The sequence below is a fragment of the Ambystoma mexicanum genome, chromosome 5p (assembly GCF_040938575.1).
Source record: "Ambystoma mexicanum isolate Mex_15411 chromosome 5p, UKY_AmexF1_1, whole genome shotgun sequence".
NCBI lineage: Eukaryota > Metazoa > Chordata > Amphibia > Caudata > Ambystomatidae > Ambystoma > Ambystoma mexicanum.
This window is the reverse complement of record NC_090930.1, coordinates 558,142,699-558,214,787: the sequence shown is the minus strand read 5'-3', so window position 1 is coordinate 558,214,787 and position 72,089 is coordinate 558,142,699.

Genomic DNA, 72,089 nt, shown 5'->3' with positions numbered 1-72,089 from the left:
GATCTGTGCCTTTAGCAAATGGGTTGAGGCTTTCCCACTGAAAGATGCCAAAGCAATGTCAATGGCAAAGAACATGTTTAAGGAATATTTTCCTAGGTTTGGATTGCCGAGAGTAATTTCGTCTGATAATGGTCCACATTTTATCGCTGCTGTCATCCTGCAAGTATCTGCGGGATTACAGATTGATAAAAGGTTCCACTCTGCCAGACGTGCTCAGAGTGCTGGCCTTGTGGAATGCCAGAACAGAATACTAAAGAACAAAATTGCCAAGGTGTGTGCGCACAGCAATCTGAAATGGCCAGACGCTTTGCCAATAGCCTTACTATCAATGTGGACAACCACACAATCCAAGACATGGCTCTCCCCCTATGAGATTGTCATGGGGGAGACCAGCCAATGTATGGAATGCACCAAGGCCTAAGCAGTTGAAAGAAATTGAGTACCCGATTTTGTCTGACTATTGTGATCAGTTGACTCAAAAAATTTGATTCACCAACAGGTACAAGCAGCAGCCCTCCCTGTAAAACATGTGGGTCCCGGTCATCGACTCTAAATTGGTCAGTTGGTCCTGGTGAAGAATTTTGAGAGGGGCATACCAGATCCTTTTGGCTATGCAAACCGCAGTATGAGTGACCGGAATGGACACTGGATGCACGCGACACATGTGAAGAGGATTCCTTTTCTTCTGCCCTATGACGAAGGGGAGGAGAAGGGAATTGATGATCCCTTCGAGGGTCATGGTCCCTGAGGACCAAATGGATACTGATCACAAACAGCTTGTATTATAATTGCATTGAAATTTGAGTTTTGATATCTGGAAAGTACACATCCGCTTGATGTTTTACTGCCAACTGCAAGTGTTTCCACTATGTCTCCACCTTATGTGCATTCGCACACTCTTCGTCCTCAAGACCTCCAACATAGAGGCGGTTCTCATAACAACACCCTCCTCATGATCATGAACGCCACCCATGCCATTCTGAATAAGACCAACTGGAGCCAGGCATCTTCATCCAAATATGATGAGTTGTTCTCAAACTTAAGCAAAATATCTTCATTGTGAAAGAATGGTGTCAGCAATGCTAACCTGCCTGACAGAATTTAAGAATGGAAATAAATTCTATCTTGTCAAAGGAATCTTTCGTGATGTTTACATGTGTTAACCTTGTCTGTTTCAAGTAGTGTTGTTTCACTTTTCAAGCAGACAGCTGATTGGCCACATTGATGGATACAATCCGGCACTAACCAGGCTAATCAGGGTTTCCTATAATTATGACAGTTATGGGCCAAAGAGTTTTAAATCTTCTTTGGCTAGATCGACCCAATTGTCAGTAAAAGCTATGTATATCAACACGTCTTACATAGGCATGAAATTTTAGTTGATGTCCCTTGCACTAGTTGACAGGACTTTCCAAGACAACGTTATTGACGTATGTTTGTATATATTTCTCTTTTAAGCACTAAACACGGCTTGACATTCGCTTCCAAACACAAAGCTTGCAGAGCCATTAAGAGTCTATGGTTTAGTCTGTTCCTTCAAAAATCAATGGGAAGAGATGCTTAAGGTCTGTGCACATTCACACCCGTAATAAGGACGAGAATTTGGAGATGTGTCCTGCCTTAGTCAGAGGCCCCCTGTGCATTTTATCTTACAGACTTGCACCTTGCATTTTCAAGAACTGATCAGCAAATGAATCGAGGCATTTGCTGGCATTAGCTGATGGTGGCAGTAGGACATGTTTAAGTAGGATTCTATTAGAAACAGGCTCTTTACTAACGTGAAAACGACTTTCCTGTTTACTGGAAGGCAGTGAATTAGTGCATATATCTTGAGGAAATAGAAAAAGCAGAGTTTCTCAAACTAAAAATGTCATCAAACATCTGTTGAGAGGAGCACACAGAGCAAAGGGGGTTTAGTTATTTCTTTTTTGGACAAACCCTGTAGCAGTGCTGAATGTCTAAAGCCACAAAATAACTGATCATGGGAAAACAGACTCATCAATGTGAAAACCTCCAGGACACTCTCAGACTCTGCTTATGGCCATCTCTGGCACATGTTTCTGTATTTTTCTCTGTCTATAGACTTTGATACCCTCCATGAGAATGTGATAGATTGCTGTCTCTATTAGTTGGTGAACATTGTGCAATGTTGCAGTACTAGTGTTTATTTCTGAGCTCTATAGAGCTCTATAGGTAGATACATTCATGTCATTCTGGGAATTGTGATTGTCTGAACATTATATTATTTTCCTCTTTAACTGTTGAGAATTGTGCATATGTTGCTTGCTTCAAGACTACCTTGTACATGATTATGATTAAATCAAAACTTTCCATCCACCACGTTTCAAAGTTGCATGTGTCACTCTTCTTGTGACTGTTATCCTCAGACATGGGTTTAAGCTTACTGTGCTGCATCCGAAGGCACAATTCACTGATGGCACTCAATGAGACTGAAACCTTGTGATCCAGTGCATAATGGAAGATGCAGAGTATTTCTGCACCACCGTTTCCTCTTTGAGGGCTGTACTGAAGCTCATTTGCACATGTGTTTTCCTATTCTGTGATGCACAGCATGCTGAAAAATGAATGATGGTTTGTAGGAATTCCCAAAGCAATTCCTGCGGTTACGATTGGTTCTAAATCTTCTATCCATCAAGCAACAGTGTTAAATATTTAATGATTAAGGCAGTTAGGGAATGGTAGTGTAGATCACAGAATGCATACACAGGCAGTTACAGCTAGCGCTGAGGGTTTTGGCTAAGATCATTGCCAGTTACCAGATGAGCAAAACAAAACTGCGTTCTGTGATGGGGGAGGCATTATTAGTGTAGTTTGACACTTGCTTAATTTTGGTGTACATATAGTTTGACAGGCTGATTTGGCCAGGCATTTCAAGTGGGTTTTGACAGAGACTAATGAAGGACCTTTCAAAAGTGTAGTGAAAAGTGTTGAATATGTCAGAAGGAGTATCCTTTTGTCAAAGGCATTGATTGGTATTGTAATAGGTCTGCACCAGTTTCTAAATGCAGTTGCTATGATAGAACCATGAAGTTGGCCAGAGTGACCTGGGTGTGTCAGTCGGAGATTGTAGATGAATCTGGGACATGGAGGGTCCAGGTCAGACAGAAGTATGATGCTTGACAGAGTCACAGATATGTGTGATTGCTGGAGGGCTCTGGTACAAAATTATACGATCCACTGAATTCTATACAAGTGTCTGGGGACGGGTTCCAATACTTCTGAGTACATCAATCATTCTCAATATTAAGATAAGTGGTATTTAGGTCTGTAGGTAAAAATATGGTGTACTGACTATTTCAAGTGGCCAGCGGAAGTCAGTAGGTTTCCTTCTTTTAGACTGGGAGGCAGTTTTACTGAGAGTGTAACATCCAAAAAGGATTCAGCCTGATCATGCCTTATGCCTATTCTTTGGAGGCCCAATTAACCAATTATAGTGAAAAATTGGATGGAAGAAAGTCAGAAATGACTTTGCAATTCAGATCTGGTAGATAACTGATACTGTGGACATCAGTTAAACGGGCTAATCCAGTGCCACCATATTAGTTAACAAGCACACTAGTGGCCTCTTAAAATCCTAATTCAGGTGCATGGCATATTACATAGCTACCACTACACCATTCAATGTGGCATTAAGCTTCCATTCCAAGGGCTGGAACGGGGGGTAACAGCCTGGCAGCCCAAGTCAACAGTTTGAGCGCAGCGAGGGCCATTAACGAGGGCTCTGGGCTGTTACCCCCTTTCCAGCACTTGGAACGGGGGCTTAAGGCCATCAGCTACCCAGGCTACCAAAGCAGTAAACTGGGGTGCTAATTTACATAAGGGGACAAAGGGTGGGGGAGATGGCTGCCGGGGGAGCCGGCCATCAGGTGGCATGGATGATGGGCTTGCACCAGTAGTTTAAGCCCGGCTGGCTTCCCCGCCAGGGTGCTAATGTAGCATAATAACATACTTGGGAAAGTAGAATACACATATTCCAAAAGAGATAGTTATCTCATATGGCCAAAAAGATTACATCACAATTGAAGGCAGGGCCAGGTAGGGTACAGTGGTATCAAATTAAATTTGAGAAAGGCCATCGCTTTCTAGGCTCATTTTCACATGTGTTTTCCTGTTCTGCGATGCACAGCATGCTGAAAAATGAATGATGGTTTGTAGGGATTCCCAAAGCAATTCCTGCGGTTGTAATTGGTTCTAAATGTTCTATCCATCAAGCAACAGTGTTGAATATTTCATGATTAAGGCAGTTAGGGAATGGTAGTGTAGATCGCAGAATGCGTACAAGACAGTTACAGCTAGCACTGAGGGTTTTGGGAAACAAAACTGTCTTCTGTGATGGGTGAGGCATTATTAGTGTAGTTTGAGACTTGCTTCATTTTGTTGTACATATAGCTTGACCAGCTGATTTGGCCAGGCATTTCAAGTGGATTTTGACAGGGACTAATGAAGGACCTTTCAAAAGTGTAGTGAAAAGTGTTGAATATGTCAGAAGGAGTATCCTTTTGTCAAAGGCATTGATCGGTATTGCAGTCTGCAACACTTTCTAAATGCAGTTGCTATGATTGAACCGTGAAGTTGGCCAGAGTGACCTGGGTGTGTCAGTGGGAGTTTGTAGGTGAATCTGGGACATGGAGGGTCCAGGTCAGACAGAAGTATGATGCTTGACAGAGTCCCAGATAGGTGTGATTGCTAGACGGCTGTGGTTCAAAATTATATTATCCACTGAATTCTATCCAAGTGTCTGGGGATGGGTTCCAATATTTTTAGTACACCAATTATTCTCAACATTAAGATAAGTGGTCTGTGCTTTAAGTCTGCAGGTAAAAATAGGTTATCAGAGAGGTCTTGACAAGAACACTTAGGGCATGGCGAGCAACACACAAAAGGGGGGGATAGTTATAACAGGGGATTTTAACGTAGACGGTCGACAAATACAGCAGGGGACGCTGGGCGGGAAGGTGAACCCGGACCCAAGAGGGAGACAAAGAGCTATGGCGTGGATGAGAACGATGGCTGAATTTGACCTGGTACCAATCCACCCGGTTAATGGGTTAAAGACACCACCTAGTCCAATGGTAAAATATTATCTAGAATCAACTTCATCTTTGTGGACAAACACGACTTGACATTAGAGATAACTGTTATAAAAGTCAGTGACCATGTAATGTTGATTACTGACCTATGTGAAATCGACTTGAGGCCAAAAGTCTAATTAAAGGACAAACTTGAGGTCAATTCTGGTGGATACCGCTTACGCTGGACCCCTAAAATGATGGCTAAATACAATGCGCTTTTAAAAAATCAGCTGGTAGTTATGGACGGATTAAGGTGCAAGATATTATGGCGGAAGTGCTCGGTAGAGTAACTACTGAAACTGCACCCTCTAAGAAAGTGGGGAACAAAAATGTACTGTCGGTTTGACCCGCTTATTGCCAAGAAAAAGAAAGAGCTAAACTCTGCAATTAATAAATTGAAAAAAGCATGAGAGGTCAGCGCCAGAACTTAAAGAACTGATCTCATCCATATACATCATGGCTTCATAACCATAGGGTGTCCTGTGAAGATCAGGGGTGGAAGTACCTGAATAAACTAATAAGAACAAATGATGCAAACGTTTTTTGGCATTGGCTGGGTAAGGAGCAAGGCTCTCATACAGGTCAGAAGGAAATCGTTTCAGTAATGGAAATGAAATGGATAGAATACATCAAAAGGACATTTTAGGGCCCTCAAAATTTAAGTCAGACCATTTGCTCGATGACAAACAGCATGGTGGGAGAACACCTTAAAACAGTAGATATGGTAGCCAAAATTAAATAATTAAAATCATCTAGTGCAACCCGCCCTGACGGCCTCACTAACTAGACCCTGAAAGGTGATCCGGAGTTTTGGGTAAGTACATTAAAGCAACTGTATTTGCAGGTCTGCCAAACCGGGATAATACCAGAGTCCTGGAAAAGTGCCATACTAATTCCTATTTTTAAAAAAGGCCTGAGAGAAAGCCCGAAAAACTAAACCCTCCTGGCTATGCTGGACTGTAGCGGGAAAGTATTCGTAAACACCTTACTGGAACTACTCACGGAATGGGTAGCCAAAAAAGGAATACTTACTTATTATCAAACAGGGTTCAGAAAGGGGTGGTCAACAACTCATCCTCTCTGGACCCTGTTGACATTGATTTCTGACCTTGAAACTAAACCAGGGATGGCTTTATTTGCATGTTTCGTGGACTACTTGTCTGCGTTTGAAGCGTGGACAGAGGGAGGCTATGGTCAATTTTAGAGGAATGGAAAATAGATCCCCCGCTGCTGCATTTTATAAAAGCCCTGTATGGGGATACAGTAGTTAAAATGAGGCTATCACAGGTTGGGATATTATCTGACTCCATCCCTACATGGAAATGTTTAAAACAAGGGTATGCATTGGCACCGTTGTTTTTTTAAATGTACCTCTCCCTGCTTACAAAAGGGTTGGGAGAGGTACTCAATACCCCTCCCCAATATGGAAACAAGGGCCTGGTATGCCTGTCCTATGCAGATGATGTGGTGATTCTGGATAGGACCAAAATAGGCCTACAACGATCTCTCCAGGCTTTGTCCTCTTTTTCTGCAGAATTGGCCTTGAAACCCAATATTAGTGAAACAACAATTATGGTATTCAGTAAAACAGGCGCTGTCAACAAAGATAAGCATTGGTGGTTAGGAGGAGAGAGAGTGGGAACCACCAACAGTTACTGTTATCTTGGAATTACTATAAGGGAAACATTTTCAGCAGCAGCCCTTTTAGAAGAGGTAACTCAGAAAGCCTGGAGGAAATGGTTAGTTTTAAGGAAGACGATTGATGCCCAAAGGGGGAGATGTCTCGAACCAAAAATATTAGCATATAAAGTCTCAATTGTGTCTACGATCATGTATGCTTTGGAGGTCTTCCCTTGAAAGTGGGAGGAAGTTGTTGGCAAACTTGAGGAAAAGATTCTTTGTTCCATGTTAAATTTACCACCAGGCATGTCGGTTCAGGCAATCAGGCTAAAATTGGGTCTACCATCACTAGGTACGATATGGTCAGTTGCGTCTTTTAACCTATGGGCCAAAATTTAATATGAAATGGCAGGCCCTGATAGTTTACTGTCGCTTACAGCCCAACGTGCTTGTAGATATGTAACATTTAAACGGTATAGCGAACTAGATACCAGAGTGACAAGCTACATGACCAAGATCGGAATTACTCAGACCCTAGAGACATGGCTAGATTTTAACTTGGCAAAGATACTAGCAAAAGCAAGGATCCACGACATAGATATAGCCTTGACACACCTTGGAGCTTTAAACAAGTTTCATGAATATGTTAGACAATCTTTTCACATAAGTAGCCCCAAAAACCTATCTAACAAAATAACGATAGCCGGCAATGATTAGGCTTCTTGCTATCGATCAGACTACAGACAATCAAGGTACTGGAAATCACTGTGGCATGGAGAGGTATTCCATGGCACAATAGGCTATGCAGACTCTGTGGGAAATCCATAGAGACAGCAAGACACGTGCATACACATTGTGAAAAGTTAGAAGCAACATATGATCGCGCATATGAGAAGTTTAAGGAGCCCGCCTCTGATGCATTCCGGAGCAGTTTGTTTGGAGCCGACTCTTCAGTATTAAACATATTGACAATATATGTTTGGGAAGAAATCTGTAAATACATGATGACTAATAATGATGGTAGCTTTTAAGATTGATTTTAACAATGAGTTTATCCATGGTGTTAATTGTATGAATCACTTGTATATGATGAATGTTATTATTCTATGACAAAACTAATGTAGATGTGTACAAATGTATTTTTGTGGATATGCCAGTCCGAAAAGGCTGCTAGTCATACATAACACACTTTAAATAAAAAAAATTAATAAAAAAAAAAATATGTTGTACTTTCTAATTCAAGTGGCCATTGGAAGTCAGTAGGTTCCCTTCTTTTAGACTGGGAGGTAGTTTTACTGCGAGTGACACACCTCAAAAGGATTCAGCCTGATCATGACTTATGCCTATACTTTGGAGGCCCAATTAACCAATTATATTGAAAAAGAGGATGAAAGAAAGTCATGAATGACTTTTCAAGTCAAATCTGGTAGATAACTGATGCTGTGGACATCAGTTAAACTGGCTAATCCAGTGTTGCATAATAGTGTACAAGCACATTATTGGTCTCTTAAAATCATAATTCAGGTGCATGACATATTATAAAGCTACTACTACACCATTCAATGTGGCATTAGGCCCCCATTCCAGGGGCTGGAACGAGGGTAATGGCCGACAGCCCAAGTTAACGGTCCAAGCGCAGTGAAGGCCATTAACGAGGGCTCTGGGCCGTTACCCACGTTCCAGCACTTGAAACGGCAGCTTAAGGCCATTAGCACCCCGGGCTACAAAAGCGGCAAACTGGGGTTCTAAAAAAGGATTTTCCTTCATTCAACGGGACGCACACGGCTTCCTGTTGTTCAAAGGAAAATCCTTTACCAAGATGGCTGCAATGGAAAGGGAAGGTGGGGCTCTGTACGGAACCTCTCTTCCCTTTCCATGCCAGCCTGCGGAAGGCATGGGAAAGTAGCAGATGCAGCGACGGCACCGCCACCACCCAAAAAAGGTATGTAGGGAGGTGGGAGGGTTAAAAAAAAAGGGGACAGAGGAGGGGTGGGCAAGATGACTGCGGGCAGAGCCGGCCATCAGGTGCCATGGAACGCAGGCTTGCACCAGTGGTTTAAGCCCGGCTGGCTCCCCAATCAGGGTGCTAATGTAGCATAATATCTGGGTAGGCTGAATCACCTGCGGTACACTTGGGGAACACTACAGGCAATTAGGACTACAAGTGTAAGCACAATTTCACCTTTGGTACAAACATGTACTACACAGTAAAGTGGTAGCGATGGCTGAGCAGCCAGACTTATCTCAAGAGTTTAAGTGAGCAGTAGAACAAGTTACACAAAGGACCAACTAATAGAGTGATTCAAGTAAACACTTACTCAAGGTTTCTTGGTAAAAGAATATACATTTATTTACTCAGTCATTTAGAAAACATCACTCTAGCATAAGCAGCTCAATATCACACACTAATACACCACAAAAATCCGACCGGTAAGTAGATGAACAAGTTTAACTCCAAAATGAAGTGAGAGCAAAATGGCACTTCAGATACTTAATAAAGGAGGGAAACAACAAGGTTATAAGAATAGACAGCCCAAATACATTCATAGACAGGGCAAAGGGTTTCAGTTAAATACAACCAGCAATTCTTCTCAACAGGCCTGGGCCAAAGTCAATGGTTCAGAGTCTTTTGTATAGGATAGCACAGTTCTGGTATATAATGGTTAAGTCTTTGCCACGGATTTTTAAAGGATTTGGCTAGGCGAAATGTTTGACGAATGTTTAGTGAAGGACAAGCCTTTGTAGTTGAGGAAAGTTTCACGCACTTTTTCGATGGCTGAAAAGATTTCCGGACCGTGTTTGCACCGTACCTTGTCAATGAAGAAAGCTGTAACTGAGGCAGTTGTTCCTGGCAGTTTGAGCAGATCTCGCTGTTCCTGAGCTTCAGTCATGAGGACAAGAAGGAGGACGTCAGGAGGTTACTGCACTGCCCAGGGAAGAGGCCAAAAGCTCTAGCAAGACGTTGGTTTAAGGTGTGAGTGCCCACCAAACTCAAGGGAAGAAGTTAACCTTGAAGGGCTTCTCTGTCGTCAGAGTTTCAGGCAATTTGGACCTGCATCAGGGCTTCATCGGTCATCCAGGAGTTGCAGCAGTCTTTTTCCTTCCTCTCCTCTTCGGTTCTTTCGTTCCAGTGGTCGACTCTGCTTTCCAAGTCCCAGAGACCTGCTTTTAAACAGTTTTCCCCCATTCATTCCAGCCTGGCTGTCACTCACACAGCAGGGTGGCTGTCCTTGCCAGACAGCCAGTCAGCCAATCACGCCAGAGTGCATTCAGGTCTCCTAGGAGAGTAAGCACAGGGCGTTTTCGGGCACCTACCTCACATCCTGTCCACCGCAGACACCCTGGCATCAGATGAGGGCTTCAGCACTGAAGCCCGCCAAAGGCCAACGAACAAAAGGACCAAACCTGGTTTGGCGCGCAGAGACAAACACAAGAAGGACCTTTCCTAAAAGAAATGGCGAAAAAATATGGCCAGAGTCTGTTTCCAGTTAGGTCTTGGGCGCCATATTGAAAAACATGGCTGACCCGATTTTTAGCTACCGTTGTTAGCGGTCGGGAAAAATCAAGGTAGTTGATCTAAACCACTGCCACCAGCCATTTGAAGTAGGAAAGGGTAAAATGTTACTGTTAAATGAGTGTTTTGACGCAGGGGAAGCTAAGCACCCCCTCCAGCACCCTATAGGAAGATAGTGTGTGCTGGGTCAGTAAATTTAAAAAGACTAGTAAAGCCAATTTAACTTTACAGACTCTGGGAGACAGTAGTCAGTCCCAGAGAAGGCATTTAAATCTTTGGGGAGTCTGAAAGACAACCCTGTGCCACTACACTGAAGGTGTTGTGTGATACATAGAAAAAGATGATACCACTGGAGTTGTTTTAAAACTCCATAACCAAAGCCGTGTGCCTGCTTTGAGCCCGCTGGTAGCCCGCTGAATATACCGCTGTCAGTGCGGTTGTGATTGCCTGGTTATATTTCTACAAAGTGCTGGGTATTGCGAGTTCTTACGGCAGGTCACTTTACCTACTTGTAAACAGGAGAGATTTATTTTTTATTTATTATCACAAGAGCCTCTCTCGCGAGTTATATTGATTAATTACCCTGAACTATCCGACTACTGCACTCTGTCCTTTCTGCCTGCCAATCTGTAAATAACAAACACACGTCTCGATATGGCTAAGTTGAAAAAACTTAAACAGCATGATGGCATTTTGCCGTCGCTTTATTCAAGACTCAAGACATTCATTTGAAATGCTATCCTGCTAGACTGGAACAGGAACTGCAGTTTGGAACGCGTTCTAAACCTCTGCTGTGACTCAGTAGCAACGGCTGGGGTTTTATCTCTGAAGTGTTGGTGTGAGCTAATTGAAGATTGCCCTGCCTATTGGAGCGGTGACTGCGGAGCTCTGCTCTTTGAGCCGCTGACCTGACATATTAATATCTGTTATTTGGCACCATCTTCTTTCCTTTGCATCTGGTGAGCGGTGACTGTGGTGTTTAGCTCTTTGAGCCGTGCAAGCACCAAATTGTCAGCCTTTTGGAAACTTTTAACAAATAATCCACTGTGAATTAGTGGCTGTGGTCTGATACGTCCCACTAATAACTTAGTGAGTGTGGCACCCATAAGCTACTATTGGTATATGTGAAAAGGGTGATTTGCTCTGTCATTCCCATTTTCTTGTTATTATAATAGTTTGTCTTGAGAAGTCCCGGAAAGTTCCGCTTTGCCGCGGACGTTTGTGAAGACATTTGGATTACTGGACTGCTTCTTTCTTGTCAACTTTTGCGCTTTTCTGAAAAGAAGGACTGCAATACCCACAAGCGGAGTGCCTGCTGAGTGCCTCTTCGCCTCTTTGCAGAGTGAGCGAGGGCGAGGGAGCTCTCGGGCGGTCCCGCTTGGTGTAACGGGGTGCTGATTAGCGGGGCGCCAGACTGCCATTTAACAGTGCTGAACGCTAGAGCACAGCTGTTTAACATGCAGCGCAGACTTCATTCCTTGAAGTCGGGCATGCCCGTGTCAGCCCATACCTTAGCCAATCCTCTAAATTCGGGCTCATCCATCATTAAAAGTATGAAGCTACCGACGGCTTTAATGAGCTCGACTCCAGCTAAACATCTCCCAACACCAAATGGAAAAAAAAAACATATTGAAACAAGCGGTAATGGCGGACATTCGGAAGTACTGCAAAGACTTGGATTTGGAGGGGGACATTATCTCGGCCCCACAAACAAGTCTCGCAGAGGAGAGTGTAGTTGCCATCATGCCGCCAATATTACAGGAAAAAGCATGTGAAATCCATTGCCCTCCTGGTGATGCAACAAAATCAGTGGTCTTTTTTATCACATCTTGCGCCATCGGATAACACACTTTTGGGCTCAATTTCTAATGCACCTTTTCTTGCAGGTACTGCAGTGGAGGCCGTGCCAGGTGTAAGTGAATTTAATGTGAATTTTCTTGAATGTTCAAACCCCAAGTTCACGCAATGAGGTGTCCCCTCATTCATTATCAAAGTCCCCGGTCCTATTTGTAGACTCTAGTCACACATCAGTCAGTTCCATAGCTTCGTACTCTGTCCCAACTCCACGAAAAATACGTGATTCCCCTGAACCTTCTAGAGTGATTCCCTCTGATTTTATCACTAAAGTGCTTGAAATCACGTTTACAACTATGAATCTAGCCTTGCAAACTATGACTAAACTTTTTGAAACGTTAGAAGGAAAAATGTGTATTCAACATGCGCAGATAGAACAAATACTACAGTGGCAACGTGAAACGACTGCTTTTCTACACAATTCTTTGCCACAACAGATACTAAATTCTAACCAAAACATTCCTGTGTCAATGGTATCAGCATATTCTCAGATGAGCAGTGTCCCAACACCTGATTCCACAATGCAACCAACACTGCCGATGATTCACTACCTCATTACAGAAGTCAGTTCAAAACCCATGGAGGTGGATAACGACTGTGTAATTTTGCCGGTGGTTGTTGGGGTGGATTCACAAATGTCTGATTCCCAATCATTAGGAAGTATACAACAATCCCTATTTGCTCCTACAAAAAATAAAAAAACTGCTTATACAATTTTTAATAAAGATAAAACAATCCCTCCAATGATAACGAAAGAATTAAAACTACCCAAAAATCAGAAATCCCAAACGAAAATCAGTGGAGCAAAAACTAAGCAGTTCATTAAAGCAATTTCTATCCCAAAAGTGACAAACAACTCCATTCTCACATCTAAAGTGATAACCAAAAAATATCAAAAATTTGATTTGACAAAAAAGGTGACTTTTGCTTCCAACAGTATAGAGAATGTAGAAGTAACACCATATGCTCCACTTGATGATTTGCTAAATGTGATCACAGTCCAACAAGCACGTCAAGCACCCCAATCAAACTTGCTCCCAAAGGTTAAAGTTCCCGCAGCATTACAGCGGTCTGAAATCCGAAAAACGGTGGACGCCTATATGTCGGCGTATTTACCATCAAAAAGAACACCTTCGGTTTCCACAGAAGCTCAAGTGCTGAAAATAGGAAGTAACCCTAATGTAGACAGTGCTACGTCACAAGCTACACCTAATCACATACAACCTAAAAGAAAGAGTTTGAAAGAGTCGTTAGCCTCACCTGTTAGAATGGAAACATACAAAGTGAATAAACAAGCCTCTAATTCTCCTAATAATGAAAGTGATTGTTAAGTCACGACCAAACGCACACTTGATTGAAGATTTATTGTAAGTATCATGGAGAGTAATACACAGCAGGCGCCCTCCTCAAGAGGCAGGCTCCAACTCCTTTACATACAAAAGAAAACTTAGACAAGCATTCTAATCAGAATAAGCACAGCAATACATTCCAGTTAGAATCTGGTTACATCATAATGTCATTGAGTTGCACTGTGTTAACACTAAGTAAGTCTGACCTTTTCTGAAGTTAATAAGAACCAAAACTCAACAGTGATCCGGGAGTGGGTGAGCCTCTTACAATTGACTCGACTCAAATCATACAATTACTTCAATCAACATTGACAACATTTTTTAATCCAATTCAAGCAAAGAGTGGAGGGGAAAGTGAAGAGATAAAGGTGTGTGATTCTAAAGATGATCTGTTTCCGTTGGTAAGCCAGATTCCAGCTGCTTATGCGCTGACCCTAACGTGTCGACCGTCACCATTACCACAATATGTATTGAATCGACGCGCGGCATTGGCAATCTTTTCAGATATACCGCAGCTTGAAGACATTAGGTCATCTGACATCATACATGTTGACTTTCCTAGAAACAAAGTAATCCTGAGCATAAAACTTTGGATTAATTCTAGAGTAGTGCAAAAAACCATATGGCAAGTGAAAGAATCTCTGTATAATCTGGGTTTTGAATTAGGTGTTGTTGATGTTCAAAATCTCCAAAAGAATCTAAGAAAAGAGCTCCCCGGTGGTAAAAATTCCAATTTCATGCGCAAAAATGATCCCAAATCACAGTCGATAGCTGTGGTATGCTCTTGTTCACAAACCCAAAGATAGCCAATACAAGCAGTTGCGGGTGATTGGAGCTCATGGTTAGTTGGAATACGAGAGGCTATAAGCATCTATCAGTGAGTTTCTGTGATCTTATGAAATATGACTACATAATGCTTCAAGAAACGTGGCTTATGAATCCCCCTTTAATAGATGGCTATGATGTTTTCCTTTATGCTGCTTTAAAATTATTCAATGGGCGTCCTTCATCAGGTCTTCTTATTGCCATCAAAACACAAGCAGGAATTATAGCGTGTCAATGGCCTACGATGAATGGCTTTATGCAAATGGTAATGGTCAGCACTTTATTGAATGTATATGCTTTTGTCAATGTGTACTGGAACCCAGCGGGCATCTCGGACGCACGGTTTATTGAGAATCTCTACGAGCTTATGCTCGCAATTTCATTAGATAGCTCAATTAAACATGTAATTATTGGAGGTGATCTCAATCTCAACTGCCTAGGCAAAACTGCACAGCAATCTAATTCAAGACGAAACATTTGGGACAAATGTACAACTTCCCACAACCTGGTGATGCTTAATGAATCATGTGAGTCCGACATGCCTGCTCATCCAACTTGGCGTCAGGGTGTCTCCGTCGCGTGGATTGATTACATCTATGTAAGTGCCTCCATGTTTCCTGCAGTGGATGCGTTTCAGATTGTGAACTCGCATTATAGTGATCATGAAATACTTACTGCTAAATGGCGAATTGGAACAGGTCCAAGAATTGTGGAGAAAACATCAGCCCTTACCAATTTGTCTGTTAATTCTAGAGGCAATAGACTATGATGTACAGAACAACACTTGCAAAACTATAATAAGTTTTTAGCTCACCATCTCTATTCCACAGAAAACTCTCTCATTACAGATGCAATATTTTACACAAAGATGCCCCTCTTTTTCGAAGGAAACTATAGATACAAGTAAACAGTTGCATCGGTATGATGGTGAGTTAAAGGCGAGGAAGTCACAATTTAGAGCTGAAAAAAGATTGATCTGCCATCTCCAAGCAAGCTTAAAAAGTGCAGCCCTAGCAAACATCAAAACCAGATATAAAAACTGGTTAAGAGCAAGACGGGCTTCCCTATATCTAAAAGATGGCTCACACATGTTGAACCTCATCAAAACTAAAAATTCTTCGAGAATATGGTCTATCATAAATGGCACGCATACAGGATCCCAGATGCTTGCCCAAGTGAACAGCGTTACTGAAAGTAACCGGATCATGTATTTCACTAACTTATATGCTAATCCAGCAAACAAGGTAAGCCTTGATGATACGCCCTGTCCTGCAAGTTTTATTTGAAGTTTGATCTCCTAGATATTCAACTGTGTATTAAATCTATTAGTCGTTTTAGAGCCTGTGGCCCCGATGGCCTTTCTAATTACTTGCTTAAACAAAATCCACTTCTGTGGGCCCAAATTCTGTATAATATATTCACCTTAGTAAATAAACATCAAACTATCCCACAATCTTGGAGGCATTCGGTAACTGTGCCGATATATAAAAAGGGAGATCGTCATGTGCCAAGCAGTTACCGGCCTATAGCTCTTTTGGATGCTCCGGGCAAGATTTTTGCCCGGCTTTTGTTAAACGAGCTCAAGAGCTGGAACTCAAATTCAAACCTACATGACCCCTTACATGCCGGTTTTGTTACAGGAGTGGGCACGATCCCGAACATTATGATTCTACATCTCATCAAAACAAAATATGTAAAACGTGGCCAAAATCTATTTATGGCCTTTGTAGATTTCTGAGTGGCTTTCGATTCGATCGATAGATCACTACTATACCAGAAACTAACCAAATATAATTGCCCCCCCTTCGCTATTAGCCCTAATTATGCTATTACACACCAACACCTTAATGCAGGTGAGGCTAACATTGGATGGGCTATTATCGGCGTATATTTGTACCCAAAGAGGACTAAAACAAGGATGCATCTTGGCATCAAGGCTTTTTAATCTATTCATATTGGATATCAGATGCGCCTTTCAAAATATCATCTGTGATGCTCCAAAATTGGGTTTACATTCCATCAACTACTTACTATATGCCGATGATTTAATTTTGATAGCTCAAACGCCGAGTGGGTTGCAAAATATGCTAGATCAGTTGAATAATTTTGCCTCTGTGAACAACATGATTATAAATATTTCAAAAACTAGTTTTGGTACAAGCTTGTAACCTTAAGACAGCAGTCAAATCTTTACATTGGCATTTGGGCTCTGAAGAACTTGAAAAAGCCATACCCCATAAATACCTAGGAGTTACAATTACTAATTCAATGAGGATGGATAATGGTATTGTAGAACCTCAGCAAAAGCTGCAACCTCTAATTAATCAGGCAAAACTTCTATCGTACAAATTTTCAAAATTCACCTATGACCACATAATAATGTTTTATAGACAAAAAGTAGTTCCCATATTAACGTATGGAGAGGAGACGACATTACCTCAACAACGAGTCTTTTGGGATGTGATCGAGGCGAAATTTTGGAGAAAGACTTTATGCCTTTGCAATTGTACACCTCGTGCAATGATACGATTTGAACTTGGCTTATCTTCATTATTTTCTCAAGTTCAATGGAAAAGATGTGCCTTGTTAAGAAAATGCTTAACCAATTTAACAGCAGAAAATGTAGTTGGTATGTTGGCCCGGTATTTAATGACATCTAAGGACTAATTTCCAAGCAAATGGTTAGAACATACTTTAGACATCCTCGCAGATGCCAACATTCCGCTGGAAACACTATTACATAATCCCGACAGAGCCAAAATAAAACTGTACCAGATGGACTGGATTAATACTATCAGCCAATGTTCACAGTTAAAAGATTTCGACATAATACTATTCGGCCATAAGAAACTGGGAATGATGGCTGACTATCTTTATAGATGGCCCTCACCACAAATGCGCAGTGAATACCTACGATTCAGATTTAACCTTTGGCATACACGTGATGTATTAGCAAAAAGAAAACCGATAACCAGTGAACAAAACTATTTTAGATGGTGCAAATTAATAGATCAGAAAGAAACATTACAGCACTGTCTAATTGAATGTCCGGATCAAACAGATTTGAGAAAGAAGTATTTTTCAAGAGTCACTATGTTTTACCCCCCATGAATCAAATACAAGCGTGGTACTGGCTTTTTACCAACAAGACACTCACAGTCCGTATCGCAATTGTACAGTATCTTAATGCACTATTTAAATCTGTCTAACAAATCATGTTCCTTTCATTTATTATAACTGTATTTTAATGTTATATATTTGATTGTTTTTTTTAATATTCTTAATGTTACGAATTTTGACTTGTTGATATATTTCATTTACTTTGCCATCAAGAATATGTATATGTAAAGAAAAGTATGATATATTTGGAACAAGTTGTTAAATATTCAAGTAATCATGATCTGACTTTTATATGTTTTGAAAGGTTTAATATTTTGAATCAACCAAAATAAAAAAAATAAAAAATAAAAGATAACCAAAGAAGACAAAAGTAAAACACACACAAAATACATGGAAGAGTGGGAAAAAAGGCTCACACTCTTCCCAGGTAAAAGTTCAAATCCTAGAAATCCAGCAAAGTTGCTGGGGGGTCACAAAAGGTAAGGGAAATTAGCTTCTCCCTAACACATCATACTTGGGAAAGTAGAATACACATATACTAAAAGAGACAGTTATCTCATATGGCCAAAAAGATTACATCACAATTGAAGGCAGGGCCAGATAGGGTACAGAGGTCTCAAATTAAATTTGAGAAATTCCATCGCCTTCAAGGACTCGAGATTCAGATCAGATCACAATTTGCTTATTTGAATATTAAAGAACAAATATAAAATACATGCAAATCAAGAAAAAGCACATAAAACAGACATTATACATTAAGGGGCCATTTCATGGAATAAAAAAGTGCAGAAAATAGGCTACTTGCCCCCAATCTGTGTGTGCAACTCTGTTGATTCATGGAATCGAATGTGCAGCACTTTTCCTGGACTTGTGTGGATTTTGCGCTGGCTTGGCACGTCTGTGTGAGCCTTCAAGGGCCTTGCGTGAGACTCTGAGCAGAAGGTGGGCATGGCCTGCGCAGAGGGCTGGGAATGGGGTGGAACACCAGAAATGGGGAATAACTTGTGAAGAAGTGGGAGTTCCGAGGCACAGCATGCAGGCAGTGCTTCGCACGCCCACTATTGTGAGCGATGAGACATATTCATGGAACCGATCGTACAATGTCGCGGCTGGGAAATGCCTGCGTAGAATTTCCAGCATGCAGGTGGAATTGCATGTCAGATTTCAGGGTGCGTGTACTCAATCGTGGTTCCAATGTAACGTAGGGGTGCGCTTAAGCTGTGTATCAGGGTGCAGGAACGTTTTACATGGGTTTGCTGGCACATTTCCCGAGTTATTGGTGAGTTACGAATTTACATATGCAGGTTGTTGGGGCGCCAGATCCAGTAACAGTGGACCCTGCGCAGGGTCACCCATTCACAGGCCTGCTTACGGGGGACCCCATGCACTGTTTGAAGGGTGCGTATATTTGCGCCCGGGGAGCACGCAAAGGTAGCTGATCTGGCAGTTTCCTGCTTTTCATGTGGGCGTGTCGGGAGCATTCCGATCGCAACTTGCGAATACGGTTGCTTTGTGCAAACAATACATGAATAAGTGGGAGGCACATATTCTTCGGAATTCTCAGCGCTCAGGCCTTGCATGATTTCTGCGCGAAATTCCGTGAATCAGCCCCTATATGTCTAAAAAGTCACTGAAAATACATCCTGAGGTTTCATCGATTTAAAGGAGTAAATTAACTTCCTTCACAATAAGCATTAGTAAGGATAAAAGTTCAAGTTAAAAACACATACAATCATATATTAACAACATACTCATGAGGTTGAGATATTCTCCTCAAGGGCACAGATGTGCAGCTTCCTAAATTTCACGCCTGTGGAATAAAATTATTAAATACCTACGTTATACATTCATCTTGCAGCCATAGGCAATGTAATCGTGACAGCTTTAATTGATGAACCCCCTTCGATTTTAAAACTAGGATCAAAGTTCTTTTACGGATTGTAGTGTAAGCACGAAAAAAGAATAAAAAGTAATGCAACGTTTCAATATCTGTTTGGCAGAAGGGGCAGGTTTGAGAATGAAATCCCAGCACCTGACATTTCCCAGTTATAGATTTCGGAGGATTTCAGATTCCAAAAAGCGATGTGTGGAAAGATTGAAATTAATCACAAAAGGTGGAGCTTCTCTCTGCAGCGACCATTGCACCATTGTGTAGTTTTACTGCGCCACTGCAGAATGGGTCATCAATATGCAAATCAAGCTGATTAAGTCAACAATAGGAGCAGCTGAACCGGAACTGCTGAGTCAGGTCCAGTCTGTATGAGAATACAAGCATATTCAGAGAGGTTTTGACCTTATTGGGCATCATTCGGTGCAACGGACATCTGGCTATACCTCTTCTTATTTAAAGTGACTCACAATAGCCATCAACAGCTGATGATTGAAAATATTTGAATTAATTATAATCACTTTGCGTGGAAATGTGGAAAAAGACTGTGGCTGTCCTCATTGTGCTCTAGATTACAGTGATAACATTGATGATAGAGCACGTTGTGTCATACGTGCTGTTGTCAGGGCTTGGGGACTCCAAGTTTGGGTGGCACAGCACCACCACTTGCTGAATTTCAAGGTTTTTCTCATATTAAACCATCACTTTAAGGTCACTTCAACTAATGTTTCTTTCATTGAATTGCAAAATGTCTGTTGCATTGAACTGCCTTAACTTCAGTATGGAGTAACTGATGTTATTACACTTAATTTAAAGGATGTTGTTATGCTACATCTCACATATAATGATTAACAAAGAGATAGAAATCCAAACACAAATGAACAATTGTAGGTATCAGACTAGGAACGCAACTACCTTTCGAAAATATGTACCAGTACTTTTATCTTGAAAAAATAGATAAAGTATAAACAGATTACATTACATGGCCACGGTAGTGGCCATGTAGTTATGGTTAAGTTGCTGTTTCCATAGGAAGAGCACTTTTTGGGTGGCTTATAACTTCGCTCTCCCTGGACGGATCCTCACCAAACTTTGCAAAAAAAGTATTTGGGTCACTCTGAATTTTATTGCAAGTTGGTGAGGATTCGTCCAGGGGGGGCAAAGCTATAGGGGGGGTCCCAAAACTTTTCTTTTTCCCATAGACTGAATGGGAAAAAAATTTTTGCTCGTGCCTACAGCCCAAACCGCTGGACGGATTTCCACCAAATTTGGACCAGGAGCAGCGGCTTGGTCCCGAAAGCGTGCTTTTGCAAATTTGGTGAAAATCCGTCCAGTAGTTTTTTTTAAAATGACCAAAAAGTAGGTAAAATAAAATTAGTGATATCTGTGTTCGGTTCGCGGACACACTTCCCTGTTCGCTCCGCGGACAGTGTCCTGATTGGCCAATCTTCTTGCGCGATGTTCGCGGACATGCAACGTGTTCGCTGATTGGACGGCGTGGAGCGTGAAGCACGTCAGATTTTTCGGTAGCGCCCGCCATCTTGGATTCGCAGACGTCTGCGGACAGCGCGGTGAAACTTTGTTCAAAATGTGTATTTTGTAGAGTGTGTTGGTGTGTAGTAGTGTTTGGGGAGGGTGGGAGTGTATGAGATAGGATGAAAGTTGTGTTTTTTATGTGTTAGACGTTCTTTTTGTGTTCGATTTGTTTGCGGACATCACAGGTGTTCTGAAATGTTCTAAATAAACTGACTGGGGGGTGTTCTAAGGACTCAACATGTGTCCGTTTTGTTCGCAAGCAAAGTGAAACTGTTCTAAGAACACTCGCGGTGTCCAGACAGTGTTCGTAGGGGGTGTCCTGAGGACGCTGTCCGTATTGTTCTCTGTCAAGTTGAATGTGTTCTAAGAACACCCGCGGTGTCCTGAAATGTTTGCAAATAAACAAAATGGTGGTGTTCTGAAGACGTTTTTGAGAACACTCCCGGTGTCCTGAAATGTTCGTAGGGGGTGTCCTGAGGACGCTGTCCGTATTGTTCTCTGTCAAGTTGAATGTGTTCTAAGAACACCCGCGGTGTCCTGAAATGTTCGCAAATAAACAAAATGAGGGTGTTCTGAAGACGCTTCTAAGAACACTCGCGGTGTCCGGGGAGTGTTCGTAGGGGGTGTCCTGAGGACGCAGTCCGTATTGTTCTCTGTCAAGTTGAATGTGTCCTAAGAACACTTGCTGTGTCCTGAAATGTTCGCAAATAAACAAAATGGGGGTGTTCTGAAGACGCTTCTAAGAACACTCGCGGTGTCCGGGGAGTGTTCGTAGGGGGTGTCCTGAGGACGCTGTCCGTATTGTTCTCTGTCAAGTTTAATGTGTCCTAAGAACACTCGCGGTGTCCTGAAATGTTCGCAAATAAACAAGATGGTGGTGTTCTGAAGACGCTTCTAAGAACACTCCCGGTGTCCTGAAATGTTCGTAGGGGGTGTCCTGAGGACGCTGTCCGTATTGTTCTCTGTCAAGTTGAATGTGTTCTAAGAACACCCACGGTGTCCTGAAATGTTCGCAAATAAACAAAATGGGGGTGTTCTGAAGACGCTTCTAAGAACACTCGCGGTGTCCGGGGAGTGTTCGTAGGGGGTGTCCTGAGGACGCTGTCCGTAATGTTCTCTGTCAAGTTGAATGTGTCCTAAGAACACTCGTGGTGTCCTGAAATGTTCGCAAATAAACAAGATGGTGGTGTTCTGAAGACGCTTCTAAGAACACTCTCGGTGTCCTGGAATGTTCGTAGGGGGTGTCCTGAGGACGCTGTCCGTATTGTTCTCTGTCAAGTTGAATGTGTTCTAAGAACACCCACGGTGTCCTGAAATGTTCGCAAATAAACAAAATGGGGGTGTTCTGAAGACGCTTCTAAGAACACTCGCGGTGTCCGGGAAGTGTTCGTAGGGGGTGTCCTGAGGACGCTGTCCGTAATGTTCTCTGTCAAGTTGAATGTGTTCTAAGAACACCCGCGGTGTCCTGAAATGTTCGCAAATAAACAAAATGGGGGTGTTCTGAAGACGCTTCTAAGAACACTCGCGGTGTCCGGGGAGTGTTCGTAGGGGTTGTCCTGAGGACGCTGTCCGTATTATTCTCCGTCAAGTTGAATGTGTCCTAAGAACACTCGCGGTGTCCTGAAATGTTCGCAAATAAACAAGATGGTGGTGTTCTGAAGAAGCTTCTAAGAACACTCCCGGTGTCCTGGAATGTTCGTAGGGGGTGTCCTGAGGACGCTGTCTGTATTGTTCTCTGTCAAGTTGAATGTGTCCTAAGAACACTCGCGGTGTCCTGAAATGTTCGCAAATACACAAGATGGTGGTGTTCTGAAGACGCTTCTAAGAACACTCGCGGTGTCCGGGGAGTGTTCGTAGGGGGTGTCCTAAGGACGCTGTCCGTATTGTTCTCTGTCAAGTTGAATGTGTTCTAAGAACACCCGCGTTGTCCTGAAATGTTCGCAAATAAACAAAATGGGGGTGTTCTGAAGACGTTTTTGAGAACACTCCCGGTGTCCTGGAATGTTCGTAGGGGGTGTCCTTAGGACGCTGTCCGTATTGTTCGTTGTTAAGTTGAAAGTGTTCTAAGAACTATCGCGTTGTTCTGAAATGTTCGTAGGGGGTGTCCTGAAAACGGTGTCCGTATTGTTCGCTGGCAAGTTCAAAGTGTTCTAAGAACACTCACATTGTTCGCGGACATTAAAAGTTTCCCATAGATCACAGTTGAAATGTTTGACTCTATGGATGTGATATGCTGCGGTGGTTGTTGCCAGGGCATAGAGTCTTGGGTGCATGGCCATTTGGCCATGCACCCAAGACTGTATGCCCTGGCAACAACCACCGCAGCATATCACATTCATATTTGCTTATAACTTTGGGTGAAAAACAAATGTATAAGGAACAAAGGTATTAGATACTATGGATGTGATATGCTGCTATGGTTGTCCTTATTATTGTATACTTACTGTTTGGTCTAGTAATGGGAGTCCATGTTTTTCTTCTTCATTTCTGTGATAAAAGAAAATAGCATGTTAGTATTAGTATTTTGTAATGACTTATTACATTGTATAAGCAATATATTTTTATTTTTTTTCTACCCTCATATTTAGTAGAGTACAAATCAGAGTACTGTGCAATTTGATCAGTTTCTGTATTTGTTGCTAAAATCATTGGGTCTGTGGGAGAAAAAAAAATCCATGTTGGATTTAAAAAAAACCTTTTTTCTGTTATGCTACAGTTTATTTGTTTGTTTGTTTTCAGTGTTCACTTGTTGTTTCTGGCTAATGCTTTATACTTTGCTTTGTTGTATTTTTTGTGGAGCAGTTACAGATTCTTCATTTGTTTTGATATTATAAAATTTTGGAGCAGTTAGATACCTTTTGGCGTATTCTAACTGTCTATTTTTTTAATATATTTTAGTGGTTTTGAGTTATCTATTTGGATTTTGTTAAATTTTTGGGACAGTTAGATACCAATTGGCGTATTCTAACTGTGTATTTTTTGGCCTAATTTAGTGGTATTCATTTATCTGATTAGTTGTTGTAGAATCTTGGAGCTGTTAGATAGCTTTTGGAGTATTCTAACAGTTTATATTATTTTAACACAAATTTATAATTTTGGGACAGTTAGATACCAATTGGCGTATTCTAACTGTGTATTTTTTGGTCTAATTTAGTGGTATTCATTTATCTGATTAGTTGTTGTAGAATCTTTGAGCAGTTAGATAGCTTTTGGAGTATTGTAACAGTTTATATTTTTTTAACACAAATTTACTTAAAGGTTTAAATACAGTTTATTTATCAAATTTTGGTTTTAAGAACATCAAATAAGCATTTGTAAGATTTGCTGGTAATCTCTGCTTTAGAGTAATGGTACTATCATTACATTCAAACCATCCACATTTCTTTTTTATATATGCCGTCTAGTGCCCTGAATTGGTTGTGGCTCCTGCGTGGTAGATTATACATATTGTTGTGAAGGTTTTCTTACCAAGTGATATTTGACTATGTGTGAATCCAGTCAGCTTGCAGTTGTTTTTGGTACCATCTGCATTGTAACGTAGAAGCATAAGTATTATGTATTTACTATGTGTTTGTATTACTAACGTGGAGCGATTATCTGAATTGCAGGTAGAGCATAATCTACCATGGTTTGCATTTTGTACAAGTTGCTGAAATGGAATGGATTCACAATTTGGTATTGATATATATATGAAGCGTTCATTGGGAATTTCTTCTTGTGTCACATTGTTGCACAGAGTGCATGAATGTTTCCACATGTATGAAATCTGGAAGATTTCCTTTATAGGTATGTTTTTGTTTTCCAGTACTTGTAGTCAGTACATTAAAAATTCTTGTGAGTTTATAGTGAATTTCACCATTCCAGCACAGTAGTCCAATTGTCGTCTTATTCCAAAAACACTATGAGGGTAATTCATAGAATTTCGCAGAAAAGTGTCGCAAGCGGCTGGCGCAGAGTGTCCGCGTGCGATTGTCTGCGCCAGCCGCGTGCGCTAAAATCGATTTCCGCGCACAGCGCATTCATGGATTTTCGCATCCAGAACCAGCCGTGGCGCAGCGTGGCACAGCGACCCTGCAGCAGCGCCAGTTACGCCCCCAAGAACGCCCTAGCGCAAGGAAAAGCCTTCAAAATCCCCAAATAATCACAAAGGGCTGCGCTAACCCTGGACCAGTTCACCGGGCTGGCAAACAGCAAACGCCAAGCGGGGAACGTGTATTTCAGTGGTTCGCGGGAAGTTCCACACGGGATTGTCCTGTGTACGTGTGCATTAGGGGTGCGCGGGAAGTTCCACACCAAAATCAGCAGGGTACGTGTATTACAGGGGTGCACGGGAAGTTCCACACGTGATTTCAGCAGGGTACGTGTATTTCAGGGGTGCGCGGGAAGTTCAACACGCGATTGGCCCAGTGCGAGCAGGGTACGTGTATTCCATGGGTGCGTGGGAAGTTCCACACGCGATTTCAGCAGGGTACGTGTATTTCAGGGGTGCGCGGGAAGTTCCACACGCGATTGGCCCAGTGCGAGCAGGGTACGTGTATTCCATGGGTGCGCGGGAAGTTCCACACGCGATTTCAGCAGGGTACGTGTATTTCAGGGGTGAGTGTGAAGTTCCACACGCGATTCCATCAGGGTACGTGTATTTCAGGGGTGCGCGGGAAGTCCCACACGCGATTGGCCCCGTGCGAGCAGGGTACGTGTATTTCAGGGGTGCGCGGGAAGTTCCACACGCGATTGGCCCCGTGCAAGCAGGCTACGTGTATTACAGGGGTGCGCGGGAAGTTCCACATGCGATTTCATCAGGGTACGTGTATTTCAGTGGTGCGCGGGAAGTTCCACACGCGATTGGCCCAGTGCGAGCAGGGTACGTGTATTTCAGGGGTGCGCGGGAAGTTCCATACGCGATTGGCCCCGTGCAAGCAGGGTACGTGTATTTCTTGGGTGCGCGGGAAGTTCCACACGCGATTTCATCAGGGTACGTGTATTTCAGGGGTGCGCGGGAAGTCCCACACGCGATTGGCCCAGTGCGAGCAGGGTACGTGTATTCCATGGGTGCGCGGGAAGTTCCACACGCGATTTCAGCAGGGTACGTGTATTCCAGGGGTGCGCGGGAAGTTCCACACGCGATTTCAGCAGGGTACGTGTATTTCAGGGGTGCGCGGGAAGTTCCACACGCGATTGGCCCAGTGCGAGCAGGGCACGTGTATTCCATGGGTGCGCGGGAAGTTCCACCCGCGATTTCAACAGGGTACGTGTATTTCAGGGGTGCGCGGGAAGTTCCACACGCGATTTCAGCAGGGTATGTGAATTTCAGGGGTTCTGGGGAGTACTACACGTGAATTGGCCGTGTAGGTCCTCCCAGGTGTACGCTCGACAACCTCCACGGCCCCTTCAGGCAGCCCACACCACGGGGGACTACCCTGCACCCCTGCTCATGTCCCGCAGGCAGCCCATCCACCATGGGCATGCCCCCCAGCCAACCCACATGTCACCTTCCACTACTGATCAACAATGCATGTCTCCCACTACCCCCACCCCCCAGCAGTGCAGGGGCAGCCTCCACCAGGCCCCCACCCATGTCTACCACCACCCCCACCCCCCAGCCACCATGGGCATCCCCCACCAGGCCCCCACTCATGTCTCCCACCACCCCCAACCCCCCAGCAGTGTGGGGCACCCTCCACCAGGCCCCCACTCATGTCCAACTCATGTCTCCCACCACCCCCACTCCCCAGCAGTGCAGGGGCAGCACCACCAGGCCCCCACTCATGTCCAACTCATGTCTCCCACCACCCCCACCCCCCAGCAGTGCAGGGGCACCCTCCACCAGGCCCCCACCCATGTCTCCCAGCACCCCCACCCCCCAGCCACCATGGCCAGCCCCCACCAGGCCCCCACTCATGTCTCCCACCCACCCCCACGCCACCATGGGCAGCCCCCACCAGGTCCCCCCTCATGTCTCCCATCACCCCCATCCCCCAGCCACCATGGGCACCCTCCACCAGGCCCCCACTCATGTCTCCCACCCACCCCCCAGCCACCATGGGCACCCTCCACCAGGCCCCCACTCATGTCTCCCACCACCCCCACCCCCCAGCAGTGTGGGGCACCCTCCACCAGGCCCCCACCCATGTCTCCCACCACCCCCAGCCACCATGGGCATCCCACACCAGGCCCCCACCCATGTCTCCCACCACCCCCACCCCCCCAGCAGTGTGGGGCACCCTCCACCAGGCCCCCACTCATGTCCAACTCATGTCTCCCACCACCCCCACCCCCCCAGCAGTGTGGGGCACCCTCCATCAGGCCCCCACTCATGTCCAACTCATGTCTCCCACCACCCCCACCCCCCAGCAGTGTGGGGCACCCTCCACCAGGCCCCCACTCATGTCTCCCACCACCCCCACCCCCCAGCAGTGTGGGGCACCCTCCACCAGGCCCCCACTCATGGCCCCTATCACCCCCACCCCCCAGCATCCAGGAGCACCCTCCACCAGGCCCCCACTCATGTCTCCCACCACCCCCACCCCCCAGCAGTGTGGGGCACCCTCCACCAGGCCCCCACTCATGGCCCCTATCACCCGAACCCCCCAGCAGTGCAGGGGCAGCACCACCAGGCCCCCACTCATGTCCCACTGCACCCCCACCCCCCAGCAGTGCAGGGGCAGCCTCCACCAGGCCCCCACTCATGTCTCCCACCCACCCCCACCCCCCAGCAGTGCAGGGGCAGCCTCCACCAGGCCCCCACTCATGTCTCCCACCCACCCCCACCCCCCAGCCACCATGGGCACCCTCCACCAGGCCCCCACTCATGTCTCCCACCACCCCCACCCCCCAGCAGTGCAGGGGCACCCTCCACCAGGCCCCCACCCATGTCTCCCAGCACCCCCACCCCCCAGCCACCATGGGCAGCCCCCACCAGGCCCCCACTCATGTCTCCCACCACCCCCACCCCCCAGCAGTGCAGGGGCAGCCTCCACCAGGCCCCCACTCATGTCTCCCAGCACCCCCACCCCCCAGCAGTGTGGGGCACCCTCCACCAGGCCCCCACTCATGTCCAACTCATGTCTCCCACCACCCCCACCCCCCAGCAGTGTGGGGCACCCTCCACCAGGCCCCCACTCATGTCTCCCACCACCCCCACCCCCCAGCAGTGTGGGGCACCCTCCACCAGGCCCCCACTCATGGCCCCTATCACCCCCACCCCCCAGGCATCCAGGGGCACCCTCCACCAGGCCCCCACTCATGTCTCCCACCACCCCCACCCCCAGCAGTGTGGGGCACCCTTCACCAGGCCCCCACCCATGTCTCCCACCACCCCCACCCCCCAGCAGTGCAGGGGCAGCCTCCACCAGGCCCCCACCCATGTCTCCCAGCACCCCTACCCCCCAGCAGTGCAGGGGCAGCCTCCACCAGGCCCCCACTCATGTCTCCCACCCACCCCCACCCCCCAGCAGTGCAGGGGCACCCTCCACCAGGCCCCCACTCATGTCCAACTCATGTCTCCCACCACCCCCACCCCCCCAGCAGTGTGGGGCACCCTCCACCAGGCCCCCACTCATGGCCCCTATCACCCGAACCCCCCAGCAGTGCAGGGGCAGCACCACCAGGCCCCCACTCATGTCCCCCTGCACCCCCACCCCCCAGCAGTGCAGGGGCAGCCTCCACCAGGCCCCCACTCATGTCTCCCACCCACCCCCACCCCCCAGCAGTGCAGGGGCAGCCTCCACCAGGCCCCCACTCATGTCTCCCACCCACCCCCACCCCCCAGCCACCATGGGCACCCTCCACCAGGCCCCCACTCATGTCTCCCACCACCCCCACCCCCCAGCAGTGCAGGGGCAGCCTCCACCAGGCCCCCACTCATGTCTCCCAGCACCCCCACCCCCCAGCCACCATGGGCAGCCCCCACCAGGCCCCCACTCATGTCTCCCACTACCCCCACCCCCCAGCAGTGCAGGGGCAGCCTCCACCAGGCCCCAACTCATGTCTCCCAGCACCCCCACCCCCCAGCAGTGTGGGGCACCCTCCACTAGGCACCCACTCATGTCCAACTCATGTCTCCCACCACCCCCACCCCCAGCAGTGTGGGGCACCCTCCACCAGGCCCCCACTCATGTCTCCCACCACCCCCACCCCCCAGCAGTGTGGGGCACTCTCCACCAGGCCCCCACTCATGGCCCCTATCACCCCCACCCCCCAGCAGTGCAGGGGCACCCTCCACCAGGCCCCCACTCATGTCCAACTCATGTCTCCCACCACCCCCACCCCCCCAGCAGTGTGGGGCACCCTCCACCAGGCCCCCACTCATGTCTCCACCACCCCCACCACCCCCCAGTGTGGGGCACCCTCCACCAGGCCCCCACCCATGTCTCCCATCACCCCCACCCCCCGGCCACCATGGGCACCCTCCACCAGGCCCCCACTCATGTCTCACACCACCCCACCCCCCAGCAGTGTGGGGCACCCTCCACCAGGCCCCCACTCATGGCCCCTATCACCCCCACCCCCCAGCATCCAGGGGCACCCTCCACCAGGCCCCCACTCATGTCTCCCACCACCCCCCACCCCCCGGCAGTGCAGGGGCAGCCTCCACCAGGCCCCCACTCATGTCTCCCACCCACCCCCACCCCCCAGCCACCATGGGCACCCTCCACCAGGCCCCCACTCATGTCTCCCAGCACCCCCACCCCCCAGCAGTGTGGGGCACCCTCCACCAGGCCCCCACTCATGTCCAACTCATGTCTCCCACCACCCCCACCCCCCAGCAGTGTGGGGCACCCTCCACCAGGCCCCCACTCATGTCTCCCACCACCCCCACCCCCCAGCAGTGTGGGGCACCCTCCACCAGGCCCCCACCCATGTCTCCCACCACCCCCACCCCCCGGCCACCATGGGCACCCTCCACCAGGCCCCCACTCATGTCTCCCACCACCCCCACCCCCCAGCAGTGTGGGGCACCCTCCACCAGGCCCCCACTCATGGCCCCTATCACCCGAACCCCCCAGCAGTGCAGGGGCAGCACCACCAGGCCCCCACTCATGTCCCACTGCACCCCCACCCCCCAGCAGTGCAGGGGCAGCCTCCACCAGGCCCCCACTCATGTCTCCCACCCACCCCCACCCCCCAGCAGTGCAGGGGCAGCCTCCACCAGGCCCCCACTCATGTCTCCCACCCACCCCCACCCCCCAGCCACCATGGGCACCCTCCACCAGGCCCCCACTCATGTCTCCCACCACCCCCACCCCCCAGCAGTGCAGGGGCACCCTCCACCAGGCCCCCACCCATGTCTCCCAGCACCCCCACCCCCCAGCCACCATGGGCAGCCCCCACCAGGCCCCCACTCATGTCTCCCACCACCCCCACCCCCCAGCAGTGCAGGGGCAGCCTCCACCAGGCCCCCACTCATGTCTCCCAGCACCCCCACCCCCCAGCAGTGTGGGGCACCCTCCACCAGGCCCCCACTCATGTCCAACTCATGTCTCCCACCACCCCCACCCCCCAGCAGTGTGGGGCACCCTCCACCAGGCCCCCACTCATGTCTCCCACCACCCCCACCCCCCAGCAGTGTGGGGCACCCTCCACCAGGCCCCCACTCATGGCCCCTATCACCCCCACCCCCCAGGCATCCAGGGGCACCCTCCACCAGGCCCCCACTCATGTCTCCCACCACCCCCACCCCCAGCAGTGTGGGGCACCCTTCACCAGGCCCCCACCCATGTCTCCCACCACCCCCACCCCCCAGCAGTGCAGGGGCAGCCTCCACCAGGCCCCCACCCATGTCTCCCAGCACCCCTACCCCCCAGCAGTGCAGGGGCAGCCTCCACCAGGCCCCCACTCATGTCTCCCACCCACCCCCACCCCCCAGCAGTGCAGGGGCACCCTCCACCAGGCCCCCACTCATGTCCAACTCATGTCTCCCACCACCCCCACCCCCCCAGCAGTGTGGGGCACCCTCCACCAGGCCCCCACTCATGGCCCCTATCACCCGAACCCCCCAGCAGTGCAGGGGCAGCACCACCAGGCCCCCACTCATGTCCCCCTGCACCCCCACCCCCCAGCAGTGCAGGGGCAGCCTCCACCAGGCCCCCACTCATGTCTCCCACCCACCCCCACCCCCCAGCAGTGCAGGGGCAGCCTCCACCAGGCCCCCACTCATGTCTCCCACCCACCCCCACCCCCCAGCCACCATGGGCACCCTCCACCAGGCCCCCACTCATGTCTCCCACCACCCCCACCCCCCAGCAGTGCAGGGGCAGCCTCCACCAGGCCCCCACTCATGTCTCCCAGCACCCCCACCCCCCAGCCACCATGGGCAGCCCCCACCAGGCCCCCACTCATGTCTCCCACTACCCCCACCCCCCAGCAGTGCAGGGGCAGCCTCCACCAGGCCCCAACTCATGTCTCCCAGCACCCCCACCCCCCAGCAGTGTGGGGCACCCTCCACTAGGCACCCACTCATGTCCAACTCATGTCTCCCACCACCCCCACCCCCAGCAGTGTGGGGCACCCTCCACCAGGCCCCCACTCATGTCTCCCACCACCCCCACCCCCCAGCAGTGTGGGGCACTCTCCACCAGGCCCCCACTCATGGCCCCTATCACCCCCACCCCCCAGCAGTGCAGGGGCACCCTCCACCAGGCCCCCACTCATGTCCAACTCATGTCTCCCACCACCCCCACCCCCCCAGCAGTGTGGGGCACCCTCCACCAGGCCCCCACTCATGTCTCCACCACCCCCACCACCCCCCAGTGTGGGGCACCCTCCACCAGGCCCCCACCCATGTCTCCCATCACCCCCACCCCCCGGCCACCATGGGCACCCTCCACCAGGCCCCCACTCATGTCTCACACCACCCCACCCCCCAGCAGTGTGGGGCACCCTCCACCAGGCCCCCACTCATGGCCCCTATCACCCCCACCCCCCAGCATCCAGGGGCACCCTCCACCAGGCCCCCACTCATGTCTCCCACCACCCCCACCCCCCGGCAGTGCAGGGGCAGCCTCCACCAGGCCCCCACTCATGTCTCCCACCCACCCCCACCCCCCAGCCACCATGGGCACCCTCCACCAGGCCCCCACTCATGTCTCCCAGCACCCCCACCCCCCAGCAGTGTGGGGCACCCTCCACCAGGCCCCCACTCATGTCCAACTCATGTCTCCCACCACCCCCACCCCCCAGCAGTGTGGGGCACCCTCCACCAGGCCCCCACTCATGTCTCCCACCACCCCCACCCCCCAGCAGTGTGGGGCACCCTCCACCAGGCCCCCACTCATGGCCCCTATCACCCCCACCCCCCAGCATCCAGGGGCACCCTCCACCAGGCCCCCACTCATGTCTCCCACCACCCCCACCCCCAGCAGTGTGGGGCACCCTCCACCAGGCCCCCACCCATGTCTCCCACCACCCCCACCCCCCAGCAGTGCAGGGGCAGCCTCCACCAGGCCCCCACCCATGTCTCCCACCACTCCCACCCCCAGCAATGTGGGGCACCCTCCACCAGGTCCCCACCCATGTCTCCCACCACCCCTACCCCCCAGCAGTGCAGGGGCACCCTCCACCAGGCCCCCACCCATGTCTCCCACCACCCACACCCCCCAGCAGTGTGGGGCACCCTCCACCAGGCCCCCACCCATGTCTCCCACCACCCCCACCCCCCAGCCACCATGGGCAGCCTCCACCAGGCCCCCACTCATGTCTCCCACCCACCCCCACCCCCCAGCAACCATGGGCAGCCCCCACCAGGCCCCCACTCATGTCTCCCACCACCCCCACCCCCCAGCAGTGTGGGGCACCCTCCACCAGGCCCCCACCCATGTCTCCCACCACCCTCACCCCCCAGCCACCATGGGCAGCCCCCACCAGGCCCCCACTCATGTCTCCCAGCACCCCCACCTTCCAGCAGTGTGGGGCACCCTCCACCAGGCCCCCACTCATGTCCAACTCATGTCTCCCACCACCCCCACCACCCAGCAGTGTGGGGCACCCTCCACCAGGCCCCCACTCATGTCTCCCACCACCCCCACCCCCCAGCAGTGTGGGGCACCCTCCACCAGGCCCCCACTCATGGCCCCTATCACCCCCACCCCCCAGCATCCAGGGGCACCCTCCACCAGGCCCCCACTCATGTCTCCCACCACCCCCACCCCCCAGCAGTGTGGGGCACCCTCCACCAGGCCCCCACCCATGTCTCCCACCACCCCCACCCCCCAGCAGTGCAGGGGCAGCCTCCACCAGGCCCCCACCCATGTCTCCCACCACCCCCACCCCCCAGCAGTGTGGGGCACCCTCCACCAGGCCCCCACCCATGTCTCCCACCACCCCCACCCCCCAGCAGTGCAGGGGCACCCTCCACCAGGCCCCCACCCATGTTTCCCACCACCCCCACCCCCCAGCAGTGTGGGGCACCCTCCACCAGGCCCCCACTCATGTCCAACTCATGTCTCCCACCACCCCCACCCCCCAGCAGTGTGGGGCACCCTCCACAAGGCCCCCACTCATGGCCCCTATCACCCCCACCCCCCAGCATCCAGGGGCACCCTCCACTAGGCCCCCACTCATGTCTCCCACCACCCCCACCCCCCAGCAGTGTGGGGCACCCTCCACCAGGCCCCCACCCATGTCTCCCACCACCCCCACCCCCCAGCAGTGCAGGGGCAGCCTCCACCAGGCCCCCACTCATGTCTCCCAGCACCCCCACCCCCCAGCAGTGTGGGGCACCCTCCACCAGGCCCCCACTCATGTCCAACTCATGTCTCCCACCACCCCCACCCCCCAGCAGTGTGGGGCACCCTCCACCAGGCCCCCACTCATGGCCCCTATCACCCCCACCCCCCAGCATCCAGGGGCACCCTCCACCAGGCCCCCACTCATGTCTCCCAGCACCCCCACCCCCCAGCAGTGTGGGGCACCCTCCACCAGGCCCCCACTCATGTCCAACTCATGTCTCCCACCACCCCCACCCCCAAGCAGTGTGGGGCACCCTCCACCAGGCCCCCACCCATGTCTCCCAACACCCCCACCCCCCAGCAGTGCAGGGGCAGCCTCCACCAGGCCCCCACCCATGTCTCCCAGCACCCCTACCCCCCAGCAGTGTGGGGCACCCTCCACCAGGCCCCCACTCATGTCCAACTCATGTCTCCCACCACCCCCACCCCCCCAGCAGTGTGGGGCACCCTCCACCAGGCCCCCACTCATGGCCCCTATCACCCGAACCCCCCAGCAGTGCAGGGGCAGCACCACCAGGCCCCCACTCATGTCCCCCTGCACCCCCATGCCCCAGCAGTGCAGGGGAAGCCTCCACCAGGCCCCCACTCATGTCTCCCACCCACCCCCACCCCCCAGCAGTGCAGGGGCAGCCTCCACCAGGCCCCCACTCATGTCTCCCACCCACCCCCACCCCCCAGCCACCATGGGCACCCTCCACCAGGCCCCCACCCATGTTTCCCACCACCCCCACCCCCCAGCAGTGTGGGGCACCCTCCACCAGGCCCCCACTCATGTCCAACTCATGTCTCCCACCACCCCCACCCCCCAGCAGTGTGGGGCACCCTCCACAAGGCCCCCACTCATGGCCCCTATCACCCCCACCCCCCAGCATCCAGGGGCACCCTCCACTAGGCCCCCACTCATGTCTCCCACCACCCCCACCCCCCAGCAGTGTGGGGCACCCTCCACCAGGCCCCCACCCATGTCTCCCACCACCCCCACCCCCCAGCAGTGCAGGGGCAGCCTCCACCAGGCCCCCACTCATGTCTCCCAGCACCCCCACCCCCCAGCAGTGTGGGGCACCCTCCACCAGGCCCCCACTCATGTCCAACTCATGTCTCCCACCACCCCCACCCCCCAGCAGTGTGGGGCACCCTCCACCAGGCCCCCACTCATGGCCCCTATCACCCCCACCCCCCAGCATCCAGGGGCACCCTCCACCAGGCCCCCACTCATGTCTCCCAGCACCCCCACCCCCCAGCAGTGTGGGGCACCCTCCACCAGGCCCCCACTCATGTCCAACTCATGTCTCCCACCACCCCCACCCCCAAGCAGTGTGGGGCACCCTCCACCAGGCCCCCACCCATGTCTCCCAACACCCCCACCCCCCAGCAGTGCAGGGGCAGCCTCCACCAGGCCCCCACCCATGTCTCCCAGCACCCCTACCCCCCAGCAGTGTGGGGCACCCTCCACCAGGCCCCCACTCATGTCCAACTCATGTCTCCCACCACCCCCACCCCCCCAGCAGTGTGGGGCACCCTCCACCAGGCCCCCACTCATGGCCCCTATCACCCGAACCCCCCAGCAGTGCAGGGGCAGCACCACCAGGCCCCCACTCATGTCCCCCTGCACCCCCATGCCCCAGCAGTGCAGGGGAAGCCTCCACCAGGCCCCCACTCATGTCTCCCACCCACCCCCACCCCCCAGCAGTGCAGGGGCAGCCTCCACCAGGCCCCCACTCATGTCTCCCACCCACCCCCACCCCCCAGCCACCATGGGCACCCTCCACCAGTCCCCCACTCATGTCTCCCACCACCCCCACCCCCCAGCAGTGCAGGGGCAGCCTCCACCAGGCCCCCACTCATGTCTCCCAGCACCCCCACCCCCCAGCCACCATGGGCAGCCCCCACCAGGCCCCCACTCATGTCTCCCACCACCCCCACCCCCCAGCAGTGCAGGGGCAGCCTCCACCAGGCCCCCACTCATGTCTCCCAGCACCCCCACCCCCAGCAGTGTGGGGCACCCTCCACCAGGCCCCCACTCATGTCTCCCACCACCCCCACCCCCCAGCAGTGTGGGGCACCCTCCACCAGCCCCCACTCATGTCTCCCACCACCCCCACCCCCCAGCAGTGTGGGGCACCCTCCACCAGGCCCCCACCCATGTCTCCCACCACCCCCACCCCCCGGCCACCATGGGCACCCTCCACCAGGCCCCCACTCATGTCTCCCACCACCCCCACCCCCCAGCAGTGTGGGGCACCCTCCACCAGGCCCCCACTCATGGCCCCTATCACCCCCACCCCCCAGCATCCAGGGGCACCCTCCACCAGGCCCCCACTCATGTCTCCCACCACCCCCACCCCCCAGCAGTGCAGGGGCTGCCTCCACCAGGCCCCCACTCATGTCTCCCACCCACCCCCACCCCCCAGCCACCATGGGCACCCTCCACCAGGCCCCCACTCATGTCTCCCAGCACCCCCACCCCCCAGCAGTGTGGGGCACCCTCCACCAGGCCCCCATTCATGTCCAACTCATGTCTCCCACCACCCCCACCCCCCAGCAGTGTGGGGCACCCTCCACCAGGCCCCCACTCATGTCTCCCACCACCCGCACCCCCCAGCAGTGTGGGGCACCCTCCACCAGGCCCCCACTCATGGCCCCTATCACCCCCACCCCCCAGCATCCAGGGGCACCCTCCACCAGGCCCCCACTCATGTCTCCCACCACCCCCACCCCCCAGCAGTGTGGGGCACCCTCCACCAGGCCCCCACCCATGTCTCCCACCACCCCCACCCCCCAGCAGTGCAGGGGCAGCCTCCACCAGGCCCCCACCCATGTCTCCCACCACCCCCAACCCCCAGCAATGTGGGGCACCCTCCACCAGGCCCCCACCCATGTCTCCCACCACCCCCACCCCCCAGCAGTGCAGGGGCACCCTCCACCAGGCCCCCACCCATGTCTCCCACCACCTACACCCCCCAGCAGTGTGGGGCACCCTCCACCAGGCCCCCACCCATGTCTCCCACCACCCCCACCCCCCAGCCACCATGGGCAGCCTCCACCAGGCCCCCACTCATGTCTCCCACCCACCCCCACCCCCCAGACACCATGGGCAGCCCCCACCAGGCCCCCACTCATGTCTCCCACCACCCCCACCCCCCAGCAGTGTGGGGCACCCTCCACCACGCCCCCACCCATGTCTCCCACCACCCCCACCCCCCAGCCACCATGGGCAGCCTCCACCAGGCCCCCACTCATGTCTCCCACCCACCCCCACCCCCCAGCCACCATGGGCAGCCCCCACCAGGCCCCCACTCATGTCTCCCACCACCCCCACCCCCAGCAGTGTGGGGCACCCTCCACCAGGCCCCCACCCATGTCTCCCACCACCCCCACCCCCCAGCCACCATGGGCAGCCCCCACCAGGCCCCCACTCATGTCTCCCAGCACCCCCACCCCCCAGCAGTGTGGGGCACCCTCCACCAGGCCCCCACTCATGTCCAACTCATGTCTCCCACCACCCCCACCCCCCAGCAGTGTGGGGCACCCTCCACCAGGCCCCCACTCATGTCTCCCACCACCCCCACCCCCCAGCAGTGTGGGGCACCCTCCACCAGGCCCCCACTCATGGCCCCTATCACCCCCACCCCCCAGCATCCAGGGGCACCCTCCACCAGGCCCCCACTCATGTCTCCCACCACCCCCCCGAGCAGTGTGGGGCACCCTCCACCAGGCCCCCACCCATGTCTCCCACCACCCCCACCCCCCAGCAGTGCAGGGGCAGCCTCCACCAGGCCCCCACCCATGTCTCCCACCACCCCCACCCCCTAGCAGTGTGGGGCACCCTCCACCAGGCCCCCACCCATGTCTCCCACCACCCCCACCCCCCAGCAGGGCAGGGGCACCCTCCACCAGGTCCCCACCCATGTCTCCCACCACCCCCACCCCCCAGCAGTGTGGGGCACCCTCCACCAGGCCCGCACCCATGTCTCCCACCACCCCCATCCCCCAGCCACCATGGGCAGCCTCCACCAGGCCCCCACTCATGTCTCACACCCACCCCCACCCCCCAGCCACCATGGGCAGCCCCCACCAGGCCCCCACTCATGTCTCCCACCACCCCCACCCCCCAGCAGTGTGGGGCTCCCTCCACCAGGCCCCCACCCATGTCTACCACCACCCCCACCCCCAGCCACCATGGGCAGCCCCCACCAGGCCCCCACTCATGTCTCCCACCCACCCCCACCCCCCAGCCACCATGGGCAGCCCCCACCAGGCCCCCACTCATGTCTCCCACCCACCCCCACCCCCCAGCCACCATGGGCACCCTCCACCAGGCCCCCACTCATGTCTCCCACCACCCCCACCCCCCAGCCACCATGGGCAGCCCCCACCAGGCCCCCACTCATGTCTCCCACCCACCCCCACCCCCCAGCCACCATGGGCACCCTCCACCAGGCCCCCACTCATGTCTCCCACCACCCCCACCCCACAGCAGTGCAGGGGCAGCCTCCACCAGGCCCCCACCCATGTCTCCCAGCACCCTCACCCCCCAGCAGTGCAGGGGCAGCCTCCACCAGGCCCCCACTCATGTCTCCCACCCACCCCCACCCCCCAGCAGTGCAGGGGCAGCCTCCACCAGGCCCCCACTCATGTCTCCCACCCACCCCCACCCCCCAGCCACCATGGGCACCCTCCACCAGGCCCCCACTCATGTCTCCCACCACCCCCACCCCCCAGCAGTGCAGGGGCACCCTCCACCAGGCCCCCACTCATGTTTCCCAGCACCCCAACCCCCCAGCCACCATGGGCAGCCCCCACCAGGCCCCCACTCATGTCTCCCACCACCCCCACCCCCAGCAGTGCAGGGGCAGCCTCCACCAGGCCCCCACTCATGTCTCCCAGCACCCCCACCCCCCAGCAGTGTGGGGCACCCTCCACCAGGCCCCCACTCATGTCCAACTCATGTCTCCCACCACCCCCACCCCCCAGCAGTGTGGGGCACCCTCCACCAGGCCCCCACTCATGTCTCCCACCACCCCCACCCCCCAGCAGTGTGGGGCACCCTCCACCAGGCCCCCACTCATGGCCCCTATCACCCCCACCCCCCAGCATCCAGGGGCACCCTCCACCAGGCCCCCACTCATGTCTCCCACCACCCCCACCCCCCAGCAGTGTGGGGCACCCTCCACCAGGCCCCCACCCATGTCTCCCACCACCCCCACCCCCCAGCCACCATGGGCAGCCTCCACCAGGTCCTCACAATCCCCAATCATGTGCGTTATGGTCAGCCTCCACAGCCAAAAAGCCCTACCAAGTAACCCATTCACCCACATGGAAAAGGAAATTACATGTTACACCCCCAATGTTCATAAAGCTAATGAATCCATGTCCGTCACACACAATGGTTGCAATTGAATGGGAAAACACCCAACATGACATGCATGAAACCAATGGGATGATACCACACAGTGAAGTATGAAAACAAAATTGTATTAAAAAAAAAAGAAAGATTGCAAAAGAAATGAAACAAACTACAATGGGAATGAAAAAAAGATAAGCTGCATGTCCGTTTAAAAAAATAAAAACACCAAATCCTAATCCAAAAAAATGTTGTCCAAAGTCAAATGAAAAATAAAATCAATCCAATCAAGAACTATGTACAAAACATCCAAGGGTCCATGAGCCCAACTGAACAAAGGAAACCTACAAAAAACCCTAACTAAAATGCAACTATATACAAAAAGTGGAGCAGTGTCCGTCGACTCCAAATCATAAGAACAAACAAAGGAAACCTAAAACTAAAGAACTATATACAAAGGCGGCGGGCAAGTCCAGCGGCTCATTCCGTGGTGTTCCGGGCCAGGGCATCATCGAACTCCTGTTCGATGTCCCGGAGGCGGACCTGTTCAATGGCCCCGAGGGTCTGCAGGGACGACGCCGTGTCCTCCTCCAACCCCCTGCGGATTGCCTCGAGGCACTCGGCCAGCCTCAGGGCCCTCCGCATGGAGTTCTCCGCCCTGACCATTGTGAGCGGCGCCTCTTCCGCCCGCCGCCGCTCCGCACCTATGGCGTGGCCCAACCGCTGCCACACGGAAGACACTCTCTGTCCTGGGTCCTCCTTCCCTCCGGCCGATGCCTGCCCCTCCGATGTCGAAGGCCCCGAGCCTTCATGGCTCCCACCATGTTGCTGCTGATGCTCTGCCTCTGCCCGTGCACTGCCTCCTGCTGCCTGCACATCCTCCGCCGGCTGGGGTGCAGTCGTAGATGTGGCCACCCCTGCTGGACGTCCGACTCCCGACTGTGGCAGGGATGCCTCCTCCACCAGCCTGGCCGCACCGTCAGAGGCAGCACCACAGGGCACCCAGGTGACTGATGGGTGGGAAGATGGCACAGAGGACGACTGGCGCGTAGGGGGTCCAGTTGAGGAGGGGGTCGGAGCAAGCCCCATCAGACGGAGGAATCCGGCCTGGGTGACCTGTCCCAGCAGGCTGACGTGGTCAACGAGCCATTCGAGATGACGTGCAGTCTCTCCATGAAAAGACTGCAGGTCACCTCGCATGGCCCGTTGACGCAATGCCACACCAGCCAGGACAGGCTCAACCCGGACCTGGATAGCCACGTCCGCAGCAGAGGAAGGCCAGTTGACGTCAGCTCATCCCCTGCCTGAAAACGGGTCTGGACGTAGGCATCCCTGCTGGTGCAAGATGATGCAGGGACAGGATCGGGGACAGGATTGCACACAGGCACCTCCGCGGCGGCCTGTGCTGCCTCCTGTCCCTGGTCCTGCACTGCACCACTAGCACCAGTGGGATCCCCACCTCCAGACCCCGTCTCTGGTGCTTGCACGGCCTCCTCCTCCACCAAACCCCCCACCAACCTGGATGACTCCGTGCCATCCTCCTCTGTTGGGCCCTGTGGGGTCCCAGCTGCCCCTTCTGCTGCCGAGGAGTCCAACTCCAACCTCTGCCTCTTGGACCTCCCCCCGGCAGCTGCGGCCTGGGACGCGGCACCGGACTCCTCACTCCCCGACGAGATGACAACACGGGAGGGGAGCCTTGCCTTGCGTCTCCGGCTGGCGGTGGGATCCCCGCCGCTGTGCTCCACAGCACCTTCTCCGCCCTCTTCATCAGTTGACGCTGCAGACAGGGAGAAACAAAACACAGGCATCAGGGCACTGTACAATGGACACATACACACATGACAGTTGCACATGAGTGGCATTGGCAAACCTCAGACATGTCATCACAATCCCCAACACACATGTCATTACAACTCGCACACATGAGCCATACCACAGCCATATCGCAACTGCCACCACCATCCCTACACATACAACAGCATGAGCAGCCAAAGGTGAGCCAGACATCACATGCAACACAGGAAGTGCACCACACATGTACACACACCACCACACTTGCATGCATGGGTACACCTCTGCCAAGTGTCGCACTGTTCAGACGGGCATCCATGTCACATCTGCCAATCAGGCTTCCACATACCGCTGTCACATGCATCCATGTTGCATCACTGTTGCACCCTTGTCAAATACACACACATGCACATGTACACAGTGCTGATGCATGCAGCCGAAAACAACATACATGCGTGACATGTATGACACGTACAGACGCGCATGGGCCCTTTCCACGTATTACACGCGGACGTGCAGTTTCCACACGCGCTTACGCGCATGGGCCCTTTCCACGTATTACACGCGGACGTGCAGTTTCCACACGCGCTTACGCGCATGGGCCCTTTCCACGTATTACACGCGGACGTGCAGTTTTTCACGCGCGCTGAAATGCGCATGCGCGTCTGTACGTGTCACGTCACAGGGGCGCTTGCGCTTGAGGGGCCTTCTGTCCAATGAAAATGCGTATGCGTGCAGACGCGCTTACGCGCTAAGGGCCTTTCCTCGAATTACACGCTGACGTGCAGACTTTTCACATGCCAAATCACTCCGTATCAAGCTGGCCACGCGTATGCACACGGAAGACCACGCTCCTGCCCAGAAGGCCGAACTACTGCCCCCCAGAGCCCCGAGCACGCTCCCACCTGCCATCTGCTGCTGCCTGACTGCCTGCTGCCCACGTGCACTGCCATTTGCTGCCTGCACATCAGCCAGGGGTGCTGTTGCTGTGACCACCCCTGCTGGAACCGAAGACTCCCGACTGGGATTCCATCGCTCCACAGCCCAGCCCCAGGACCCAGTTGCCCACCCACTCCTGCCTCTGGGGTTGTCATGTCGGGACAAACACCATCTGTGACCACTGACAACCCCCGGCCACAGAGGCAGAGGGGCACCAGCTTCAGTGCCACCGAAGTTGGTGTCCTGGTGGAGCAAGTCCTGGGGCAGTATGATGCCCTCTTCGGAAGTTCCCGCGCCGACAAGGAAGGACGGACTCGGATCTGGACTGACATCGTGACTGCCATCAACGCGGAGGGGGTGGCAGTCTGCGACTTACAACATGTCAGGAAGCGCTGGGAGGACTTCAGGTCCAGGACCCTGAACAAGGCCCGGCGCCTTTTGAAGGCAGCGGATGCCAAGGGGCACCGGGGCCACTTGTCGGAAGAAAAGATGAGGGTCCTGGAACGCATATCCCCAGCGCTCCACGTCCAGGTCCTAGAGAAGCAGACCCGTCTGGAGTCGAGCGGTGAGTGTACATGCATCCTGATTGTGAGCAGTGCGTGTGGTGATTATTCGGTAGTGTGCAGGTTGCACATCTGTTTGTATGGGGTCGAGTATGGGTGGGGGTGTACAGGGCCGTGGGGCTGACACATGCGAGGGCTGTAATGTGTGAGACATGGATGGTGCTTGTGTGTGTAGGCTTGCATGCCAAATGCAGTTGTGTGTTCACACATGTTTGGATGAATGTGTATGTAAGTAGACATGTCCGTGATGTCACGCATGTATGTTGTTTTCGGCTGCATGCATCAGCACTGTGTACATGTGCATGTTTGTGTATTTGACAAGGGTGCAACAGTGATGCAACATGGATGCATGTGACAGCGGTATGTGGAAGCCTGATTGGCAGATGTGACATGGATGCCCGTCTGAACAGTGCGACACTTGGCAGAGGTGTACACATGCATGCAAGTGTGGTGGTGTGTGTACATGTGTGGTGCACTTCCTGTGTTGCATGTGATGTCTGGCTCACCTTTGGCTGCTCATGCTGTTGTATGTGTAGGGATGGTGGTGGCAGTTGCGATATGGCTGTGGTATGGCTCATGTGTGCGAGTTGTAATGACGTGTGTTGGGGATTGTGATGACATGTCTGAGGTTTGCCAATGCCACTCATGTGCAACTGTCATGTGTGTATGTGTCCATTGTACAGTGCCCTGATGCCTGTGTTTTATTTCTCCCTGTCTGCAGCGTCAACTGATGAAGAGGGCGGAGAAGGTGCTGTGGAGCACAGCGGCGGGGATCCCACCGCCAGCCGGAGACGCAAGGCCCGGCTCCCCTCCCGTGTTGTCATCTCGTCGGGGAGTGAGGAGTCCGGTGCCGCGTCCCAGGCCGCAGCTGCCGGGGTGAGGTCCAAGAGGCGGAGGTTGGAGTTGGACTGTTCGGCAGCAGAAGGGGCAGCTGGGACCCCACAGGGCCCAACAGGGGAAGATGGCACGGAGTCATCCAGGTTGGTGGGGGGTTTGGTGGAGGAGGAGGCCGTGCAAGCACCAGAGACGGGGTCTGGAGGTGGGGATCCCACTGGTGCTAGTGGTGCAGTGCAGGACCAGGGACAGGAGGCAGCACAGGCCGCCGCGGAGGTGCCTGTGTGCAATCCTGTCCCCGATCCTGTCCCTGCATCATCTTGCACCAGCAGGGATGCCTACGTCCAGACCTGTTTTCAGGCAGGGGATGAGCTGACGTCAACTGGCCTTCCTCTCCCTGCGGACGTGGCTATCCAGGTCCGGGTTGAGCCTGTCCTTGCTGGTGTGGCGTTGCGTCAACGGGCCATGCGAGGTGACCTGCAGTCTTTTCATGGAGAGACTGCACGTCATCTCGAATGGCTCGTTGACCACGTCAGCCTGCTGGGACAGGTCACCCAGGCCGGATTCCTCTGTCTGATGGGGCTTGCTCCGACCCCCTCCTCAACTGGACCCCCTACGCGCCAGTCGTCCTCTGTGCCATCTTCCCACCCATCAGTCACCTGGGTGCCCTGTGGAGCTGCCTCTGACAGTGCGGCCAGGCTGGTGGAGGAGGCATCCCTGCCACAGTCGGGAGTCGGACGTCCAGCAGGGGTGGCCACATCTACGACTGCACCCCAGCCGGCGGAGGATGTGCAGGCAGCAGGAGGCAGTGCACGGGCAGAGGCAGAGCAGCAGCAGCAACATGGTGGGAGCCATGAAGGCTCGGGGCCTTCGACATCGGAGGGGCAGGCATCGGCCGGAGGGCAGGAGGACCCAGGACAGAGAGTGTCTTCCGTGTGGCATTGGTTGGGCCACGCCATAGGTGCGGAGCGGCGGCGGGCGGAAGAGGCGCGGCTCACAATGGTCAGGGCGGAGAACTCCATGCGGAGGGCCCTGAGGCGGGCCGAGTGCCTCGAGGCAATCCGCAGGGGGTTGGAGGAGGACACGGCGTCGTCCCTGCAGACCCTTGGGGCCATGGAACAGGACCGCCTCCGGGACATCGAACAGGAGTTCGATGATGCCCTGGCCCGGAACACCACGGAGTGAGCCGCTGGACTTGCCCGCCGCCTTTGTATATAGTTCTTTAGTTTTAGGTTTCCTTTGTTTGTTCTTATGATTTGGAGTCGACGGACACTGCTCCACTTTTTGTATATAGTTGCATTTTAGTTAGGGTTTTTTGTAGGTTTCCTTTGTTCAGTTGGGCTCATGGACCCTTGGATGTTTTGTACATAGTTCTTGATTGGATTGATTTTATTTTTCATTTGACTTTGGACAACATTTTTTTGGATTAGGATTTGGAGTTTTTATTTTTTTAAACGGACATGCAGCTTAACTTTTTTTCATTCCCATTGTAGTTTGTTTCATTTCTTTTGCAATCTTTCTTTTTTTTGTAATACAATTTTGTTTTCATACTTCACTGTGTGGTATCATCTAATTGGTTTCATGCATGCCATGTTGGGTGTTTTCCCATTCAATTGCAACCATTGTGTGTGACGGACATGGGTTCATTAGCTTTATGAACATTGGGGGTGTAACATGTAATTTCCATTTCCATGTGGGTGAATGGGTTACTTGGTAGGGCTTTTTGGATGTGGAGGCTGACCATAACGCACATGATTGGGGATTGTGAGGACCTGGTGGAGGCTGCCCGTGGTGGCTGGGGGGTGGGGGTGGTGGGAGACATGGGTGGGGGCCTGGTGGAGGGTGCCCCACACTGCTGGGGGGTGGGGGTGGTGGGAGACATGAGTGGGGGCCTGGTGGAGGGTGCCCCTGGATGCTGGGGGGTGGGGGTGATAGGGGCCATGAGTGGGGGCCTGGTGGAGGGTGCCCCACACTGCTGGGGGGTGGGGGTGGTGGGAGACATGAGTGGGGGCCTGGTGGAGGGTGCCCCACACTGCTGGGGGGTGGGGGTGGTGGGAGACATGAGTTGGACATGAGTGGGGGCCTGGTGGAGGGTGCCCCACACTGCTGGGGGGTGGGGGTGGTGGGAGACATGAGTTGGACATGAGTGGGGGCCTGGTGGAGGGTGCCCCACACTGCTGGGGGTTGGGGGTGGTGGGAGACATGAGTTGGACATGAGTGGGAGCCTGGTGGTGCTGCCCCTGCACTGCTGGGGGGTGGGGGTGCTGGGAGACAAGGGTGGGGGCCTGGTGGAGGGTGCCCCTGCACTGCTGGGGGGTGGGGGTGGTGGGAGACATGAGTGGGGGCCTGGTGGAGGGTGCCCCTGGATGCTGGGGGGTGGGGGTGGTGGGAGACATGAGTGGGGGCCTGGTGGAGGGTGCCCATGGTGGCTGGGGGGTGGGGGTGGTGGGAGACATGGGTGGGGGCCTGGTGGTGGGTGCCCCACACTGCTGGGGGGTGAGGGTGGTGGGAGACATGAGTTGGACATGAGTGGGGGCCTGGTGGAGGGTGCCCCTGGATGCTGGGGGGTGGGGGTGATAGGGGCCATGAGTGGGGGCCTGGTGGAGGGGGCACCTGGATGCTGGGTGGTGGGGGTGCAGGGGGACATGATTGGGGGCCTGGTGGTGCTGCCCCTGCACTGCTGGGGTGTGGGGGTGCTGGGAGACATGGGTGGGGGCCTGGTGGAGGCTGCCCCTGCACTGCTGGGGGGTGGGGTGGTGGGAGACATGGGTGGGGGCCTGGTGGAGGGTGCCCCACACTGCTGGGGGGTGGGGGTGGTGGGAGACATGAGTGGGGGCCTGGTGGGGGTTGCCCATGGGGGGTGGGGGTGCTGGGAGACATGAGTGGGGGCCTGGTGGAGGGTGCCCATGGTGGCTGGGGGGTGGGGGTGGGTGGGAGACATGAGTGGGGGCCTGGTGGAGGCTGCCCCTGCACTGCTGGGGGGTGGGGGTGCTGGGAGACATGGGTGGGGGCCTGGTGGAGGGTGCCCCTGCACTGCTGGGGGGTGGGGGTGGTGGGAGACATGAGTGGGGGCCTGGTGGAGGGTGCCCCTGGATGCTGGGGGGTGGGGGTGATAGGGGCCATGAGTGGGGGCCTGGTGGAGGGTGCCCCTGGATTCTGGGGGGTGGGGGTGATAGGGGCCATGAGTGGGGGCCTGGTGGAGGGTGCCCCACACTGCTGGGGTGTGGGGGTGGTAGGAGACATGAGTGGTGGCCTGGTGGAGGGTGCCCCACACTGCTGGGGGGTGGGGGTGGTGGGAGACATGAGTTGGACATGAGTGGGGGCCTGGTGGAGGGTGCCCCTGGATGCTGGGGGGTGGGGGTGTTAGGGGCCATGAGTGGGGGCCTGGTGGAGGGTGCCCCACACTGCTGGGGGGGTGGGGGTGGTGGGAGACATGAGTGGGGGCCTGGTGGGGGATGCCCATGGTGGCTGGGGAGTGGGGGTGGTGGGAGACATGGGTGGTGCCCTTGTGGTGGGTGCCCCACACTGCTGGGGGGTGGGGGTGGTGGGAGACATGAGTGGGGGCCTGGTGGAGGGTGCCCCTGGATGCTGGGGAATGGGGGTGCAGGGGGACATGAGTGGGGGCCTGGTGGTGCTGCCCCTGCACTGCTGGGGGGTGGGGGTGCTGGGAGACATGGGTGGGGGCCTGGTGGAGGGTGCCCCTGCACTTCTGGGGGGTGGGGGTGGTGGGAGACATGAGTGGGGGCCTGGTGGAGGGTGCCCCTGGATGCTGGGGGGTGGGGGTGATAGGGGCCATGAGTGGGGGCCTGGTGGAGGGTGCCCCACACTGCTGTGGTGTGGGGGTGGTGGGAGACATGAGTGGGGGCCTGGTGGGGGCTGCCCATGGTGGCTGGGGGGTGGTGGCGGGTGGGAGACATGAGTGGGGGCCTGGTGGGGGCTGCCCATGGTGGCTGGGGGGTGGGGGTGGGTGGGAGACATGAGTGGGGGCCTGGTGGGGGCTGCCCATGGTGGCTGGGGGGTGGGGGTGGGTGGGAGACATGAGTGGAGGCCTGGTGGAGGGTGCCCATGGTGGCTGGGGGGTGGGGGTGGGTGGGAGACATGAGTGGAGGCCTGGTGGAGGGTGCCCATGGTGGCTGGGGGATGGGGGTGGTGGGAGACATGAGTGGGGGCCTGGTGGTGCTGCCCCTGCACTGCTGGGGGATGGGGGTGGTGGGAGACATGGGTGGGGGCCTGGTGGAGGGTGCCCCACACTGCTGGGGGGTGGGGGTGGTGGGAGACATGAGTGGGGGCCTGGTGGTGCTGCCCCTGCACTGCTGGGGGATGGGGGTGGTGGGAGACATGGGTGGGGGCCTGGTGGAGGGTGCCCCACACTGCTGGGGGGTGGGGGTGGTGGGAGACATGAGTGGGGGCCTGGTGGAGGGTGCCCCTAGATGCTGGGGGGTGGGGGTGATAGAGGCCATGAGTGGGGCCTGGTGGAGGGTGCCCCACACTGCTGGGGGGTGGGGGTGGTGGGAGACATGAGTGGGGGCCTGGTGGGGGCTGCCCATGGTGGCTGGGGGATGGGGGTGCTGGGAGACATGAGTGGGGGCCTGGTGGAGGGTGCCCATGGTGGCTGGGAGATGGGGGTGGTGAGAGACATGAGTGGGGGCCTGGTGGAGGGTGCCCCACACTGCTGGGGGGTGGGGGTGGTGGGAGACATGAGTGGGGGCCTGGTGGGGGCTGCCCATGGTGGCTGGGGGGTGGGGGTGGGTGGGAGACATGAGTGGAGGCCTGGTGGAGGGTGCCCATGGTGGCTGGGGGGTGGGGGTGGGTGGGAGACATGAGTGGAGGCCTGGTGGAGGGTGCCCATGGTGGCTGGGGGATGGGGGTGGTGGGAGACATGAGTGGGGGCCTGGTGGTGCTGCCCCTGCACTGCTGGGGGATGGGGGTGGTGGGAGACATGAGTGGGGGCCTGGTGGAGGCTGCCCCTGCACTGCTGGGGGGTGGGGGTGGTGGGAGACATGGGTGGGGACCTGGTGGAGGGTGCCCCACACTGCTGGGGGGTGGGGGTGGTGGGAGACATGAGTGGGGGCCTGGTGGAGGGTGCCCCTGGATGCTGGGGGGTGGGGGTGATAGGGGCCATGAGTGGGGGCCTGGTGGAGGGTGCTCCACACTGCTGGGGGGTGGGGGTGGTGGGAGACATGAGTGGGGGCCTGGTGGGGGCTGCCCATGGTGGCTGGAGGGTGGGGGTGCTGGGAGACATGAGTGGGGGCCTGGTGGAGGGTGCCCCTGCACTGCTGGGGGGGTGGGGGTGCTGGGAGACATGGGTGGGGGCCTGGTGGAGGGTGCCCCACACTGCTGGGGAGTGGTGGTGGTGGGAGACATGAGTGGGGGCCTGGTGGGAGGGTGCCCCTGGATGCTGGGGGGTGGGGGTGATAGGGGCCATGAGTGGGGGCCTGGTGGAGGGTGCCCCACACTGCTGGGGGGTGGGGGTGGTGGGAGACATGAGTGGGGGCCTGGTGGGGCTGCCCATGGTGGCTGGGGGGTGGGGGTGCTGGGAGACATGAGTGGGGGCCTGGTGGGGGCTGCCCCTGCACTGCTGGGGGGTGGGGGTGGTGGGAGACATGAGTGGGGACCTGGTGGAGGGTGCCCATGGTGGCTGGGGGGTGGGGGTGGTGGGAGACATGAGTGGGGGCCTGGTGGAGGGTGCCCCACACTGCTGGTGGGTGGGGGTGGTGGGAGACATGAGTGGGGGCCTGGTGGAGGGTGCCCCTGGATGCTGGGGGGTGGGGGTGATAGGGGCCATGAGTGGGGGCCTGGTGGAGGGTGCCCCTGGATGCTGGGGGGAGGGGGTGATAGGGGCCATGAGTGGGGGCCTGGTGGAGGGTGCCCCTGCACTGCTGTGGGATGGAGGTGGTGGGAGACATGAGTGGGGGCCTGGTGGAGGGTGCCCCTGGATGCTGGGGGGTGGGGGTGGTGGGAGACATGAGTGGGGGCCTGGTGGAGGGTGCCCCTGGATGCTGGGGGGTGGGGTGATAGGGGCCATGAGTGGGGGCCTGGTGGAGGGTGCCCCTGGGATGCTGGGGGTGGTGGGGGTGCAGGGGGGCATGAGTGGGGGCCTGGTGGTGCTGCCCCTGCACTGCTGGGGGTGGGGGTGCTGGGAGACATGGGTGGGGGCCTGGGTGGAGGGTGCACCTGCACTGCTGGGGGGTGGGGGTGGTGGGAGACATGAGTGGGGGCCTGGTGGAGGGTGCCCCTGGATGCTGGGGGGTGGGGGTGATAGGGGCCATGAGTGGGGCCTGGTGGAGGGTGCCCCTGCACTGCTGTGGGATGGAGGTGGTGGGAGACCATGAGTGGGGGCCTGGTGGAGGGTGCCCCTGGATGCTGGGGGGTGGGGGTGATAGGGGCCATGAGTGGGGGCCTGGTGGAGGGTGCCACACACTGCTGGGGGGTCGGGGTGGTGGGAGACATGAGTGGGGGCCTGGTGGAGGGTGCCCCACACTGCTGGGGGGTGGGGGGTGGGGAGACATGAGTTGGACATGAGTGGGGGCCTGGTGGAGGGTGCCCCTGGATGCTGGTGGGTGGGTGGGGAGATAGGGCCATGAGTGGGGGCCTGGTGGAGGGTGCCCCACACTGCTGGGGGGGTGGGGGTGGTGGGAGGACATGAGTGGGGGCCTGGTGGGGGATGCCCATGGTGGCTGGGGGTGGAGGTGGTGGGAGACATGGGTGGGGGCCTGGTGGAGGGTGCCCCACACTGCTGGGGGGGGGGGGTGGTGGGAGACATGAGTGGGGGCCTGGTGAGGGTGCCCCTGGATGCTGGGGGGTGGGGGTGGCGGTGGGACATGAGTGGGGGCCTGGTGGTGCTGCCCCTGCACTGCTGGGGGGTGGGGGTGCTGGGAGACATGGTGGGGGCCTGGTGGAGGGTGCCCCTGCACTGCCGGGGGGTGGGGGTGGTGGGAGACATGAGTGGGGGCCTGGTGGAGGTGCCCTGCACTGCTGTGGGATGGAGGTGGTGGGAGACATGAGTGGGGGCCTGGTGGAGGGTGTCCCCCACTGCTGGGGGGTGGGGGTGGTGGGAGACATGAGTGGGGGCCTGGTGGAGGGTGCCCCTGGATGCTGGGGGGTGGGGGTGATAGGGGCCATGAGTGGGGGCCTGGTGGAGGTGCCCCTGGATGCTGGGGGGTGGGGGTGCAGGGGGACATGAGTGGGGGCCTGGTGGTGCTGCCCCTGTACTGCTGGGGGGTGGGGGTGCTGGGAGACAAGTGGGAGGGGGGCCTGGTGGAGGGTGCACCTGTACTGCTGGGGGGTGGGGGTGGTGGGAGACATGAGTGGGGGCCTGGTGGAGGGTGCCCTGGATCCTGGGGGGTGGGGGTGATAGGGGCCATGAGTGGGGGCCTGGTGGAGGGTGCCCTGCACTGCTGTGGGATGGAGGTGGTGAGAGAGATGAGTGGGGGCCTGGTGGAGGGTGCCCCTGGATGCTGGGGGGTGGGGTGATAGGGGCCATGAGTGGGGGCCTGGTGGAGGGTGCCACACACTGCTGGGGGGTGGGGGTGGTGGGAGACATGAGGTGGGCCTGGTGGAGGGTGCCCCACACTGCTGGGGGGTGGGGGTGGTGGGAGACATGAGTTGGACATGAGTGGGGGCCTGGTGGAGGGTGCCCCTGGATGCTGGGGGGTGGGGGTGATAGGGGCCATGAGTGGGGGCCTGTTGGAGGGTGCCCCACACTGCTGGGGGGTGGGGGGGTGGGAGACATGAGTGGGGGCCTGGTGGGGGATGCCCATGGTGGCTGGGGGGTGGGGATGATGGGAGACATGGGTGGGGGCCTGGTGGAGGGTGCCCCACACTGCTGGGGGGTGGGGGTGGTGGGAGACATGGGTGGGGGCCTGGTGGAGGGTGCCCCACACTGCTGGGGGGGTGGGGGTGGTGGGTGACATGAGTGGGGGCCTGGTGGGGGCTGCCCATGGTGGCTGGGGGGTTGGGTGGGTGGGAGACATGAGTGGGGGCCTGGTAGGGGCTGCCCATGGTGGCTGGGGGGTGGGGGTGGGTGGGAGACATGAGTGGAGGCCTGGTGGAGGGTGCCCATGGTGGCTGGGGGGTGGGGTGGGAGACATGAGTGGAGGCCTGGTGGAGGGTGCCCATGGTTTCTGGGGGATGGGGTGGTGGGAGACATGAGTGGGGGCCTGGTGGTGCAGCCCCTGCACTGCTTGGGGATGGGGGTGGTGGGAGACATGAGTGGGGGCCTGGTGGAGGCTGCCCCTGCACTGCTGGGGGGTGGGGGTGGTGGGAGACATGGGTGGGGGCCTGGGGGAGGGTGCCTCACACTGCTGGGGGGTGGGGGTGGTGGGAGACATGAGTGGGGGCCTGGTGGTGCTGCCCCTGCACTGCTGGGGGCTGGGGGTGCTGGGAGACATGGGTGGGGGCCTGGTGGAGGGTGCCCCTGCACTGCTGGGGGGTGGGGGTGGTGGGAGACATGAGTGGGGGCCTGGTGGAGGGTGCCCCTGGATGCTGGGGGGTGGGGGTGATAGGGGCCATGAGTGGGGGCCTGGTGGAGGGTGCCTCTGCACTGCTGTGGGATGGAGGTGGTGGGAGACATGAGTGGGGGCCTGGTGGAGGGTGCCCTGGATGCTGGGGGGTGGGGGTGATAGGGGCCATGAGTGGAGGCCTGGTGGAGGGTGCCCCACACTGCTGGGGGGTGCGGGTGGTGGGAGACGTGAGTGGGGCCTGGTGGGGGCTGCCCATGGTGGCTGGGGGGTGGGGGTGGGTGGGAGACATGAGTGGTGGCCTGGTGGGGGCTGCCCATGGTGGCTGGGGGGTGGGGGTGGGTTGGAGACATGAGTGGAGGCCTGGTGGAGGGTGCCCATGGTGGCTGGGGGGTGGGGGTGGGTGGGAGACATGAGTGGGGGCCTGGTGGGGGCTGCCCATGGTGGCTGGGGGGTGGGGGTGGTGGGAGACATGGGTGGGGGCCTGGTGGAGGGTGCCCCACACTGCTGGGGGGTGGGGGTGGTGGGAGACATGAGTGGGGGCCTGGTGGAGGGTGCCCCTGGATGCTGGGGGGTGGGGGTGATAGGGGCCATGAGTGGGGCCTGGTGGAGGGTGCCCCTGGATGCTGGGGGGTGGGGTGCAGGGGGACATGAGTGGGGGCCTGGTGGTGCTGCCCCTGCACTGCTGGGGGGTTCGGGTGATAGGGGCCATGAGTGGGGGCCTGGTGGAGGGTGCCCCACACTGCTGGGGGGTGGGGGTGCTGGGTGACATGAGCAGGTGTGCAGGGTAGTCCCCTGTGGTATCGGCTGCCTGCAGGGGCCGTGTAGGGTGTACAGGGAATACCTGGGAGCACACAGCCAAATCGCGTGTAGAATTTCCAGCGTACCCCTGAAATACACGTACCCAGCCAAATCGCGTGTAAGAAATTCCGCGCACGTACCCAGCCAAATCGCGTGTGGGACTTCCCGCGCACCTCCCGCGCACCCCTGAGATTCACATACCCAGCCAAGTCGCGTGTGCAAATTCCCACGCACGTACCCGGCCAAATCGCGTGTGGAACTTCCCGCGCACCCCTGAAATCCACGTACCCTTCCAAATCGCGTGTGAGACTTCCCGCGCACCCCTGAGATCCACGTTCCCAGCCAAATCGCTGTGGAAATTCCCGCGCACGTACCCGGCCAAATCGCGTTGGCAACTTCCTGCGCACCCCTGAAATCCACGTACCCTGCCAAATCGAGTGTGGGACTTCCCGCGCACCCCTGAGATCCACGTACCCAGCCAAATCGCGTGTGGAAATTCCCGCGCACGTACCCTGCCAAATCGCGTGTGCAACTTCCCGCGCACCCCTGAAATCCACGTACCCTGCCAAATCGCGTGTGGGACTTCCCGCACACCCCTGAGATCCACGTACCCAGCCAAATCGCGTGTGGAAATTCCCGCGCACGTACCCGGCCAAATCGCGTGTGGAACTTCCCGCGCACCCCTGAAATCCACGTACCCTGCCAAATCGCGTGTGAGACTTCCCGCGCACCCCGGTATACACGCACACGTATTTTTTGTCAGCGGGTGTCCGTGTTTGTGGGTACCCCTTTGCACGTCATTTGTCCTGGAGGGCCACAGTATAGGACATTCATCATGGCTGTATATAGGTGCTATTTGTTGGTGCACCTTTTGGCGCACATTTCTTCCAGGCGCAGAGACGCTACCGCCTGCTTTCTTGTGGCGGTCGTGTTTGTGCCTGTGCGCTGGTTTGAGCGTGCGCTTTTTTGCCCTATTCTATTCCATGAATACGTGTTGTAGGCGAGCGTGTGGGCGTTCCGCGCACTTGTACCCTGTACTTCCCCCGTGATGCCCACATTTTGGCAAGTTGTTCCCCATTCCGAGTGTTACGCCCCGTGTTCCGCCTACTTTTGTTGCGTGCGCCGCGCTATGTGCGATTTTTGCTGTGGCCTGTGCGATTTTCGCTGTGACCTGGCGCACGCAGTTAGATGGCCTGTGCGCCAACGTGCGCCGCACACTTTTTTATCGCACATCCGATGGTTTTCTCGTGCACGGCCTTCCATGAATCGATGTGCGCTGCTTTTCGTGCGATTTTCGCACTTGCACTGCGATTTTCGCTATTCCACTGCGATTCGCACGTTTTTGCCCACTTGCGCCGCGCTAATTATTCCATGAATCGGCCTGTATATGTGTTGTCAGGATTGTTTGCTGCATTCCTGTGAAGTACTAACATTTGCAAACACAAAGGGTCTGTACTGTGTAAGTAAATGTTGTCAACAATTGGTGGTAATTGAAATAGAATATTCATTGCTACATTTGCATAGCAATTTACACCAACTATATTTGAGAATTTAAATGGTCCAGGTAGCTCTGTATCTAACTGCTTTTTTTGGAGTTTGTCTTCCTTCTTTAAAGAAGTACCTGGTTTACTTTCTCTAATTGATTCTTTTTTGTTTGTGGTACTTGATGAAGTATTAGTTTCTTTTACTCTCTTTGGAGGATTTGCAGTGACGTCCTGTTGCATTTCTGTTTGATTTAGTTTTCTTTTACAACGTTTTAGTTTTTGTGGAACAGAATATCAGGGTTATTCATAGAATTTCGCAGAAAAGTGTCGCAAGCGGCTGGCGCAGAGTGTCCGCGTGCGATTGTCTGCGCCAGGCACGTGCGCTAAAACCGATTTCCGCGCACAGCGTATTCATGGATTTTAGGCTCCCAAACCAGCCGTGGCGCAGAGTATCGCAGCGACCCTGCAGCAGTGCCAGTAACGCCCCCAAGAACGCCCTCGCGCAAGGAAAAGCCATCAAAATCGCTAAATCATCGCAAAGGGCTGCGCTAACCCTGGACCAGTTTACAGGGCTGCCAAACAAGGAACGCAAAGCGGGTAACGTTCATATCAGGGGTACGCGGGAAGTTTTACACGCGATTAGCCAGGGTACGTGTATTACAGGGGTACGCGGGAAGTTTTACACGCGATTAGCCAGGGTACGTGTATTACAGGGGTACGCGGGAAGTTTAACACGCGATTGGCCAGGGTACGTGTATTAGAGGGGTACGCGTGAAGTTTTACACGCGATTAGCCAGGGCACGTGTATTACAGGGGTACGTGGGAATTATCACACGTGATTTGGCTGGGTAGGTGTATTACAGGGGTACACGGGAAGTTTTACACGCGATTTGGCTGGGTACGTGTATTACAGGGGTGCGCTGGAATTATCACACGCGATTTGGCCAGGTACGTGTATTACAGGGGTGCGCGGGAATTATCACACGCGATTTGGCTGGGTACGTGTATTACAGGGGTGCGTGGGAAGTTACACAAGCGATTAGGCTGGGTGGGTCCTCACAGGTGTTCCCTGTACACCCTCCACGGCCCCTGCAGGCAGCACACAAAACAGGGGACTACCCTGCACACCTGCTCATGTCCCCCTGCACCCCACCCCCCAGCCACCAGGGGCACCCTCCACCAGGCCCCCACCCATGTCTACCACCACCCCCACCCCCCAGCCACCAGGGGCAGCCTCCACCAGGCCCCCACCCATGTCTACCACCACCCCCGCCCCCCAGCCACCAGGGGCAGCCTCCACCAGGCCCCCACCCATGTCCCCCTGCACCCCCACCCCCCAGCCACCAGGGGCAGCCTCCACCAGGCCCCCACTCATGTCTCCCTGCACCCCCATCCCCCAGCCACCAGGGGCAGCCTCCACCAGGCCCCCCACTCATGTCTACCACCCCACCCCCACCCCCCAGCAGTGCAGGGGCACCCTCCACCAGGCCCCCACTCATGTCTCCCAGCGTGCTACGTGTATTTCAGGGGTGTGCGGGAAGTCCCACTCGCGAATAGCCTGGGCGCGTGTATTTCAGGGGTGCGCGGGAAGTTTTACACGCGACTTCAGCAGGGTACGTGTATTTCAGGTATGCGCGGGAATTCTCACACGTGATTTGGCTTGGTACGTGTATTACAGGGGTCGTGGGAAGTTACACACGCGATTAGGCTGGGTGGGTCCTCACAGGTGTTCCCTGTACACCCTCCACGGCCCCTGCAGGCAGCCCACAAAACAGGGGACTACCCTGCACACCTGCTCATGTCACCCACCACCCCCACCCCCCACCATCCAGGGGCTCCCTCCACCAGGCCCCCACTCATGCCCGACTCATGTCTCCCACCACCCCCACCCCCCAGCAGTGCAGGGGCACCCTCCACCAGGCCCCCACTCATGTCCCCTATCACCCCCACCCCCCAGCCACCAGGGGCACCCTCCACCAGGCCCCACTCATGCCCGACTCATGTCACCCACCACCCCCACCCCCCAGCAGTGCAGGGGCACCCTCCACCAGGCCCCCACTCATGTCCCCTATCACCCCCACCCCCCAGCCACCAGGGGAAGCCTCCACCAGGCCCCCACCCATGTCCCCTATCACCCCCACCCCCAGCCACCAGGGGTAGCCTCCACCAGGCCCCCACTCATGTCCCCTATCACCCCCACCCCCCAGCCACCAGGGGCAGCCTCCACCAGGCCCCCAACCATGTCCCCTATCACCCCCACCCCCCAGCAGTGCAGGGGCACCCTCCATCAGGCCCCCACCCATGTCCCCTATCACCCCCACCCCCCTGCCACCAGGGGCACCCTCCACCAGGCCCCCATCCATGTCTCCCACCACCCCCACCCCCCAGCAGTGCAGGGGCACCCTCCACCAGGCCCCCACTCATGTCCCCCATCACCCCCACCCCCCTGCCACCAGGGGCACCCTCCACCAGGCCCCCACCCATGTCTCCCAGCACCCCCACCCCCCAGCAGTGCAGGGGCACCCTCCACCAGGCCCCCACTCATGTCTCCCAGCGTGCTACGTGTATTTCAGGGGTGCGCGGGAAGTCCCACTCGTGAATAGCCTGGGCGCGTGTATTTCAGGGGTGCGCGGGAAGTTCCACACGCGAATAGCCTGGTCGCATGCATTTCAGGGGTGCGCGGGAAGTTTTACACGCGACTTCAGCAGGGTACGTGTATTTCAGGTATGCGCGGGAATTCTCACACGCGATTTGGCTTGGTACGTGTATTACAGGGCTGCGTGGGAAGTTACACACGCGATTAGGCTGGGTGGGTCCTCACAGGTGTTCCCTGTACACCCTCCACGGCCCCTGCAGGCAGCCCACAAAACAGGGGACTACCCTGCACACCTGCTCATGTCCCCCTGCACCCCCACCCCCCAGCCACCAGGGGCAGCCTCCACCAGGCCCCCACCCATGTCTACCACCACCCCCGCCCCCCAGCCACCAGGGGCAGCCTCCACCAGGCCCCCACTCATGTCCCCTATCACCCCCACCCCCAAGCCACCAGGGGCAGCCTCCACCAGGCCCCCACTCATGTCACCCTGCACCCCCATACCCCAGCCACCAGGGGCAGCCTCCACCAGGCCCCCACTCATGTCTCCCACCACCCCCACACCCCAGCCACCAGGGGCACCCTCCACCAGGCCCCCACTCATGTCTCCCACCACCCCCACCCCCCAGCAGTGCAGGGGCAGCAGGCAGTCGGGCAGCAGCAGGTGGGAGCGTGCTCGGGCTCTGGGGGGCAGTAGTTCGGCCTTCCGGGCAGGAGCGTGGTATTACGTGTGCGTACGCGTGGCCAGCTTGGTACGGAGTGATTTTGCACGTGAAAATCCTGCACGTCAGCGTGAAAACTGAGGAAAGGCCCTCAGCGCGTAAGCGCGTCTGTGACGTGACCCGCACAGGTGTTTCCCACACAGCACGTGATGACAGAGCACACGTGGAAAGACTGCACGTCAGAGTGTAATCGCGTGTGATTGGTGGAAATGGCCCTACACGCAGAAGTGACAAAGCGTGTAATTGGTGGAAATGGCCCTAGCGTGTACACGCCGCGTAAGTGACGCTGGACGTGTGGGCCTGTATAAAAGGTACGTGTAGAACACGTTTTCCTTGTACGTGCTTTTCGTGGAGAGCGAGTGGGTGAATTCTGTACTTCTTGTCGTTTCACACGTGATTTACTTCACGGCGTTTCTAGTTCGTATTCCCTGTTACCTCTGACAGCTTTTTCTCTGTATTCTCCTTTACTGGTTTACCTGGGCCTGTTCCCTCAAACAGTGTTCCCTTCTACTGTTGTCCTGTCTCCTCAGACAGCGGACAAATCTTCTTTTGGCGGGGGTGTTGCCAACCAAACGTGCTCCTTTTACACGCTCGTTTACCTGGCAGACGGTGAGTCACGCACGTATCTAACATCTGTGATAGCCCCGTGTGTAGCCTACCCCTTCAGAGGTCATTCTAGGCTGCGTGTGACACGCATACGTTCATTCTTGTGTTTCTGGGTGCCACAGCGTAGTGCAGGTTTTTCTTTCTGCACACGTGGTCTAGGAGGGGTTGCGTGCACGTCATCTCCCTTTTTTGGGCCTCCTGTGCGTTGCGTGACCCGTCATCTTTCCCCAGGGGTTACATTCAGCCTTGCTAGAGCACTAGGGTACAATTACCATCTGGTACCCAACCCCTTTGACCCCCAATTGCCCAGGACAATAGTCTACATCCACTCCCATACGCACATTAACATCAGTGCCATGGCTGGGAGGCGAGGATTCCGTAAGGGTGGCAAAGGTGGAAGAGCCACAAGTGGTGGCCGTGGTGGATCCGGTAGGGGACGTGGTCGTAACTTGCAGGGTGAGCCTGTCCCCCCATGTGTGGAGGACCAGTCACGGGCACCCATAATCCCCCCCCCCTCCCATTGAGGCTGATGTGGCTGACACCATCCATGCTCAGCCCTTGTTGGACCAGCCCATTGTGGCACCAGACCTGGCTGACTCCATGGCTGACTTCCAGGTCAGCAGGGCTACGACACGTGCGCTGGTGCACGTTGATGCCATCATGCCACGTGGATCTGGGGCAGCAAGGTCATCTGCTGCACCAAGTAGGCAGGGCGGAGAGGCTGCAGGGGCAGCTGCGGCTCCATCCACCCCAGCCCCCACACACCCATCCAGGACAGTGTCGGTCCTAGTCCATGCTGCTGACATTCCCCCTGACACCATCACACTAGAGCTAATGCCTGCACCAACTCCCATGCTGAGTGTGCAATCCCACACTCCTGATACAGAGTCCACCAGGGCTCCTGCCCCTAGTGTCCAGAGCGGCGCAGGACACTCAGGATCACCACCACCTTCCAAGCGGAAGAGGAAGAGTGCTCGTCCGGCACAGGCTGATGCCCCAGACACGGCTACACAGTCCGGCCCGTCCAGGAAGCCCAGCTTCACGGATGACGAACTGAATGCACTTGTCGAGTATGTGTCCGGACATGACAACGAGATGGTCATTGTTGCAGGATCCAAGACCACACCTGCACAACGCCAGGCACACTGGCAGACCGTTGCGGACATCGTAAGTGCCCTTGGAATTGTGAGGCGCACAGCCAATGATTGCTATAAGCGCTGGAATGACCTAAAGCGCAGGGCAAAGAGTAAGCTAGCCTCAAGTCATGCCGCAACTCTAGTGACTGGAGGTGGGTCTCCAGTAGTAGACATGGAACTCACTCCACATGAGTCAGTCGCTGGGACCTACGTCACGGAGGAACAGATCCAAGGCGTGGGAGATCTGGCTGATTACGAGGCATTGTCCGGTGAGTGCACATGCATGTGTGTGTCATCCATGTGCATGGTGTGTGTGTGAGGGCTTCTGTTCGGGTGCCAGGTGAGAGTGTGTGCGCCTGAGTCGTATGGGTCAGCCATGTGCTTCATGCAATCCTTCCTGCGCAGCTGCAATCCTTCCTGCGCAGCTGCATTTGGCCATAGCAGTATCTCTTCTGCCAACAGTAGACATCTAGCCCAACTGCACGCCAGTTGCCCTTGAAGTGTCACCTTGCCACAACATATTTGCTTCTTCTTCGCTGTTCATTCAGTCAGTTTGTTTGCATTCCACCACTTTCACTAGGCATGTCGCTGTCCACTAGTCACATGTCTGACATGGGTATGGTAAAGTGGAGTGACTTTGTTACCTGGATATCATTTGTACACACATGTCCCTGTGCAATTGGACCATTTCAGACTGGCAGCTCCAGGTGAAAAATCTGACCTGTTAGAAATAGAAAAGCTATTACATGCGGGAACTGGACTGAATGAATAGGTGCTGCCCTCCTCTCCATCTTCACTCAATAGCAATGGTACATGCCATCTGTGTGATGGCATGTGTGTTTCACCTGCCAATCACAGGCCAATGTGTGATGCCACTGCCAGGCAGCATGCAGAAAATGTGTTCATCTTCCATCTTGGTGTCATCAGTGTGTGCCATTTGCCTGGACTTCATACGCAGTGAGGGTGCATGCATGGGAGGGTTTTAGTCATGTGGGACATGTGTCAATCAAGTACTGGTTCTCTTGCTTCTCAGCCCTCAATGTGTGCCATGGTGCTAATGCCTGTTTCCATTTCTTTGTTTTCATGTCTTTGCAGGGGAAGACGCACCTGATACTGCTGGGGTTGTGGAGATGGTGCAGACCCAGGAGGGGTCCGAGGGCCGACCAACCACCAGTGAGGGACGTGGTGTGGTGGTGGGGGAGAACCCACAAGTGCTGCAGGTCGTGCTCTCAAGGGGTGTCTCTGGCTGCACCTCCCCCGAGCTGTACTCAGGTGTTGATTCGGATGAGACCTACGTGCCGTCGCAGGTGAGTGTTCCAGGGAGGGATTCTGTTCTGTCTCACCCACCTGCACCAGGGTCAGAACCCTCCATGGGGATGTCAGTGTTGGCAGCTACGCCTTCGGTGGTTACGGATGCAGGGTCACACTCCGCGACATCTGATCCTGTTCCTGGGCCAGCAGATCAGAGGGGGAATGCAGTCCTGCAGCCTCAGGCAGTGCCGGCACAGCAAGGCGCAGTTCGCCTTGCCCCAGACAGGTGTGGTGCCCGCCGACGTGGTGGCCGTACGCCACCCGGCAATACCGCATGGGAGCAATCCATTTACGGTATGGCAACCCAACAGGCTGCATCATCCGAGATGATGGCTCAGGCCATGGATAGGGTGTCCACTTCCATTGTCCCCCCAGAAAGGCTGATGGAGCGACTAGAGCAGGCAACCGACTCCATCTGCCAGTCACACAGGGAGGACATGTTGGGGTCCAACAGGGACAGGCGGGCGGCACTGGCGACTCTGCAGGAGGCCATCTCCATTGAGTCCCAGGGCCACAGGGAAGCCCTGAGGCAGGAGCTCCTTCACCTCAGGACGACTCTTGTTAAGCTTGAGGCTTCAACACACCAAAGGACAGAACAGCAGCTGGAGCGTCTCACCCGTACGCTCTCAGCTGAGATGCAGGCAACGAGGGCGGAGGTCCGGGCATCCCGTGAGTTGTTGCATGGGGACCTCCGCACACTCATCCTCCAGAACCAGACCTACCACACCCGCATGCTTGCAGCCATGGAGGAGCAGACTAGGGCCTTGCGTGGGCTGCCTCCCATAGTGCAACCACCTCCGGATGCAGCTGCACAGGGTGATAATAGCGACAGCAGTGATACTCCCACAATAGGGTAGCCGTGTGGGCCATGAGCCCATGGAGGTGTTTTATCTTCCCAGGATCCACGCAGGTGGGTTCTGGTGTGCATCCTGTCCTCGGACCTCCTGGGTGGCCTCCCCAACCCCCCCGGGCCCATCAATGGCCATTTTTGATTGTTTCTTATTTTTATTTTTATTTTTATTTCTTTTATTCCCAATTTTTTTGGGACGATCTGTTGGCTTCGATCTGTTGGCTTCGATCTGTTGGCTTCCGTGGTTCCTGTGGGCATACGCTGCATTGTGGCTGGGCACATGCAGGCTTGTAATGTATTTGGTTCAGATGCTTGGGTTTGAGTCACACACACCCCTCCTGCTTCCCGTTTCCATGGGCTTGCAAAGGGTGTGCCCAAGTGACAGTGAATTACACAGTGACGTTGGACTCCCATGAGCTGTGTGGCCAGTCTGTAGTCAATACTGTGTATACATTCATAGTGCATATTGCTGTTGTGTTGTACACTGCATGTTGCATTGATGTGTAACTCTTCTTCTGTGTCTACCTCCCAATTTGCAGGTCCCTTCCTCATGTCCACACAAGGACCTCTAGTCTGGAGATGGGGACCATGTTGGCAGCAGTGCACCTACAACTCTACATGGCGACAACACTGCACAGTTGGTAGTGGTGGGAGTGCAGGCATTTCCAGGTGGTGAGACTACTAATATGTAACATTTGTGATGTCATGTTAATGGTACTACGTGCTCAAGTATGTTGTTGGTCCGGCATTGCTGTGAGCATTTCAGGTGTTGCAGGTTTCTAATAGTGCCACTGTACATAGTGAGACTGATGTCATGTTGTGGGGATTACTTTGTTTACCTGCAATTAGCATGACATGGCACGGTGTGTCGTGTGGCGGTGCTGGGGTTGGGTTGGCTGACATGGCACTGTCCTCTTGTTGCATTTTGCAAGTGGGTATTCATTTTAGCTGCTTCAATGTGTAACTTCACAAAACTGCATTGGTGGTGTCTGTGTGGGTAGGGATGCACACATTGTGACACTTCCAGGTGAACAATCTCAGGCTGACATTGTATTCCCGGTTCATTCTCCAGACATTCAGGATCAGTGTCAGGTTGAGTCATCATTGATTGTCAGATGGAATGTGCCAGGGCAGTGTGCACTCCACAGGGGTGTGATTTCTATGTGAAGTAATTAGCCACTAGCTGTGTACGGGCTGCCTCCCCCCGTGCCCTTTCCCCTCCCATGCGCAGCGGCTGTGCATGTGGTTGGGGATGTGGGGCCACCACCATGTCCACGGCCAGGCCCCGGCGTGTTGCAACGTTGTGCAGGACACATGCTGCCACTATGATCCTGCACACTACTGGGGGAGCGTATAACAGCTGCCCGCCAGAACAGTCAAGGGAGCGAAAGCGTGACTTTAGCACTCCGAATGTGCGCTCCACTATGCCCCTGGTTGTAATGTGGGCTGTGTTATATCTTACCTGGAGTGGCGTGGTGGGGTTCCGAATTGGCGTCATCATGTGGGGGCTGAGAGGGTAGGCACTGTCCCCTGTGGAGGTGGTGATTGGTATCATTGGTGGGGTTGTGACCTTGCTCAGTATCCAACATGCATGCATGTGCAGTGGCATACATACTCACCAAGCAGCCATGTATCGCCATGCCGCCCAGCTTCTAGGTCCCGGCTTAGGGTGGACATTCGGTAAATGAAGCTGTCGTGGGTGGAGCCGGGATAGTTGGCATATACTGAGGTGATGATTCCCTTGGCATTACATGCTACCTGCACGTTGATGGAATGCCAGTGCTTGCGGTTCCTATAGATGTGCTCAGATGCCCTGGGGGGACGTAAAGCCACATGGGTGCAGTCGATGGCACCTAGCACTTTGGGGAATCGTGCCACAGCGTAAAAATCCAGGGCGGCAGCATGCCTTTCTGCAGGTGTTCTGGGCAGGTATATGTGCCTGCGGACTGATGGGCGTGCAGTCATGATGTTCAAGACCTGGTGTAGGCAGCGTGACTGGGTGGCCTGTGACACCCCACCCACTATGGCACTTGTCCGCTGAAATGATCCAGTGGCTAAGAAGTGCAGTACATTGAGGACCTTCTCCAGGGGGCTGAGTGCTTGGGAGCACAGGGTGGGTGATGTGAGGTCATCCTCCCACTCACTCACCAGGTCCAGTATGATGTGTGGTGGAAACCTGTACCTCCCATACACCTGGTCATCAGGCATCCCGAAAAGGCTGGTTCTGGGTGTGAATATTCTGGCCCTGACTATCCTCCTCCTCCTCCTTTGGTAGCCCACTGCCACTGCTGCTAGGAACGGTATGTTCATCCTGGCGTCTGAGCTTGTTATTGTTAAAGTCCGCAATTTTATGCTTTGCGTGTGTTCTAGGCGAGCGTGTGACCCGCGCACCCCTGGAATCCAGTTCCCAGTCCAATAGCGTGTGGAAATTCACACGCACCACGGGATACAGGTTCGCTGACGTACTTGCGTGTGTAAGTGGCCGCGCACCCATTAAATACACGTACATAGGCCAATCGCGTGTACGCGCACTTTTGTCCAATTACACGCAATGAAATACACGTACATAGGCCAATCACGCGATGACACTCTGACGTGCAGTATTTCCACGTGTGTTCCGTCATCACGTGCTGAGTGGGGAACGCCCGTGCGGGTCACGTCAGACGCGCTTACGCGCTGAGGGACTCTGGTCCAATAGAATCGCGTATGCGTGCTGACGCGCTTACGCGCTAAGGGCCTTTCCTCGGATTTCACGCTGACGTGCAGGATTTTCACGTGCCAAATCACTCCGTATCAAGCTGGCCACCCGAAAACACACGGAACACCACGCTCCTGCCCAGAAGGCCGAGTTACTGCCCCCCAGTGCCCCGAGCAGCCTCCCACGTGCTATCTGCTGCTGCCTGCCTGCCTGCCTGCCTGCTGCCACCGTGCCCTGCCATTTGGTGCCTGCACATCAGCCATCTGCAGGGGTCCAGTTGCTGTGTCCACCCCTGCTGGAACTGAAGACTCCCAACTGGGATTACATCGCTCCACAGCCCAGCCCCAGGACCCAGTTGCCCACCCACACCTGCCTCTGGGGTTGCCATGTTGGGCACTTCCACATCTGGCACCAGTGGCAACCCCAGGCCAGAGGGGCAGAGGGGCACCAGCTTCACTGCCACCGAAGTTGGTGTCCTGGTGGAGCATGTCCTGGGGCAGTATGATGCCCTCTTTGGATCGTCCCGCGCCAGCAAGGAAGGACGGGAGAGGATCTGGGCCGACTGTGTGATTGCCATCAACGCGGAGGGGGTGGCAACCCGCAACGTCCAGAAGATCAAGAAGCGCTGGGAGGACTTGAGGTCCAGGACCCTTGTGAAGGCCCGGCGCCTCGTGGAGGGGGGCCGGGGCCGCATGAGTCCCATCCAGAAGAGGGTCCTGGAACGCGTACGCCCAGCGCTCCACGCCCAGGTCCTTGAGAGGGAGGCCCGTCTGGAGTTGAGCGGTATGTATCCAAGCATTACTGTGTGAGACAGGGCATGTTGCGGTGTGCTGGTTCTATGATACTTGCCTGTATGTGTGCCATGGGCCATGTATGCATGTATGTGTGCAGGGACATCATGGTAATGCATGTGCGACCAGTGATGTGTGACCCACATGGTTGTTGCATGTGTTGAAATGCGGCATGGGGAGCCCTATGCAGATTTTGGACATGAGAGCATGCCAGTCTCTGTACCTGGACATGGATGGGGGTGAAGGATGGGTGCTGATGCCAGGTACATATAGGGTAGCCATGTCTGTGTGCCTGACCTGCGTGTCTGTGACTTGTGCATGCCATGGATGCATGACACATGTGTGTGACAATGCACAGATTCAGTGACGCACCCAACTTACCCTTGTTTCGCCTGTGTTCGGTGTGTTTGGGGCCAGATGGATGTGACTGAGGTGAAGTGTGTGCATGTGATATGCATGAGCCATGATGCATGTGAGTTACATATCATTGAATGTTTCTAGAGTCCATTGGACATGCATGGAAATGTCCATGGCATGCACCATGCCTGTTACTGTGTGTGTTTTGCCTGGACTGACCCATGTGTTGTGGAGGGACATGATGGAAGTGTACTTTGACAGTGGTGCTCATCTGCTATTGCTTCCTGTCTAGGGGACCATTGTACAGTAGCCTGATTCTTGTGTCCTTTGTCTCCCTCTACGCAGCGGCTAGTGAAGAAGAGGGCGGAGACGGCGCTGTGGAGCAAGGCGGCGGGGATGCCCCCACGGCTGCAGCGGAAGGGGTGGGTGAGCCCCCACAGGGGCCTGCTACGGCGGGAGACGGTGAGGAGCCATCCAGGTTGGTGGTTTGCACAGAGGAGGAGGAGGCCGACACTGGTGCACACATGGGGCCTGGTGGGAGCAAGTGGTGCAGTCCAGGGCCAGGGGCAGGAGGCAGCACAGGTCACCGTGAAGGGGCCTGTGCATGTCACTGTCCCTGACCCTGTGAGTGCACCACCATGCACCAGTAGGGATGCCCCGTCCCAGGCCCGTCCGCAGGTAGAGGGGATGTCCATGTCACCTGACTCCCCTCCACCTGCGGACGTGGTAACCCCTGGCCGCGTGGAGAAGGTCCTGATTGGGGTCGCGATGCGCACGGCTGTGATTCGTGATGACGTGCGTGCTTCCCGGGAGGAGCACGCACGTCATCACGAAGTGCACCGTGCCGACGTGGCCCAATTGGGATCGGCCATGTTCGGGGGTTTCCTGCATGTGTTGGCCAATCTGACGGCCCTCTCCTCCTCTGTGCAGGCTATCCACCGGTCGTTCTCCTTGCCGTCTTCCGGCCCAGATGCCACCAGGGCCCCCTGTGGACCTGCCCCGACCAATGCAGCCAGCTCGGTGGGGATCCCATCCCTGCCACAGTTGGGAGTCGGAGGTCCAGCAGGGGTGGACAACACAGCAAGTGGACCCCAGCAGATGGAAGATGTGACGGCATCATCGGGCAGGGCACGTGCACGACGGCGTCGGTGGTTTCCATCAGCCTGGATGCCGTCGTGCTGGCAGAGGCAGTGGCGTCGGAGGCAGCAGCGGGCTCGACGTGGGAGGCATCATGGCTCGGGGCCATCAAGATCAGAGGGGCAGGCATCGGCCGGAGGGCAGGGCAACCCTGGGATGGTGGTGTGTTCCGTGTGGGAGGAGTTTGGCCAGCGGATAGGTGCGGAGCGGCAGCGGGCGGCAGCGGGCGGAAGAGGAGCGGCTCGCCATGGTCAGGGCGGAGTTCTCCATGCGTCGGGCATTGAGGCGGGCTGAGTGCCTCGAGGAAGCTCGCAGGGAGTTTAAGGTGGACATGGGGTTGTCCCTGCGAGACCTCGGGGCCAGGACAGAGTCCCGCCTCCAGGACATCGACATGGAGTTCGATGATGCCCTGGCCAGCAACATCACCAAGTGAGCCGCAGGACTTGCCCGCTGCCTTTGTATATAGTTATTTAGTTAGTGCTAGGTTTCCTTTATTTATTTTTATTATTTTGGACCGCTCGGACAATGGCCACTTTTTTGTACATATATTTTACATTAGTTAGTGGTAGGTTTCATTTTTGGTGTTGGGCTCATGGACCCTGGAACATTCCTGTATATAGTTTGTTTTTTTGGGAGATACATTTTTTTAATTTCTTATTGTTTTCACCATGACGTAATGGTTTTTCATTAATTTCCTATGACATGATATTGCTTTGGACAAATTCATTTTAATTTTTTATTCCTTTGTTTTTTTGTTTATCACTTTTGTTCTCGGACATGGACCATTTATTTACCACATCGTTGTATGTTTGAAAAGTTCACTTATTTTTGGTATTTAATACATTTTTTATATTTTATTACACTTGTGTTATTTTCTCATTGGTTTGTTACATGTCATGATATGGGTTTTGACATTCACTTGCACCCATTGTGTATGTGTGTGTGATGGACATGTGTTCTTTTGCATACTTGGCATTGGGGTTGTGTCATGTGATTGCATTCACTATGTGGGTGGATGCAATCCTTGCCTGGGTGTTTGTGCTGGGTATGCTGGCCATTACTGCCATGATTGTGTATCGTCAGGACCTGGGGCCAGGGGGACATGAGTGGGGGCCTGGTGGAGGGTGCCCCTGGTGACTGGGGGGGTGGGGGTGGTGGGTGACATGAGTGGGGGCCTGGTGGAGGGTGCCCCTGGATGGTGGGGGGTGGGGGTGGTGGGAGACATGAGTGGGGGCCTGGTGGAGGCTGCCCCTGCACTGCTGGGGGGTGGGGGTGGTGGGAGACATGGGTGGGGGCCTGCTGGCAGGTGCCCCACAGTGCTGGGGGGTGGGGGTCGTGGGAGACATGGGTGGGGGCCTGGTGGAGGCTGCCCCTGGTGGCTGGGGGGTGGGGGTGGTGGGAGACATGAGTGGGGGCCTGGTGGAGGGTGACCCTGCACTGCTGGGGTTTGGGGGTGGTGGGAGACATGAGTGGGGGCCTGGTGGAGGGTGACCCTGGTGGCTGGGGGGTGGGGGTGGTGGGAGACATGAGTGGGGGCCTGGTGGAGGGTGCCCCTGGTGGCTGGGGGGTGGGGGTGGTGGGAGACATGAGTGGGGGCCTGGTGGAGGGTGACCCTGCACTGCTGGGGTTTGGGGGTGGTGGGAGACATGAGTGGGGGCCTGGTGGAGGGTGACCCTGGTGGCTGGGGGGTGGGGGTGGTGGGAGACATGAGTGGGGGCCTGGTGGAGGGTGACCCTGCACTGCTGGGGTTTGGGGGTGGTGGGAGACATGAGTGGGGGCCTGGTGGAGGGTGACCCCGGTGGCTGGGGGGTGGGGGTGGTGGGAGACATGAGTGGGGGCCTGGTGGAGGGTGACCCTGCACTGCTGGGGTTTGGGGGTGGTGGGAGACATGAGTGGGGGCCTGGTGGAGGGTGACCCTGGTGGCTGGGGGTGGGGGTGGTGGGAGACATGGGTGGGGGCCTGGTGGAGGCTGCCCCTGGTGACTGGGGTGGTGGGGGTGCTGGGAGACATGAGTGGGGGCCTGGTGGAGGGTGACCCTGCACTGCTGGGGTGTGGGGGTGGTGGGAGACATGAGTGGGGGCCTGGTGGAGGGTGCCCCTGGTGGCCGGGGGGTGGGGGTGGTGGGAGACATGAGTGGGGGCCTGGTGGAGGGTGCCCCTGGTGGCTGGGGGGTGGGGGTGGTGGGAGACATGAGTGGGGGCCTGGTGGAGGGTGACCCTGGTGGCTGGGGGGTGGGGGTGGTGGGAGACATGAGTGGGGGCCTGGTGGAGGGTGCCCCTGGTGGCTGGGGGGTGGGAGTGGTGGGAGACATGAGTGGGGGCCTGCTGGCAGGTGCCCCACAGTGCTGGGGGGTGGGGGTGCAAGGGGACATGAGTTGGTGTTCATTAGTTCAAGGAGACATGTGCCTTTGCTGGGGGGCATGCCCATGGTGGGTGGGCTGCCTGCGGGACATGACCAGGGATGCAGGGTAGTCCCCTGTGGTGTGGGCTGCCTGCAGGGGCCGTGGAGGGTGTACAGGGTACACCTGGGAGGACCCACACTGTCAAATCACATGTGGAACTTCCCGCGCACCCCTGAAATACACGCGCCCCGGCTATTCGCGTGTGGAACTTCCCGCGCACCCCTGAAATACACGCGCCCAGGCTATTCGCGTGTGGAACTTCCCGCGCACCCCTGAAATACACGCGCCCAGGCTATTCGCGTGTGGAACTTCCCGCGCACCCCTGAAATACACGCGCCCAGGCTATTCGCGTGTGGAACTTCCCGCGTACCCCTGAAATACACGCGCCCAGGCTATTCGCGTGTGGAACTTCCCGCGCACCCCTGGAATACACGCGCCCCCAGGCTATTCGCGCGTGGAACTTCCCGCGCACCCCTGAAATACACGCGCCCAGGCTATTCGCGTGTGGAACTTCCCGCGCACCCCTGAAATACACGCGCCCAGGCTATTCGCGTGTGGAACTTCCCGCGCACCCCTGAAATACACGCGCCCAGGCTATTCGCGTGTGGAACTTCCCGCGCACCCCTGGAATACACGCGCCCCCAGGCTATTCGCGTGTGGAACTTCCCGCGCACCCCTGAAATACACGCGCCCAGGCTATTCGCGTGTGGAACTTCACGCGCACCCCTGGAATACACGTAGCCCGCTCCCCCAGGCCCGATCGCGTGAGGAACTTCACGCGAACCCCTGTAATACACGTAGCCCGCTACCCCAGGCCCGATCGCGTGAGGAACTTCACGCGAACCCCTGTAATACACGTAGCCCGCTCCCCCAGGCCCGATCGCGTGTGAAACTTCACGCGAACCCCTGAAATACACGTAGCCCGCTCCCCCAGGCCCGATCACGTGAGGAACTTCACGCAAACCCCTGTAATACACGTAGCCCGCTACCCCAGGCCCGATCGCGTGAGGAACTTCACGCGAACCCCTGTAATACACGTAGCCCGCTCCCCCAGGCCCGATCGCGTGTGAAACTTCACGCGAACCCCTGTAATACACGTAGCCCGCTCCCCCAGGCCCGATCGCGTGTGAAACTTCACGCGAACCCCTGAAATACACGTAGCATGCTCCCCCAGGCCCGATCGCGTGAGGAACTTCACGCGAACCCCTGTGATGCACGTACCCTGCTGAAATCGCGTGTTAGACTTCCCGCGCACCCCGGTATACACGCACACGTATTTTTTTTCAGCGGGTGTCCGTGTTTGTGGGTACCCCTTTGCACGTCATTTTTCCTGGAGGGCCACAGTATGGGACATTCATCATGGCAGTATATAGGTGCTATTTGTTGGCGCACCTTTTGGCGCACATTTCTTACAGCCGCAGAGACGCTACCGCCTGCTTTCTTGTGGCGGTCGTGTTTGTGCCTGTGCGCTGGTTTGAGCGTGCGCTTTTTTGCCCTATTCTATTCCATGAATACGTGTTTTAGGCGAGCGTGTGGGCGTTCCGCGCACTTGTGCCCTGTACTTCCCCCGTGACGCCCACGTTTTGGCAAGTTGTTCCCCATTCCGAGTGTTACGCCCGTGTTACGCCTACTTTTGTTGCGTGCGCCGCGCTATGTGCGAATTTCGCTGTGGCCTGTGCGATTTTCGCTGTGACCTGGCGCACGCTGTTAGATGGCCTGTGCGCCAAAGTGCGCCGCGCACTTTTTTATCGCACATCCGCTGGTTTTCTCGCGCACGGCCTTCCATGAATCGACGTGCGCTGCTTTTCGTGCGATTTTCGCAATTGCACTGCGATTTTCGCTATTCCACTGCGATTCGCATGTTTTTGCCCACTTGCGCCGCGCTAATTATTCCATGAATCGGCCTGTAAGTGTTTAGATGGGGAGTGTATAGTGAGCGAAGTCTATTATATTCTAAAATGCAAGGAATATCAGAGTTTACTTTACTTGCATCAAAGTTGATTAGAAATAGACCGTCAAGTGTACGTAAGCGTGATAGTGCTACGTAGCTCATGCCTTCTTTAAAGACTGTGTTACCAATATCTATCATTGCTTTGTCTAGGGTAAGACCTTGTGATTTATGAATCGTGACTGCGTATGCAAGAGTTAGAGAAAATTGTTCTCTGCGTACATACATATCTTTGAAGAGAAGGAATCTAGCTGTTGAGCGTCCTATCTGTTTTACTTCTGAAAGTTTGTCAAAGAGTATATTGACAAACTGAATTTTGTTGTCACGTGGGTATGTTTGAAAGCCAACAACTGTACCCAGTGCTCCATTAACTAGTCCTTGGTCCACGTCAAGGTTACGTTTAAGCATTACTCTGCAATTTAAGGATAATTTTAACATCTTTTCTAAGCCTGCTGTGTTTGAGATTGATTTTTCTAAATTATGTAGTCTTGTTGTGGCTTGGTCACACATGGGTAGTGTCATACCATGTACATCTAGTTTGTCTGTGGCGCTAATTTCCATTATTGGTTGCATTTCTTTACTTAACATTATTTCATTGAATTTGAGACAGCTTGCAAGAGTTGGCATTAAGGCCATACAATTGACATTTTTGTGGGCTAATTGTTCCATAACATCTGTAGCACATGCATTATCGCCATAAAGTGCATTAATGTGCCGGGTTTTCAATGTTGCTTCTGCTTCTTTAGAAAGTATACCAACTCTCAAACTTTTTAAAATGTTGGCATAAGTTAGATCTGCAGATTGGCGCATGTTTTCTGTTAATTCTCTGTATTGGAAATGTTGCCAAAGGTTGACATTTCCAATGCTGCCAACAGTTTTACGGCAGAGTTTGTGCCCTAATGTTTTAAAAATAGGTTCACCTTTTACTGGTGTTAATTGAAGCAGATCTCCAAAAACAATAATGTGTTTTCCTGCAAAGAGCTCTTCATAGTCTGTTTTGAGTACTTCTTGTAATCTGAGGTGAATCAAAGCTAACATCAGGTTGGAGACCATGCTCACTTCATCTATTAGTAGCATTTTCATTTGTTTCAATACTCTGCGTAATTCCATTGCAGCTTCTGCAGAAAGTTTGTAATAGTCTAATTTGTTCTGGTGTTCTACTGGTAATAGTAGTAATCGGTGTAATGTAACACCACCTATGTTGTAGGCAGCTAAACCTGTGGGGGCAGTGACAACAGCTGACAGTTTGTTGTTTGTCAATTGTTGAAGGAACTTACTAATGATTTTGATTAGGAATGTTTTGCCAGAACCAGCTTCACCACTGACGTACAGTAGTATAGGTTTATAATTATGGCAGGAACATTCTTTATTTTCATGTTTTACACCATGTGCAATTTGTTTTGTTACTTCTTGAAAAATGCTACTTTGCTCATTGTTTAGTTTTGATTGTAGTATATTTAAGTCTTCCTTATCTTCATACTGACACATGGTGTTTTCTACTTCTATCATAGCTAATTCTGCCTCATTTGTTATTAGTGGTTCTCCCAGTGGTTCTTGGCTTCCTGTTACAGAAGGTTGACTACTGTCAGGAGTATCCTTATCTAGTTGGGCTTGGAGTTCTTCTTCATGTTGCTGTTCATTGTGCAACATTGTTTTGTACTGTGTAAAGTTTACATCAGTTATAGTGCTTTCATTTGCTTTGAAAGCATCCTCATATGAGTCATAGTTATCTATTAATTGTTCTTCTTTTCTCCATGGTTTGAAGAGTTGCAGCAGGGACATGTAATATACGTCTTTATG